The 60,948-nt window shown below is 34.2% G+C and overlaps 4 protein-coding genes across 4 annotated transcripts; 1 reads left to right on the forward strand and 3 right to left on the reverse strand.

Moving 5' to 3' along the window:
* The first annotated feature begins 9,862 nt into the window (after nt 1-9,862).
* On the forward strand, nt 9,863-15,840 carry LOC136200591 (auxin transporter-like protein 3). Its single transcript, XM_065990968.1, has 8 exons — nt 9,863-10,133; nt 10,258-10,443; nt 10,621-10,733; nt 11,627-11,810; nt 12,043-12,140; nt 13,287-13,494; nt 14,328-14,585; nt 15,328-15,840. Exons 1-8 carry the CDS (start codon nt 9,972-9,974, stop codon nt 15,514-15,516), a joined length of 1,398 nt encoding a protein of 465 aa, XP_065847040.1. The 5' UTR covers nt 9,863-9,971; the 3' UTR covers nt 15,517-15,840.
* Nucleotides 15,841-35,564: 19,724 nt separating this feature from the next.
* LOC136200842 (uncharacterized) lies at nt 35,565-37,505 on the reverse strand. Its single transcript, XM_065991318.1, has 3 exons — nt 36,662-37,505; nt 36,407-36,589; nt 35,565-36,324 (listed from the first exon to the last, which is right to left on the reverse strand). Exons 1-3 carry the CDS (start codon nt 37,439-37,441, stop codon nt 35,974-35,976), a joined length of 1,314 nt encoding a protein of 437 aa, XP_065847390.1. The 5' UTR covers nt 37,442-37,505; the 3' UTR covers nt 35,565-35,973.
* Nucleotides 37,506-39,533: 2,028 nt separating this feature from the next.
* Nucleotides 39,534-40,830, reverse strand: LOC136200843 (glycine-rich protein 2-like). The gene has a single exon (XM_065991319.1). The coding sequence runs from the start codon at nt 40,477-40,479 to the stop codon at nt 39,826-39,828; it is 654 nt and encodes a 217-aa protein (XP_065847391.1). The 5' UTR covers nt 40,480-40,830; the 3' UTR covers nt 39,534-39,825.
* Nucleotides 40,831-45,162: 4,332 nt separating this feature from the next.
* LOC136201396 (fluoride export protein 1-like) lies at nt 45,163-52,637 on the reverse strand. The gene is made up of 6 exons (XM_065992061.1): nt 52,356-52,637; nt 49,866-49,934; nt 49,670-49,768; nt 49,365-49,557; nt 47,860-48,257; nt 45,163-45,428 (listed from the first exon to the last, which is right to left on the reverse strand). Exons 1-6 carry the CDS (start codon nt 52,629-52,631, stop codon nt 45,216-45,218), a joined length of 1,248 nt encoding a protein of 415 aa, XP_065848133.1. The 5' UTR covers nt 52,632-52,637; the 3' UTR covers nt 45,163-45,215.
* Between the last annotated feature and the right edge of the window lie 8,311 nt (nt 52,638-60,948).

The following is a 60,948-nucleotide window of genomic DNA, read 5'->3' on the forward strand; positions in this document are numbered from 1 at the left end:
TTTTAGTGGGTTACTAAACCCAGCCACTAATTTATACTTCTAGCCCCTGGAATAGACCGAACTACCCTTTGCACTAAATTTGAAAAAACTCAAAACCTCTCAAGAACCCTATACGATTTTTGCTCAAATCCGGACAAATTAGTGAACCGAATCAGGGATGGTGACAGAAACCGTAAAGGAAAAGCTAAAATGGTAAGATTTACCGCTTTATTTCGTTGATTTTTAGATCCAATTGAATCTGTTGGTTATTTGAAAAAAATCGTCGGAATCGCAGTCGGGCGTATGAACATCACGCCCGATCTGCGGTTCGGGCGTATGAGTATCACGCCCGACCAGTGGTGCGGGCGTGATAGCCACATGCCCGTACTAGTGGTAGGGTGTGACACTCATACGCCCGAACCACTGATATGGCGTGATACTCATTCGCCCGTCCAGTGGTTCGGGTGTGATTCCCTTACGCCCCACGTTGTTTTTGTATAAAAAAAACATATTATTTAACATTTTAGTTATTTAGTGTAATTTTATAATTTTAGTTTAATTTTAGTATAAATTAAGTATAGTTTTAGCATGATTTTTATAATTTTATTAATTTAGGGTAATTTTATAAATTTAGTATAAATTTAGTATAAATTGAGTATAACTTTAGTATAATTTAGTATAAATTGAGTATAATTTTAGTATAATTTATTATAATTTTATTAATTTAGTGTAATTTATTATTATCATTTGTATTAATTTAGTAGTATTTTAGCATAATTTTATAAGTTTAGTATAATTTACATTATTTACAATTTTATTAATTTAGTGTAATTTTTTTTGTAGACGGAGCAGCCTACTAGGGGTGGGAAATCCATCCCGTCATCTGCTCGTCGTCTAGATATGGATGACGAGGATGATACACCACGGCATACGAGATTGCGTGGTATAGATATATCTGGTCGTAGGCGGAGAGGGGCTGCGACGGAGCAGGTGAGGAGGGGGCCGATTGCGGATCAACCCGATATTCATGGATCAGAGGGGGCGACTGATTTTGAGGACAGAGAGCTTGATAGCGATTCTTTTCAGGACTACCTGGATGTGGCAGCCCGGTCAGTGCGACAGTCTGCAGTTGCACATGATCGCGAGGTTGAGGAGAGCGATGAGCAGCCGACCCCGGGGAGACAGCCGACCCAGCGCGTAGGAGGTCGTTTTACGAGTACATGTATTTTTTATAATTTTAGTATAATTTTAGTATATTTTAGTATATTTATAATTTTAGTATAACTTTAGTATAACTTTAGTATATTTTAGTATAATTTATTATTTTAGTATAATTTTAGTATAATTTAGGCATATTTTAGTATAATTTATAATTTTAGTATATTTTAGTATATTTATAATTTTAGTATAATTTTAGTATATTTATAATTTTAGTATAATTTTAGTATAACTTTAGTATAATTTTAGTATATTTATAATTTTAGTATAACTTTAGTATATTTTAGTATAATTTATAATTTTAGTATAATTTTAGTATAATTTTAGTATAATTTAGGTATATTTTAGTAGTATTTTAGTATAATTTATAATTTTAGTATAATTTAGTAGTATTTTAGTATAATTGTATTATAATTTGGTATATTTTAGTATTTTTTAGGATACTTTAATATAATTTTATAATTTTCAGGGACAAGCAAACGTCACAAAGCTAGTGAGGACGAAAGCTGGGTAGTTACTGCACCGATTGATGGTGGTCTCGTTGATGGTTCCGTGATTCCTAGTTTTCTAGGACATGTTGCCTCACGGATGTTGGGAGGAGATATTCGGTCGTTTCTGACATGCTACAACAGATCAACAGCATGCCGAGATTTGTGTCAGTGGTTTTCTGATGCGTCACCCGAGGTAAGCATAATATAGTGTGTCAACATTTATTGTAATTTGTATTTTTAACTATAAACATAAAAAAACATTCAGTAATTGTATAAATTGTATTTGTGTCATTTTACAGCTGAGGGAGATGATCGAGAGGACTGGTTTGTCTCACCTTCCACATGCCATGTTCAAGAACCTCGACACTCCACTATTGACTGCGTTCGTGGAGCGGTGGCAGCCTGATACGAACTCCTTCCACATGCCATTCGGGGAGATGACTATCCAGTTGTATGATGTGTGGCAGATTCTTCGAATCCTGATCGACGGTCCGATGGTGTCCGAGTCTCCCCCTACTGACGGGCTTCATGCCATGTGCATGATGATGTTTGGGGTGAGTCAGGCTGAGCTTCTGTTGCCGACCCGACGTTTATGGGGTGGTGGAGGTGTATTTGTTGGGGCTGTACAAGGGCTTCTGACCGAGGGTAGGGATGACGCTACTCGGGCCACAGCGTGGATGTGGCTTATGATTGAATCCACTCTGTTTGTTGACAAGAGTGGAGATAGGATTAGGTCGGCCCATCTTGCTGAGGTTTACAGCGGTGTCAGCGGGGCAGCTGGACTATCATGGGGGTCTACTACACTAGCCATGTTGTACCGGCAGCTGGGGATAGTGAGCAGGGGAGACTGTTCAGGTATATGCGGATGTTTGACTCTACTGCAGGCATGGATATACGAGTATTTTCCGGTGTTCCGGCCGTATAGAGGAGCTCACTTGATCTCAGCTGACCATGCCCGTGCACTGAGATGGGAGGTCGGGGTACCAGGCAAGACGATCGCCCGACTAGATACCTTTCGCGGGCAGCTGGACCGTATAACGGTGGTAGAGGTATTTTATAAAATTTTAAAATTAATTTAAGTATTATTTATAGTATATTATTATTTTTTTATTGAGTATTACTTTTTTCCAGGTGACGTGGTTGCCTTATGGTCATATCCCCGATGATGATCGGCTTCGAGTGTCCTATGCCGGTTGGATAGGTGTAGAGACATCGTCGAGCCGTATATGCCCGATCGAGCGCTGCGACAGGTCGGATATATTCAGCCTATCCCATCTGAGCGTATTAGACCTGATAAAGCAGTACGACCATGGAGATCTATAGCGTATAAGCTCACGCATTCCTTAGTCACAGTTGAGGATACGTGGCGGAGATTTCCATCGGCTCGGGGCATTGATCGGAGAAGATGCCGACCCGTTGGATACGATCCCACTGCCTGTGAGCCTGCTTATATGGACTGGTATAGGCGACATTCGCATCCCCATCTCCTTCATGCAGCACAGGCTGCACCGGTACAGCATGCTCGCGCCAACAGCGAATTTGTAAGTTTATTATTATTTAATATTATTATTTAGTATTAGTTTATATATGTTTAATTGTTAATATTTATTTATTAATTTTTATTTTTTTCCAGTGGGTTAGCTGGTTGTGGCGTGTCACCCAACTATCGGCTACCCACCGATCTGACGAGGATGTTCCACGCATTAAGAGGGAGGTGGATGAGTTTATGGATGCGTGGCGTCGGGCGAGCTGAATTTTTATTGTAGAAATTCATACATTTTAACACTTTTTGTTGTATATATTATATTTACTCTTTTACGTTTATAAATGTTTATGTTTATTAATGTTTATTTTAATTTTTATGTTTTTAAATTTTATTTGTTACGTACAATTCTGTAGTTACGGGCTTAACGGCCTATTTACGGGTTTAACGGTCTATTTACGGGTTTAACGAACTATTTACGTGGTTAAAAAGCTAATTTTTTTTGCCAATCCGACACGCGGGCGTGTGGATATCACGCTTCACCGCGTGGTCGGACGTGATATACACACGCCTCACCGCGTGGTCGGACGTGATAGCCAACTGCCCGACCTTGCGGTAAGGCGTGGGGCTATCACGTCCGACCACGCGGTGAGGCGTGTATATATCACGTCCGACCACGCGGTGAGGCGTGATATCCACACGCCCGCGTGTCGGATTGGCAAAAAAATTAGAAATTCCCCTCCCAAAACCCATGAAAGGGCATTTTCGTCATTTCACGGGGCTAGGGTGGGAATTTGGGACTGGGTTTAACAACATCCATTAATTTGTACTTATTTATTAGGGCCCCACTTGGTAACTCGCCCCCAGGGCCTCTAAAATATCAGGATCGGCCCTGAATCAAACAATTCATCAATTCTATTTAATATGCTTAAATAATGTGTTTTTCATAATCTTATAAGTACATAATTAATTGTGTATTAATCATATAAAATCAACACAAATAATCTAAAATTAACCGGATGATCAAATAAAAAAAGTGACAAATTCTAAGCACATCACATGGTGAATGGTGATAGTCCAAAAATATCAAGTGAGGTTTCATTATTTCATATTCCAAAGTTTCAAATTTACAGGCTAATATGACTAAATGTGGCCCATTTCACCCCCTAATGTGGTGAGAAAAGACCATTCTTTAATTTAATTTTATTCAATTTATGGGTGGTACTTCCAATTTAATGGATAAAAATGGATTGTATTTTTCATCATTAAATCATGTCACCCTATTCTAACTTTCATACATTCATTCAATATCATGATTGGATGCCTAATCCATGGCCCAAAAGAGAAAAAAGACATTTGCATAAAAATGAAAGCCCTAATACATATTTTCCAATTATTATTATTAGGAAAATGACATTTTGTGGCCTTTATTTTTTTATTAATTATAATTACACATAGAAAAAATAATAATTCTATCATTTATAGAAAAAATAATACATCTCGACTAAAAAATTACAATCTAAAAGGATGTCAGAAAAATTTGAAACTGTATTTTCAATATTATAGATCGTGATAGAGCAATAATAGACAACGTTAGGAAATATTTTTGACATAACGACGGGAAATACTCTCCATCCAGAATCGGCTTCATAGTTTTTTTTTTTCTCTAGAAATGACTTCATTATCTTTTAATGAGTCAAATCTATGAGATGATAGATAAATCTCTTCTGTTTTTCTATAAAGAAAAATATGATAACACTCATATAGGGAGATTGACGATAATCACTCATTCAGGGAGATATACCATAACCACCCATATATGGAGAAAGAATAAGAAAAACTATAAATAAAGAAGAAACTACGAGATCTTCCATAGTAGATCAATAAAAAAATTTATTCAATATAGAAAAAGAAAAAGAAAGCAAAGAAGAGGCTCTCAAAATCTGGATGAAGAAAACGAAAGTTTCTTAATGGCTAAGTTTATGCCAAGAGAGAGAACTATCACATTAATGGGGTGATTAATTTATGCCACGAGAGAGAACTATCACATTAATGGAGTAATTAGTATTGGTGGTCATAAAAGTTTGGACAATGTTCCCAAAAGTCACAAAAGTTTAATTTGTCTCAATAAAATCACTTAAGTTTGTTTTTATCCCAATAAAATCACTTTGGACGTTTTTCGGTCATTTTTTCGTCTTTATTGATTACGTGACATCTAATCACACACGTCTCAATACCATGTGACATAATAAAAGAATTTAACCACAAATTAACTCAAGTAAATAAGGATTGCCAATTAAAATTTAACCACCAAATTAACCTACGTGGAATATCGATTATCAATTAAAATATGCAGTTACATTTTTTTTAATATGTCAGGTGGCGCTGATGTGAAATTGAGATACCACGTGAGCAATATCAGTGAAATAATGATTGAAAAACGTCCAAAGTGACTTTATTGGAACAAAAATAAACTTAAATGATTTTATTGAGACAAATTAAACTTTTGTGACTTTTTGAAAATATTGTCCAAACTTTTATGACTATCTGTGCTAATTACCCCATATTAATGAATTTTATTCCTTTTATCTTATTTTTAAAGATTCCAGAACAGTTATTTATATCTATACAATTACAGTGAAATTTGAACAATTTTAAGTCAGAACTATAAAGAAAATAAAAGTTCTAATTAATTTAGCAAAGGGGTTCAATGTATGTTTTTATAATGAATTGAGGGCTTAATATATTAAATTGAAAGTTTGAGGTTCAATTAAGAAAAATCAGAAAAGGAGGGACTTAAAATGCTTTTTTTCTAAGATCATTGAAAACAGAATAAAAGGTGTCAAATATTTTTAGGAAGACAGTTGTCACACGTGTGGTACTAATCATGTTTAGCACTAACACCCACCCCTAAGTAATCATTCACTCCAATTTAACCCTAAACACACCTTCCCATCCTACTCTTTTTTTATATCTAACTATATAATAATTATAATGAAAATGCTAATTATGACTAATTAAAATATTAATAATGGCTTAATAGGTAATACATCATTCACTCCTGAACTTGTTCAAAAAGTTTGATTGATGTTCTGAACTTTTAAAGGGTGTTTGGTTTGCGCATAGGTAACAAAATGGAATCAAGAAATGAAACAAGGAGAAATGAATGGAATGACCTTAATTCTCATATCCGTTTGTTTCAGTTACACAAAAAGAATGATATGTCTCTGATTTCCTCTATAACTGTTTGGTTCAAATAAGGCAATAAATCAGAGTAGTTTTTTTTTAAACAACAATTTCTATATATACATGTGTTTGTATTAATAAAAATATAAGAATTAAAACCAATTAATTTAACTATTAATATCAAAAGATGATGAAATAGAGGAAACTGAAATAAGTTTAATAAAAAAAATGTATAAATATTCTATTTTTAAAAGAAAATAATTAAAAATAAACATTAAAACTGAATAATATGATAAAAGAAAAAAATTGGTCAAAATTATTTTTCAGAGTAAAAAAGTAAAAATAAATCAGTATAGGATCAAAAGTGAAATTAGTCTTAAGATAAAAATATATAAAATAAATAACTACAAAGATGAAAACAAAAATCAAAAAGTAAAATTTAGTAAATTTTTTTTTTTGAGAAAAAAGTTAAAAATATATAAGTACAAGGATCAAAAGTGAAATTAATCCAAAGATAAAAAATTAAATATAAATAAATATATGGACCAAAATAAATATTAAAAAGTAAAATAGAGAGTAAAGTAGAATTTTATAAAGATGGTAGAAGTTCAAGTTAGTAAGAGAGTGGAAATAGAATAGAAAACCTTAGCGGAGTTGAGGAATGAAATTAGAGGAGTTAGAGGTAAACGCAGAACTAAAAAATAAAATAAAGGGAATAATTGAATTAATAAAATAAATATCAATAAACGGAATAAATTCTCTCATTTCCCTTATCTTTTCTTGATACCCCAAAACAAACGTTCCTTAAAGTGTTTCGATAGCCCATCAACTTGCTTAAAATCTTCCCACAACCCATTAACTTGCTTAAAATATAATCTATTAATTATTCGATGGTTAAAAAAAACAGTTATATGTGAAAGGTGCATTGGACGCATTTTAAAATGTTATTACGTATTCATAGAATATGTTAAAACATATTAAAAATAGAAGTTCTTACCTACTTAACTGTAAAACTTGTCATTTCTAATATTAGAATTTCATATATCGACTTTGGTCGTTTTACTTTTTTTTTTTTTAGTGCTTGCAATATTTCTGTATGTAACTTACTTTTTTTTTATAACTAAATGATTAATTAACTACATTTTACCTAAGTTGATGTGACTATTCGAATATATTATACAAGTTGAAGGGTATCATGACATTTTAAAAGTTGAGAGTTCATAAAGGGCATTTTGGTAATTCTAAAAGAGGCATTTGGTGGGCTACCCCACTCGTGCAATGCATGAGAGCTTTGGGTCCACTAAGCTCCTAAAGCCCATAAAGGGGAAGAAAGAAAAAAAACAATGAAATTAATTTGTCACATAAACAAAGAATTTCAGTGCATTTCAGCCTAAAAAAAGGAAAGAATTTCAATGCAATTTTCACTTTTACATTTTGTTATACATGAACTGTGTGCATTTGTAATATATACCAAGATTGTCAAATATATTAGGCGCTAGTCGGATCTTCGAGAATTAATCGGAGATTAGTCAGAGATTAATCGAATTTGTATTTTTATATCTTTTTATTTTTAGAATCACAATTAAATTCAATTAAAATATGTACAGTACTATTTAAAAATATGTATATTTGTACTATATATCTTTAAAATATGTAAAAATTAATGTTTATACATTTAATATGATCATGTGAGACTGGGTTATGTGCTAAAGTTATTGTAGACTGATTATCACAATGCATTATGATAGGGTGAAAGTAAAAGAAAATTGAAGCTAAAATTACACATAAATGAAATGAAAATGAGATTGATACCTAGGGTTTCATCCCCACTAACATACAGAGAGTGTATTTTGTTAACCAAATGCAGATTTAATAATATGGAGATATAAAGACACAACATACTAATTCCAGAGGAAGAAACCCTAAACAAATACTTAAATAAACCATAAACAAATACTTACGAAGATGGAGTCGACTTGATAATGCATGAGGAAGAAGACGAATTCGGATACCATGGAGATGGAGAAACCGGATATAAGATTAGGTTTTTCAGAGCCGATGAAGAAGGTGAGTGTGAAACAATTAGGTTTTTATATCCCGTATAAAATTTGAGCGCATTTTTAACTTTGAAAAAAAAAATTGCTCCCCCGCGAAACTTAAAGTTTTGCCATTTTTTAGTTTTCACACAACAATGATTTATAAATAGTGTCATCTGATAATGATGTATCTTTTCGGTTAAAATCAAGTTTTTATGGGATGATAAACGTGTGTCATCATAAAACCGTAGGTAAATTGAGGTTTTTTTGCACTTAAGCTTTCAGATTACATATATTTAAAAAATTGTCACTAAAAACAATAAAATGACAGGAAAAAAAAATATCCGCCATATATCTTGTGTCATCTGAAAAGGAAAATAGCATAATGAATGATAAAGAGGAACATCATATATTAGCTAATAAAAAGCAAAAAAAAAAAAAAAGTATTCTTAACAACAATTATTCTGTTTGTTTTGCAAGGCGACAAGAGAACGGGGTGACTTACTCTTTATCAAAGTCTTCTCTTTCTTATTCTTGTCCCATGTTTTTTTGATGTTCCGTCTTTTTTGCAATCTGTACTTAACATTGATTGTCCGGTAGAGGCTTATTAAATGCATTCTTTTCGGAAAAAGAAGGAAACAAATAATTGTTTATCCCAAATACTATTATGTAATTAGCGTAATACCCTTCATTTTGATATTTACTTTAACAACATTCTATCCAAATATGTTTTTAGTGTTCAAAACCTTTAGTAAAATTAGTTGTTTGACATATAGAGGGGCGGATACAGGGGGATGAGTCTTTCTACCCACCGAAACTACCATAACTAGGGGTAGTTTCGGTCCCCCTGTCTCTGCAAAATTTGAGACAGTGGTGATTCCGGCCCTCTGTCCCCAAGAAATTTTAATAGGGTGTTAAATTAGTATTTCAAAATTGGTTCAAGTCTTGTTAAACCCTCTTTAAATCTAAAATTCTAATTTTATTTGTCTGTTAGGCCCTCCTTAAATTCAAATTTCTATTTTTTTTTTGCGTGTTAGACTCTTCTTGAATCCAAATTTCTAAATCTTTTTGGCCTATTAGGCCTTTCTAAATCCGATTTTTTTCTATTCGACACAATTCTTTTACATGTTAGAATATTAAACACAATATAATTTAATTTTGAGAAGTTTTACATTGGTGCTTAAAATTTGGTTTTTGACCATTCAGATCATAACACGTATATATACGAAAAAAATTTGAACAAGTTCAATTTAACACAATGATGTTTTTTTTTTACATACGTGCAAAATCGCCCTCCCCCAACCGACCAATTCTGTATTTGTCACTCGTTTCAAGCGTATTGAACATTATACTTTAACTATCAATTTAACACATAGTATTATATATATAGAAAGGTCCCCACTAAGGTGATTCAATTATTGCTTTTCAAAAACTTTTTTATAAAGATGGAGAGTATGAAGTGGAAGCAAATGAAGAACATAAGAAGAAGAAGAAAAAAAGCCCCAAAAAGACTTCCTTTTCTATCTATTTATACTACTAGTTCAATTTCTTCTCCCACCACCATTAACCCAAAAAGCCATGGCTTCTGAGAAAGTTGAGACTGTCATAGCAGGAAATTACATTGAAATGGAAAGAGAAGACACCAATAATTCCACTTCAAGTACCAAGTCTAAATTATCCAACTTTTTCTGGAATGGTGGTTCTGTTTATGATGCTTGGTTCAGCTGTTCTTCTAATCAGGTACTTATAAATTTATGAAATTTTAGTTACCCTTTTTGTGTTTTTGATTAATAAATTATGGGTTTGTTTTGAAATATGTTTAAGTCATGAAAGTTGTGATCTTTTTTGATTTTTTTGGGTGTAGGTTGCTCAAGTTCTTCTGACATTGCCTTACTCATTTTCACAACTTGGAATGTTGTCTGGGATTATTTTCCAACTGTTTTATGGTTTGTTGGGGAGTTGGACTGCTTACCTTATCAGTGTTCTATATGTTGAATATAGGACTAGAAAGGAAAGAGAAAAAGTTGATTTCAGAAATCATGTAATTCAGGTAATTCGTCTTACTACTGGCCTGTTCGGTTCAGCTGTTGCTGTTTAGCGGTACCTTCTGACTGTTTGTCAATCTTAATCCAAGACTCTATATCTACTGTTTATATTAATGACATCGTTATTTCAAATTTAATTTTATATACTAATTGAGAATTTTTAATTAAAACTTAATTTGCAGTGGTTTGAAGTTCTTGATGGGCTACTAGGGAAACATTGGAGAAATGCAGGGCTCTTTTTTAATTGCACATTTCTTCTATTTGGATCTGTAATTCAGTTGATTGCTTGTGCAAGGTATAGTCTATAACTCTTTCTATTAAGGCATAATACCCATTTGGATCCCTAAACTATAAAGCTTCAAAATCAATTAGGATCTTAAACTATCAAAATCATCAATTGAGTCCTCGTCTTAAGCAAAAATCATCAATTGAGTCCTCATTGAAAATCATTTGGTTGAACAGTTTTAGAATCCGTTCTCTAAATCCATTTTGAGCCGACGCAGATACCATTACAGTCCATGTCAAGTAGTCACATTTTCTGATTTTAAGATACGATAAAGACTCAATTGATGATTTTTTCTTAGTTTAGGAACTTAATTGATAATTTTAATAGTTTAAGGTTCTAACTGGTTTTGAATTTTTAGTTTAGGGGTCAAAATTAGGAGCTCATGAACTTGATGATCACAACTTGCTTAAAATGACATGATTACCTTTTTAAATCCACGTGCCAAAGCAATAGATCAATGTAAGCAAGTTCAGGAAGCTAATAGATCACTTCACAAACAGATTATGATAGCTAATCAGTCAATTTAAGTATGTCGATGAAACTAATAAAACACTCTGTAAGTTCAGGAGCTAATCGACTTTTTTAGACAAATTCAAAGAGCTATTGATGTATTAAACTGTATAAAGTTTTAGAAAGTTTACAATTATATTTGGAGGCGGGGATCGTAGAGTCACTGACTCTCTAGCCCGCCAATAAGACCCTTAAGTGGTCCTACGCCACTTGGAGTTCGGTCCCTTGGAAAAAGTTCTTGCAACACACTCAACAGTGTCTATCTATGACACTTATGGCCTATGGACCTGTTTTACGTTCAACTGTTATTGTTTACTGTTTTGCTGATTTTACTTCCGAAACAGCTATCCGGCTCTAGTTTATGATCAATGATGATTATGTGTTAAATGCAGCAACATTTACTACATAAATGACAATCTAGACAAGAGAACATGGACCTACATATTTGGAGCTTGTTGTGCAACTACAGTCTTCATTCCTTCCTTTCATAATTACAGAATTTGGTCTTTTTTAGGCCTTATTATGACGACTTATACTGCTTGGTATCTCACCATTGCTTCCCTTATTCATGGACAGGTATATATTTATTTTTTATTTATTTTTAAAATACATTTTAAAATTAATTAAAAATTCATGTCTATTTAGATTAGGATAATTAGTAATTAATTATTATTTATTAGTTATTATTATTACTGTTTGTCTATTTGACTTAAAAAGTCCAATTTTGGATTTATCTTAATGAATTCTATTGTTTAATATATAATTAGTTTAATTAATTAATTAATTATTCTTAATTATTTATTTGAAGGTTGAAGGAGTAAAGCACTCTGGTCCAACAAAATTAGTTCTCTACTTTACTGGGGCTACAAACATTCTTTACACCTTTGGTGGGCATGCCGTCACAGTGTGAGTATTAAATTACGACACAATTTATAAAGATAATTTATTTAATATAATCAGTTTTATACAATTATTATTTTTATTAATATTATATAATTACGTGAAATATACGGATCACATAACATGATTCCGCTTTGATATTTTAGAATTAATTTTATTTTTATAGTAATTAATATGAAGTTGATTATATTAAAAATATTTATATTTCTTTCTTCAAAAAAATTAAATATTTTTTTAAAAACAAAAAAAAAATGTAAATGATATTCCTTTAGGAAAATATAAAAATAGACCATCCTCACCTTAAATTAATTATAATTTATATGTATGAAAAAAAGCATAATTACAGGAAATAGTTTCCTACGAAGGGAACAATTTTTTCCTTAGAAACTGGTAATCAACTTTCTAATAATAATTGTGTTTTCCACTTACTTTATACTACTCATTAAGAAAAATGGGAAAAATAAAATAATATTGATGTCATATATAGAGAGTGTAAATTACATCAACAGTCCCTCAAGTTTATTCTTATTTTCAATATGGTCCCAAACTTTAAAATTGGATTTATGGTTTCTAGATTTTGCACTTTACTAATATTATGATACTTTTATCAAAGCAAAAATAACCGTTTTTTAATTTGAGCACCTAATAAACACAGATCTAATTGAACTTGATTGGATTTTCACTCCAAAATTTGGATGATTTAATCAATCTTTCTTAGCGAAACAGAGAATATCTCAATCTGGCGAGAGAACAAGGAAATTCCATATGACCCAATATATCACTGACAACCACAAAATGCAAAGTCCAAGGACACTGTTTTGGAGTTTTTTACAATTACAGTTTTTTTTTTTTTTTTTCCAAATCACTATTTTTGAAGATTTTTTTTCTCTAAATGAAATGTTAGGATGAAATGTTACTTGCAATTTGAGTAACTATCGTTTTCATAAACTCTACAATGAAATGTTACCTGCAATTTGAATAATCATCTTGATCAACTGTAAAATGAGTCACAGTTAGTGAAGTGCAATTAAAGTTCAGTAGTCATAATGTCCGGTTTTGAAGTTCAGAATAAGTAGTTGTTTTTCAATTCCAGCGAGCGCGAAATATGTATGATTAATTAGAGAATTAATTAAGTAATTATTATTTATGCAGGGAAATAATGCATGCAATGTGGAAGCCACAGAAATTCAAATTAATATATTTGATGGCAACAATATATGTGTTAACACTAACATTACCATCAGCATCAGCAGTATATTGGGCATTTGGGGATATGTTACTTACTCATTCTAATGCTTTTGCTTTGCTTCCAAGAAATTCTTACAGAGATGCTGCTGTTGTTCTTATGCTCATTCATCAGGTTCCATTTACCTTTTTTTTTTTTTTACATTTTTATCAATTTTACTGCCTAAGGGTAAATTTTTTGCACCCAAGTTCATTAGGGAAGATCAATTTTACTCTTACCGAAAGAAAGAAACGGTAAAATTGAGGCTTAACACATTAAAAACCTCCTCAACTTGTTTAAAAAGCTTGATTGGTTTCAAAATTTACATGGTGTATCGTTAGCCCTCCAACTTGTTTAAAATAATTTATTGACCACCTAAATTTGTTTAAAGTGACATATTGACTTCCTGAACTTGCTTACAGTGATCCATTTGCTCATTGAACTTGTTTAAAGTGATATACATTGCAATTTGTCTAAATCCATAAAAAACTTCAAAACTTAAAAAATAAAGGCCTAATTCGTGATTCTAAGTTTTAAAAACAAATTAACTTTCTATTTTGTACTTTTTATGGCGTTTTTATAGATTTAGGACTTAATCATGATATTTTAAACAAGTTTCGGAGACTAATGAGACACCATGTAAGTTCAAGGGTCAATTAAGCTTTTTGTAAAATCCTTATAGTGAATTTTTGTGCACAAATTCACTTGAACGGGTGACGTGTAATATAAGATTGTTAACTAAATCTTAAGCGCCACACTTGACATGTCTAGCTTTTACAGCTGATCATGTGGCAAACAGGTGACAGCCACGTGTGTGCCACATGATACATACTAATAAGCCATAATTCTTTTTTAAACTAACATTTTTGACCAACATGATACTTAGTTGGCATAGAGTTAATTGTATTCCGTGACCGTCAATATTCTAGTGATTTTTTTTATATATATTTTTGTTTTTGTTCTTGCAGTTTATAACGTTTGGATTTGCATGCACACCATTATACTTTGTGTGGGAGAAATTCATTAGAGTTCATGACACAAAAAGTGTGTTGAAGAAAGCATTGGCTAGACTTCCTGTGGTTATACCAATTTGGTTCTTGGCTATTATTTTCCCTTTCTTTGGCCCTATCAACTCCACTGTTGGATCTCTTCTTGTCAGTTTTACTGTCTACATTATTCCTGCTTTGGCACATATGATCACTTTCTCTTCTGCAGCTTCTCGAGAGGTTACTCATCTTACTTTTACTTAATAGATAAACGACTAATTTGGTCACAATTTACAAGATCAAATGCCGGAATAAATTGATACTCATTTTGAGTCGAGCTAATCCTGTAAATTAAGGGCCAGTTTTTGCGTTGCTTTTCCAGACTTAAAAGCAAATCTTCCCAGCTAAAAGCACTGTATGGTAAAACAAATTTACTTTCTTTAAAAGTTGTGAAAGCTGAAATAGTTAAAAACAACGTTTGATAAATAAAAAATTGCTTTCAGTAAAAGCTGAGAAAGTCATTTTTAGGAGAAGCTACAACTTGTAACTTTTGGGGAAAGCAGCTTTCACAATTTATAAAGAAATTTGAACTTTTACCCACAACAATGTCAAACTGGCCCTAAGTGTCAGTCTGGTTTTTTTTTTTTTTGTAGCTTATTTTTACTATTTGATTAATATAGACTGTTTTAATAGGAATAAAAAACAACCGATGCAAGCTATTTTTAAAGGAAAACCAACTAATATGTACCAGTAAACAACTAAGAGCAACAAGTGAACCAAACAGACATTAAGAATTTGTTTGGTTTAGTTGTTGTTGTTAGTTGTTTCTCATACATGTTGGCTAATTTTTCTTCCGAAATAGACATAGACAGTTGTTTTTCAATTCTAATCGAACACAAACATTAATCAGACCATTTATTCGTTATTTTTCAATAAAAACTTAAGATACTACTAATGCATATTACTTTTTTTTTTCTCACAGAATGCAGTAGAGAGACCACCATCATTTTTAGGAGGTTGGATTGGGTTATTCTGCATCAATATTTTTGTAGTAGTGTGGGTTTTTGTGGTTGGATTTGGATTTGGAGGATGGGCAAGTATGCTCAACTTTATACATCAAATTAAAACATTTGGCTTATTCACCAAATGCTATCAATGTCCTAAAAAATAAATTTCTACTCTAATCCAGAACCAACTAATCCTAGACCAATTAAGAGGTGACACGTTAATACTACTACTAACTGACGTGTCACCTCTATAAGAAGTCTCTCTCACAAGGTTTGATGATGATCAATAGATATATTTTCTTTTCTTTTCAAAAAGACAATTAAGTTTATTACTTCACAAGTCAAGAGATAATTAATTGAGGATTAAGTGTGTAAAGAGATTGGTATTTGTAACTTTTTTTTTTTTCAAATTTCTTATATTGTTTCTTGTAAGATGTATTATTGAGGTATTTTTCAAGAATGCAACAACTCTCTTGCTTTTGTTTTAATATTATTTACATCATCTAATATCATTAATATATTTATTTATTTTTGGTGAAAGGTTATTCCATATATCTCAAAAAGATCTTCTCGTCTCAACTACATTGGTATCAGAAGAAATTTTCTCAAAAACCCAAAATTCGATATTATTAAAAAAAATTAAAGAAAGTCAAAAAGAGACCGAATAACGCAAACAAGTCTCATCAACATGACTTAAAGCACTATATGTTATTAAAAAATAGATGTCCCTCTGTGAAACCGATGCTGAAAATGTTTGAACTTCAATTGTAATAGGATTTGGTTCTCTAACTCTAGCAAAACCAAAAGATGTTCATGGCTATAAGGAATATAATCATGAAAACTAAAAATCGTGTTAGGTTGGTATTTATGTAAAGTATATAATTATTTACATAAATGGTAGAATAGTTGAAGGACATCACGCGTACTAGTAAGCGAATAAAGTAAATATACTTTTATAAAGGAATGTTCAAAGGTATGATTAAAAGTTGTTGCCTACCTATTCTATGCAGACATTGAGTTATCACCGTGTCGAATCTTTTTGCTTATAGTTTTGTTCATGTGGGGAGTTGTTGGATAAAATATGAATAAAACGGTTAGGGATTGGATTAAATATCCAATCCTAAATGTTGGGATTAAACCGAAAACGTTGCAAGATTCCAATCGTTGCCTTTGAACTCATATTTTTTTGGGGGTAAGAAATGAAGAAGTGTCATTTTCAAAAAAAAAAAAACTATTTTCTTTCTTTTAAGTTCGATTAAGAACAACGCGCGTCAATTTTTGTTCCCGTTTTGTCACTTTGTTCGATCTGTATTCTTATTCCGGTGATAACCTCTATGCACGGATAGAGTTCTTAGCATGCTATTGTTATATCCTAAGAGATGATAGCCAATTACGGATAAATCTATCTTAATAAGGAGACTAATAATATCACGCCTTAATTTCTCTAGCATCTATCTAATTTCTATCAATTTAAAGGTTGAAAGTACATACTTTCGTTTGTATTACTGTAATTTCAGCTTATTAATATTTTTTGTGTTATTATTATTTAATTCATGTTTCATTATCTTTTCGAATTAATATTTCTAATCCTGTTAGAAATACTAGTCAGCTGGCAGGCCAAGATTTTTGTGACAATCTTGAGACATAAATTACTGCAAACAATAGGCCGAAATTCGTCAATTGAAATAGTATCAAGAACTTTCGAAATAAGAATCATCGGGTTGGAATTCTAACCGTACTTTGATTTTTTCTGAGCAAATTGCTGATGGATGAATGAAAATTTTGAACCGTTGATGCTAGTCATTTGATGCAATTATCTCCATTTAAAGGCATTCTATCTCCATACGTATTTTGAAATAACAAAAAAAAAACGAAATTAACTTGCTTTCTGAAACAATAAATAGCCAACTAGTGTAGAAAACATGAATAAAGTATTTATATTTTTTTAAATATATAAGAAATTAACTCAATTTATTAACGTTATACTCTTAACCGTACCATCTTAATATTTTATAATATTAAGAGTAAAATTATTATTAATTGATAATGATAGAGTATTTTTATACTTTATACTTTAATATTTATAAATATAAATTAATAATGTAATCTTTTTCATAATTGACTTTTTAGGTAAAGATAATCATCAATCAACTATTACTAAAAAAGAATGTCTTTATATAATTAGATGCAATTTGACATGATTTTAGGACAAAATGTAATTAGCTAGGCTACATATATATAACAATAGGTTTCAATAATTTTAAAGACATGATGATAAGATGTCACATAAACTTTTGGAAACTTATAAAAGGAAGAAAGTGCCATATGAAAGGGTCATGGATAAGACTTTAGGCTTACTTTTAACACACATAATCATATTAGAGTTATTTTAAAAAAAATAAAAAATACGTGTAAAAATATCTCTAACGTTAAATTTTACTTTTAATCTTTAGAATGATGCAATTTTATTTTTAATATTGCAGTCAAGAGAAAATTTAAGTCTAATATGTACAAGTTTGGTCAATTTCATACATCATTATAAAACATATATATTTTATTTATTATTATGCACAAGTTGCATATCAGGTGGTTCTTAATTATTATTTTTTTCATATTGTTAGTGATTTAATAATAGAATTGAAGATTAACATATTCGACGAAATATTTAGATTTTTTGTCCAACTAATAGAAAATATAGTATAATAATTTGTTAAAATTTTTTTTTTCACTTCTATTCATATGTTTGTGATCTGTTACTAACAAGTGATAAAATGATACACATGTGACATGTAGATGACAAGGTTAATGATTAAGAAAACAGTTTGATGACTTATTTTTCGTATTCACTCAACTTGCCAATGTTAAGGATAAATTTGACATTTGTTGCCAATATTAGGGATAAAATTACTCTTAACCCTCAACTTTGAGGGTATATTTGCACCTTATTCCTTTAATTAAATACTCAATTGATTGTAAGGCACTAGTAGGGGTGGAGACAGAGGGGGGCCTGGAGGTGCCCGACCCACCGAAACCACTCCTACCATGGATGGTTTTGGGCCCCAACCGTTGAAACTATCCCTACTATGGATGGTTTCATCTCACTATTTTTGACAAATTAAAATTCAGGGTGGTTAACTCATTGAGTTTCTATTTAGTTACAAAATCCAACTTGACTAATATATGATAGACGATAAATTTTTCTAAGTTTATTCAAAACCACTCAATTTTACTTTTGTAGTCCAAATCTAGCTTAATTTTGAGTAGTTTTACAATGGTAAGTAAAAATTAGTTCTGGACTACTCAGATAATAATAATATATATGTATGAAAAAGATTTGAGCAAGTTCGATTGAACAAAATTTTCTTTCACGTGTAAATTTGTTGTCTCCAAGCAGACCAATCTTGTATTTACCATTGGACACTAACTGTTTGTTTTTTTTTTTTTTTCACAAATGAACAACTAAAGACTACTGCCCATAAAGACTTTTATAGCCTGAGATCAACTGATTCTGAATCAATCAGTGGTCATATGCTAAACGGTTCAAGATGGCCAGTTTGATTTCGGACCATTGTAGAATTTTCAATTTTCCTATTTAAGTTGCCAATGAGAAAAGGGTCACAATTTGTTTGGCAAATTGGTTAATCAATGGCTTGTATATTTGAGTTGCTTTCTACTTTGTTGGGATCCTTTCAACCTTGTCTTAGTTGGAAGTATGCAAAAATTGGTATGAACCAATTGTACAAATTGTGAAAGAAAGAACAACTAGAAAACAACCAAACAATGAAATTTTCAACAATTTAGTTGTTGTTTTGAAGTGGATTTACTATGGTGGTACCCATTAATAATAATTGGTGCCTCCTACAAATAAAAATAAAAGTTAAAACAAATTAGGTTTTAAGGATATTTTTCTGTCCCTAAATTTATATTATCTTCAATTATAGCATTATTGATAAGAGTGCTTTTGATTGATTAATAATGTTTGTAGATTACCATTTTTTTGATTGGAATGTAAATCTTTTTGATAAAAAAATTCAATCATTTAGTATATATTGAACATAATATTGTATAATATAAAGGATAGAAAATTTAATTAAGATGCTACTCCTTCCGTTCCATAATATTTGTCTTTTCTATATAATTTTTTTTGTTCCATAATATATGACGTTTTGATTCAATCCATGCACATTAATTGATACCAAATATACCTATATTTAAGTTGCTTTTTTATTTTGAGAATAGATAAAAATTAATTAGTGTGTGCAATTAATACAAGTGTATTAAAGTCTTTTAGTTAAAATTGATTATATTTCTTAATTCGTGTGCTTTAATCTTAAAAGATAAATATTATGGAACATAGTAAGTATTTAATTATATATTATTGTTGGTAGTTGCTTGATGTTAATTAATATTTTTTTTTATGTTGAAGCTTAAGTTTCCCTTTCTTTGTGTGAAATCGAAAAAAGAAAGAAACTCGGAAAGAGAAGAGAAGGAATTAGAATGGAAGCACAAATTTGTTTCTTCCATTCTATTTTTTTTTTAATTGGACAGATGCAAAGCGATGTTATTTGGATCAATCCAAAACGACGTTGTTTTGGGTTGGCTCAATTGAAAAAATAGGTTGACAAATGTGGTTGTTGAGCCTCCACTGTCTTCAACTTTGCCATGGTTGGAAGGTATCCGAGAAATGGGGGATCCAAGACTGACAACCCTTCTTGGGATTTTCATGAGCGTCAGCCAACCTTCACGACCCTTTGGCTCTCGTCTAATACTAAGTAGATATATTATCTACTTTGGTCAAGTCTTATTCTTAGAGGCTTCAGTCATAGCGGAAATGGGAGGATGGAGGGAGGGAGGGAATGGAGGAGATAGGATAGAAAACCCTTCATTGGGGTTTTTCGGCGGTCTAGAGAACGGATCGACTCTCCTCTTAACTCTATCCTTGGCCCTCGTCCAATACTTACCCTCATCAATATCCTTTAAGGATGCTCTTCGTTATTATTCTTTTAGAACCGAATCGTGTAGGTGCACTAACTTTTGTTTGATTCAAAAAAAAAAACAAAAAAGTAAGGAATTCTTTTTAGATTGATATTTAATTTTAATCCCAAAAAGATCATCTTGGGTAGAATAAAAATGTGAATTTTGAGGGCTATGAGATAAAAGGTGTAGACCCCAAAAATAAAGAGGTAGTGACCATGTTTATGTTTACTCAGAAAAAGTAAACACTAAAACAAGAAAAAAATGGTCAGAATATGGAGAGGAAAGCAATACAATCTCCAACTCAAAACGCACATTTTGCATATCTTTCTTGACCTCTGTTGAAACTTACAGACCCACTCATGTGCAAGCCCCGCCCTACAAATTATGGGGTAGTAGGAAAAAAAGAAAGACTTTACGTATCAATCGAGTTGTTTTTGTTCGTGTTTTCATGTTGAAAATTGCCATTCCTAATAAAAATTATGGAGCTGATAACGAGCACTTAGTCGACGATATGTGAGGAGACGAGTGGTTGACAAAGTCGGGCCAAAAGGGAAATATACCAAAAGAAAAAAAAAACTCTATTAAGAATATAATTCCTAATTTAATAGTAGTTTATAAAGAAATAAAAACTTAATAGAGATTTTAAAAATGTTTTGGATGTCTTAATTTTTGGAAATCTTAGGAATATGTTTTTTTTTTTAAAGAAATCTTAGGAATATGTTAAATCTATTTTTTTTATACTTAAAACTCATTAGAAGAGAGAGAAGGAGAAGAGAGAAATAAAAGGGCGTCCTAAGCAGATTCAATCTCAATCAAGCTTTTAAAATCAAATAGTCGTCACAGTCTTCGTTCCTGCTTTCAACGAGACTTTCTTATCGAGATAGAAAAATAGTGAATAAATAAGAATATATAAATAAATATTTGGATAAAATATAAATTCTTTTGAAGATTTTTCAAAATCAATTAACACCACATGTATATATTGTTTCCTTTACAGTAATAGTTTTTCATATGATGGTATGTAAAACGATTTTTATTGATCGGGTGTATTACTCCCTAGAGTATCGTAAAATTTCTCTAAAAATACTTATTGATATAAAAAAAAAAAAGCATGTTTAGGGAAATCCCAAATTAATTTTTTCTTTTATAATTAACTTTAACTTAAATGGTTAAATTGATTTTTTTAATATAGACTCATCATATTTTTAATAATTTCATGCATGAACTAAAATAATATTAATATATAGAAAAGTTTAATTAGAAAACTTTGGGTTAAGGTGCAAAAATACCCCTAACGTTTTGGGTCAAGAGCAATTTTACTCCTTACGTCTAAAATGGTGCAATTTTGCCCCTAACGTTTGTAGCCAAGAGCAATTTTACCCCTAACGTTGGTAATTTGAGTCAATTTCAGACATTATTATAAAACACAGGTATTTTTGTTCATTATTTTGCACCAATTGATATGCAAAAAGACAGTATATTTTTTTATTATTTTTTTTTATATTTTTTCACATCCCAACATATGTTTATGATTTGTTACTGATAAAATGACGCACGTGTGAAGTCTAGATGATAAGATTCATGACCGAGAAGACAGATTGATGAATTATTTCTGAAATTGACACAATTTATCAACGGTAAAGGTAAAACTGCTCTTGACTACAAACGTTAGGGGTAAAATTGCACCATTTTAGACGTTAGGGGTAAAATTGCTCCTGATCCAAAACGTTTGGGGTATTTTGGTACCATAACCCGAAAACTTTAATTGAGAAAGTATCCGTTAAATGTCCAGAGAGTCTAGTAATTAGAAAATTAAAATAAAATTTAATATAATACTAAATAGTAAATGAAAAATAAGATAAGTTGGAGTTTAGACCATTTGACCATGAATAAAGTGGAGTTTACAGACACATGATCTGTTTTGATATGTGGGGGACCTTCTAAGACTTTGTTTAGAACTTTCCAAGACAAGTTTTGTCTAGTCATTCTCATGGAATGTTTCATTTGCATTTTCTACTTTCTTAATTGGATCAATGAACTTGGCTATCTCCTAACTATTCTTGTGGACCCTATTAATTAAGGTTGTTGCTTTCTATACAATTTATATATATAAAAAAAATAGTATAGATTGATTATATTGACAAAACTATGAGAAGACTTCGGCATGGAGTGGTTTATGGGACATATCAACGTACGCTAATAGAAGATTAGGAGTTGGTATAAGGAACACTATAAGGGACATAGACTATTCTGGCGTTGGATCTCCACCACCCCCTGGGTCAGTAGTTGGAACTGGCTTAAGCGATCCACCTCGTCCACTTAGGACAGGAGAGTCGGGCATATGTCCTTCGTGAAGGGAGGCAGATGTCTTCATAGAGGGCAACTCTATGGACACTGTGGACGGACCGAACTCACAGTGTGTGCCCATTATAGGACGAGGTTTAACCACAAGAAGACCCTCCGGGACGGAATACCGACGGATGTATTGACGGGACCCTTCGATAGGAGTTGGCTGGCCGAGACTTGGAGAATGTCGAGACGCCACACAAGGTTTTAGCATGACTCAGACCTGGTCCCGTAACAACACAAATACCAAACTGAATTAACAATTAACCTTTTATAATCCTTCTTCTTCACTGTGTATGTTGCAAATTTTATTTTATTTTAACCTTTTTTTTACTTTTGTTCTCTAGTGATAACTCTTTGCCCTCGGTGGAGTTCGATTCGCGTGTTGTTGTATTTTAGGAGATTGCTTCGTAACGGGCAAATTTCATTTTATGGAAATTGTTTCGTGTAGGCATGTACAATATCTTTTTCATTTTCTTTTCTTGCTAAAAATTTCAAAAGTAATCTGCAATTTCTATTTCCTTCTATAATTTATGTTTTCCGTAATATTACTTTTAATTTCCGTTCGTTTAGTTTTTGGATTGATACTACATCTAAGCAAAAAAAATTGATATTTCTTTTAAGAGGCGGACATGATACCTTAAGTTTAGAATACTTTGACTAAAAGGTTAATTAAAGACTGCTATGACCAACCGATCTATAATTTGTTTACTTGGGATGTAAAAATTGGATGAGATTCTTGATAGTGTTGGGTCTAGTTCGAAGAATGACCAACCGATCACTCATCAGGCTCCTCCGCCTAGCATTCTTAGTGTGAATTTCAAGACATGGAAACAAAAGATGTTTTGTTTGACCATGCTAAACTTCACGAAATTCTTAAAGGTCGATCCTCCTATCATTAGAGATGATGGGGTAGATGCCACTACCGTCTTAAATGCTATTGAAGCATAGGGACACTCTGACTTCCTTTATCAGATGTATAAGCAGCTTCAGTGATGAAATTTATAGTGTTTACCGTGTCAAGAAAATAGCAAACTTGTGGAAATTGCTTAAGACTTTTGTAATAAAGACTTTTACTAATTGCTAAATTGTTTTAAATTGGAAATGTTAAATTGCTAAATTGTTCAAGATTTTTGCTAAATTTGATTTAGATTTTTATAATTACTTAAGACTTTTGTAATTGCTAAATTGCTAAGCTTTCAGGCAGCTCTTCTTCCATGTTGTAGATAAGTGTTTTAAGCTGAGAAAAAAGCAAAATCTGAAGATCGAGGAGTTTGATCCATGTTCATCGCATCAAATGTTCGGTCTGATCTGAGTGCTGAGTTGAATTCTTTTGTTGGTGTTTGACTTGCACTGAGTGGACATTTGAATACACTTTGATGCCAAAGTTAATAGCTAAATAGAACGAACAAATGGTTATCCATCATAATGAATAGAGATAACGTAACGTATTTATAACCTTATGGTAGTGTAAAAAGTATCATTTTACCCTAGTTTAGACGGTGAGGCAGTTTCTATTACACAAACTTTCTCGAGTTTTCAGAATTAATTATTACATTTGATAAGATCAATTGCTCAAAAACTTATTCTAAAAAAGGTGAACGTGGTGAATATGTGGTAAAACTTTCAACCTCCAGATTTTCTGCTATTTTTATAACTTCATGCTTCACTATTTCTGATTTTTTTTTTAATAAAACATAACTTATTATTAACTTAAATCAGAAGATAGAACATCAAGTATAAACGATGGTGGACAAGTTAGTGAAGGTACAAATAGTTATAGTTTCTTTATATAATTGTTTAGTTAGTGAAGGTACAAATAGTTATAGGTCTCTAGTGCTTTGTTTGGTCTAAACATGAATTAAACCGGACCGGACCGAAATAATTTGGTTCGGTCCACACCAAACCGAATTATAGTTTGATTTGGTCCTAAAAAATAGAGGTAATTTGGTTCGGTCCAATTCAGTTTGATTTGGTTTTTGGACCGAACCGGACCATGCTCACCCCTAATCAGAATATACTCAAAGTCTATTCCAACGCAGGTCAGCCTCTGACGACCAGGTTTGTGATTGAGCTTTTGGACCAGACCCAATAATATATAAAAATAACAAATAAATATGATATTCATCATTTGATTTATATACTTTTTTTTTTTTTACCAATCATTTGAATTATATACTTAAGTGTACTTTTTTTTTAATAATAATAATAAATTTACAATTAACTGTTTTTTTGTAAGAAATAATTAAATTATAAATGTACTAGATAATTATAAGAAAAATAGATAATTATTAATATTTAGCATTTAAAATTATTTTTGCAGTAAAATGATAAATAATAAAAAAACCACAAACTTGTAATTAGAAAGGGAAAAAGAGAGAAATATTTGTTTCTTTTGAAATCAGAAGCAAAATATTATGCATATTTATTTTTACGAATGCTCTATATAAGAGGAATTATATATATATATATATATATATATATATATATATATATAAACTTTTGTTAAAACCAATGTTATAAAAACTGAATCGGGACAGGAACTTTGGGTAAAAATAATGTAACGAAGCAAAAGTAGGCTGGTAAAAAACTGAGCCCATCCGGCCGTCCAGGCCCAGGTCCATTCGGGTTTGGACACATGAAATTGGTGTTAGACAAGGTTCGGTCCAAGCCCGTGTAAGTCCGTTAGAAACTGGACGGATTTGGATTATATGAATTTTCCATCAGACCGGACGATATATATATATATATATATATATATATATATAAATTTATAAATATAAATTAATTATATTTTTTTATGAGATGATGTTTCGATAGACAATTAGTTTATTAGAATTTTTCCAAACTTATTAAGTATTGTGTTGTGTATACTATTTTTTTATTAAGAAAAGTTGGTGTGATATTTTAATTGTATTTTTTTTTTAATATACAGATGAGTTTGGACGGACGAGCTTGAGATTCATATCTTAGACCTGAGCCCGACTCAATTTATTGCGGGCTGGACTGAGCTTGGGCTTGTCAGATTTTATTAAAAGCCCGACAGGCCTGGCCCGGCCCATACCCAAATCTAAATGGGACCAAATGAATAATTTTACATGAATATCATAATTAAGTAAAAAATTACAACTAAGTCATATCACCAAACTTAATTCTTAATATGTCATTATTCTCTATATATTATGATTTTACACCATAATTTAAGAAATCTAGACTCTAATTCATAAATCATAAACCCTAGAAAATATATTATAGACTTTTAATTTATAAATTCTAATCCTTAAAATATATTAAAAGTACTGATTTTACTATTTAGATATAATCCAAAATCATGAATTGATATAATTGTAAATAGTTTTTAAAAGATGAATTTCTGTGTAATTTTCCCATAATTTTATTACAAAGACTAAATGAATATTTTTAGATTTAATAATGATAATTGTATTAAACACTTCATATCAATATCAATGTATTGTTATAGTCGGAAATCCACATTATTATTTAGAAAAACATAAAATTTACCTTTGGCAAAGTGGGCTCAAAACTTGCTGGAAAAGTGAGAAATAAAGGAATGACAGGTGAGTGGAAATTAAACCAACTGAACAACACTCCAAACACAAGCAGCTCAAACCAAATCTCATATGGTTACATTACAGAGAGATAATGGACTGCAAAAATAAAATAAAAACAGAGAGCTAAATACAAAAGGAAGAAGATAAGATAAGATAATTGACTGGAAAAATAAAAACATAGGCTAAGCGCGAAATTTAACCCTAACATTTCAAGTGAAGTGTTGATTTAGTTATAACGTATAAAATGATGTAAATTTATTTCTAATGTTTTCAAGCAAGATCAATTTTAGTTCTACGCTATCGAAAATTTAAAAAGTCTGGTTTGACTGTTATTTAACTGTCATATCGAATCTTCCTAACAAGTTTGTCGATAAATTGAAGCAATTTCGAACATTTTTTTTCTGGTTTCTTGAAACTATATTAATAACACGGTAAATAGTTTAGACAATTTGACATAAAAAAATTGTGATTAACTTAGATTTTCGTATTTTTACCAAATTTTTGTAATTTTGTTAGTAATAGATTAAATATTTTAGACATAATTAATATTTGAAAGATTTGAAATTATAGTTAAATACTAGTCAAATCAGTTTTTTCTAATTTTCTATTACATATACTAAAATTGATCCCGTTTGGAAACATTAAAATTAAATTGAAAGTTCACAATATTTTACAACTTAGCTGAAATTTAACAAATTTTAGTTATTGAAATAAATATTATTTGACCTAGGCAAATATTGCAAATTAAGGTTGAGTTGATATTTAACTTTGATTTTGAGGTACACTTATCATGCATACTACCTTCAACGGTTATTTTGACCTTTACTTTAGAATAAATGTCAAATTTAACTTTAGTGTTTTCGATTAAATGCAATATAGATTTAGCCCAATGTATAAAATGATTCAAATTTAATATTAACGTTTCCAAACAATATTTGTTAGACTGTTATTTAAGTGTTATATTAGACTCCTATAAACATAGCTGAATTGGTACACATTTAAAAAGTGGGTGTTTTTAGGTTGGAACCCATCCTCTTACAATAATAATAAAAAAAAAAAATGTCATACAAACTTGTCCGACTTGGATTCATGGAATGGGCCTACCATGGTTTTCAACCTTTGTTCAAAGGCTTTGGACGAGCTGGCATCTCAATGGGCTTGGGAATGCTTATTTGGGTTAAATAAACGAAAGGTCTTATCAATAAGTTATTAAGATGAATTTCAAGCATCATTAATAAAAATGAAAATATTTTATTGTGTTCCACACAATTATATATTAGTTGGTTCAAAAAACAAGAATTGTGTGTTTTATTCAATTTCATTTTTGAAATGAAAATTTTTAAATTTGACATAATATTTGATTTAAAAAAATGGCATATGTTTGCATGACACGTAAAAAATTAAACTGAATAAGATTCACATAATGTCATATGTGTACATGTTTTTTTGATTTGTTACTGATAAGTGATAACATAATATATATGTAAAATAATGAGATTCAAATCATTACCTCTTATTCTCTTATTTATATAATTTCATTATGAACCCTTCAAATCAAATGTGGTGTATTAACCCCTTATACATCTTATCTCTTACGTACCTACCCTTTCCATTCATTACTTTTAAAGGCGTAAAACACTCTAAGGCACTAAAGGTCATGGAGCTTAGACGTCAAGTGTAGACACACGCCCAAACATAGGAGGTATTAAAGGCATAAGGCATTCTAAGGCGTTAAAGGTCCTGAAGCTTAGACATCAAGTGTAGACACACGCCCAAGCATAGGAGGTATTAAAGGCATAAGGCATTCTAAGGCGTTAAAAATCCTGAAGCTTAGACGTAAAATGTAGACGCGTACCCAAGCGACATAAGATGTGCTAAAAATAGTGCTCTCCCTGGTTTTTAAAATATATCGTTTAAGGTCCTAGTAAAATATTAATTATACTATTAAAATACTTAATTTACCTTTACTATTTCTTTCTTAGAACTATATATTTTCTATTTATTATATTTATTATGGTTTAATTAGAATTGTTTCCATTAATTACTAAACTTCTTCTCTCTGATCATGAATAAGGAGAAAGCGTATTAGTAATAATATAAAACAGTGTATAAAAACGATTAAATTGAAAATCCTAAAATGATAGGAAGGAGTAATATATAAACCCATAAGTGAAAACAAGTAACATTTTTAAAATTTAACAAATAGTCAAATACTAAATCATGTCTAATTATTCATAATCCTAATCATAAATTTAGTATGAAATAAATTCGAAATTACCTAAGAATTCTTTCACAGCATAATTCATAATAATAAATTCTAAATCCAAAAGTTAAATTCAACCAAATCTATATGAACTCCATGAGTACAACTTGGTACACATAGTTATAAAAGGTGTAAAATGTGTTAACGTGTAAAAAAGTTTTGGAGCTTTGGTACATGATAACATCGAGATATTATCCCGAGGACCAAAAGGGATATTCACCTCAAAGTACGCCACGTAGTGATCCTCAAAGGGAAGCCGGCAGGCGGATCTCCACGGATCAGCTCTGAGAGACCCGCTGGCGGACCTATAGGGCGAATCTCTCCATTCGCCACTATAACGGCTAGCCGCCAATTCGGCCATAAAAGATCATTAAGGGGTTATTAATTAGCTAACCGCCAAGTTAGGGATAACTCATAACCGCCATTAATGAAGCATTAATAGAGACTTTCTAGTTACCTGGAGGTTATAACTTCCCAGCTATATATAGCCCGATCCCCTAGGCTATCAAGGTATACATTCTCACAACCCTTGTCAATTCAGTTGGTTTCCTTGATTCATCTTACTGACTTTGGCATCGGAGCTTCCCCCGTCGAACCCAACGACGCCCCCACAGGGACGGAAGCAGATCAGAATTTCTCCACTTGTTACCAATTGGTGCGGTGAGCGTGGAATCCTTAATCAAACAAAGGGTTTTTCGTTCACGCTGAAAACACAATGACCAACGGAGGTCAAAATCCCTCCTCGGGGATTGAAACGCCATTAGTTACACCATCTAGTGCTGGCCGCACCGATACAATCGCTCCTATAACGCATGTCGATAGTAACATGCCTACAGATGCTTTCATCAATATGTGTGCTCAAGATATTGAGGCGTGATACGGACCTGAGATAGGGAATCGCCTTCGAACATTCATGACCCTTCCTCCGCATTGGAGCACGACGTCTACATCAACCGTCTCATCTTGTCCTTTGTTAAACTTTGGCCTTAGACCAGGTGCCCAAAGTTCTTCATTCCTCCAAGCTCACAACACGGACTCCATGATAACTGCCACGACGTCAGGTGGCGAATGACCAATCAATCGAGAGTTATGTCCTGGCGAAGGAAGTCAAAGAAATGATACGACCCTTCCTGGCGGATCAGGGGGTCTAGAGCTGAATCTTGGTGGGTCCAATGTACCCAGGCGTCCACGGACGAATTTATCCATTGGCGGATCCAAAGGGCCGATTCACAAGAAGCATAGAAAAGAGAAAGGTAGGCGGAAAAGGTCACATTCGCCCCGACGAGCGAGATCCTCTCGTCGTGGCAGATCGCCCCCATCTACTAGCCGTGGACGAAGTAAAAGGCCAGAAAAGACACCCCATTCAAGTGGACCACCACCACCACCACCTCTAGAAACTATTGGACACATCCCGTCAGGAGGCCAGGGGGGAGGAAGCGGTCCGACTCCCCCAGGTGGAGGAAACGGAGGAGGAGGTGGTGGTGGAGGAGGAGGAGGAGGTGGACGCGGTAATGAAGGAAGGCGTTCGCCATCAGATTCATCGTCCGATTCAAGTTCTTCTTCTTCCTCTCCAAGCAGATCGCCACGAAGAGGTCGTCCTAGGGCGAATCCAGAAAATTTTGATGATAAAGTTAGAGCCCAGGTGCTCCGTATGAATGAAGAAAATGCTAGGCATAATCCATTCGCCAATAGGGATTCGCCTTTCGCAGCCTGGATTGAGGCGGAGGAGACAGATAGGGCCTTTAAAATTCCCCATCTTGCGATATACACGGGAAATGATAATCCAGAAGCTCATGTCAGAAAATATCGAATACTGCTTAGACTCAACCGTGCCACCGAGCCCGTGCTCTGTAAAATGTTTGTTACCACATTGGGGGGCCCCAGCCTATTTGTGGTTTCAATCTTTACCTCCAGGTTCGATAAACAGCTTTGATCAATTGAGCAGGGAATTTTGCGCTAAGTTCGCCGGCTGTATTCCTCCAGTAGTGAAATCTGGGAAGCTTTTTGAGTTAAAACAAAAGGCGAATGAGTCCCTTCGGGAATACGTGGACACTTTCAACCAGTTATGCATACAAATTGTTGATGTGGACATCTCCGTAGCTGTGGAATGTTTCGTAAGAAATACCACCTGTAAAAGTTTGCAGGAAGATCTCATTCGAAAGAAACCCACCAGTATGGCGGAGTTGATGGAGCGTTGTAAAGATTTTATTGAGGTGGATGACATTCACCGAGGTTCACCGTCATCACCAAGGAAAGACAAGGGCGAATCTCGTCCCCGAGATAGAGACAGAGACAAGCGTCAGGATTCTTCCTCTAGAAACAGGCGAAAAGACTCTAAGAACAAATCAACGTTTGTCACCTCTTTCACACCTCTCAATGCTTCTAAAAGTGAAGTCCTTATGTGGATCGAGAACAGTCAACACAAACGGAGCATTTCATACCCCGAACCGAAGGGAGGGGAGTACACCAATAATGGTAAAAATCCTAAAAACTATTGTAAGTATCACAGGAAAAATGGCCATGACACTGATGCGTGCTGGGAGTTAGCTCGAGAAATCGAGCGTCTCATAGAAAGGGGCAAATTGGATCGGTTCATCCAAACTGAAGGCAAGAGGGGAGATGGTGATAGATCCAAGGAGGACCCAAAGAAGAAAGGAAAGGGTACCATCAACGTCATAGCAGGCGGACCTGGGTACCAGCCAACGTTAAAAAAGGCAAGGACTACCGCCCTTGACAGGACATCGTTAAATCGCCCCTTTTCTGATGCAGGTCCTAAGATACCTCCCCACGCAGATGCACTGGTCATCACTATGATGGTGGAAGGATGGGAGATGAAAAGAGTAATGATTGATACTGGGAGTTCATGCAATGTCATCACCAGAGGAGCTTTCGCCAAACTCATGATTGATCCTGTTCAAGTAGAGCCAACTGTGGTCGATATCTTGGGAGTGACAGGACATACTATCCAAACAAAAGGCCAAGTCACTCTGGACTGTGAGCTGACAGACGATGATCAAGTTTGGAAGGGAGATTTAGAGTTTTCGGTCTTGGATGGTCAGTTAGCTTACAATATCATCCTCGGACGACCTTTTATCTCCAAAGTTGCAGCTCTTATCTCCATTCGCCACTTAACACTTTACATTCCCACGGCCAAGGGAGGGGTAATGATTAAAGGTAGCCAAAAGGTGGCCCAGGAGACGTATTCGGCATCACTAATGATTCGCCCTCAATCTAAGGAGGATGAAGAGGAACGTGTCACGATGGCCTTGGGCGAGACCAAAATGTACCTTATGACGGATGAAAAGCAAGTGCGAATGGCCAAAGGGCTCAAAAATGAAATTAAAAATGCAATCACCAAAGTGCTTCACGAGGCAGAAGATGTCTTCGCTTGGAAGGATGAAATTCTCCCCGGAATCAGCCCAGACGTGATCACTCACAAGCTCAACATTGATAAAGATGCAGTTCCCGTGGCTCAGAAACGGAGAAATCATGGCCCGGAAAGACAAAAGGTGATAGAAGAAGAGATCACCAAGCTCCAGCGGGCGGATGCCATTGAGGAGGTGCTCTACACTCAGTGGTTGGCGAACGTCGTTTTGGTAAAGAAAGCTGGGGGATCTTACCGCATGTGCATTGACTTTACAGATCTCAATAAAGCTTGCCCCAAAGACAACTATCCTTTGCCGTGCATTGATATGCTTGTAGATGGAACCGCCGGTCACGCAATGTACTCCTTTACTGATGTGAAGTCAAGTTATCATCAGATCCCCATGGAGCCCTCAGATAGAATCAAGACCTCGTTCGTAACACACCAAGCCACTTATTGTTTCAAAGTTATGCCCTTTGGGCTTAAGAACGCGGGTGCAACTTATCAAAGGATGATGAACAAGATATTCGCAGATAGTAAAGGAGATAATTATTCTGTTTATGTGGATGACATGATCATCAAAAGTACGACCATTGAAAAGCATGCAGATGATATAAAGGAGGTATTGGACGTACTCCGACGCCACAACATTAAGTTGAATCCAGAGAAATGCACTTTTGGGGCGACATATGGAAAATTCTTAGGGTTCATGATCAGCGAAAAAGGAGTTAGCCCAAATCCTGACAAGGTTAAGGCAGTCCTAGAAATGCAAGCACCACAGAATATCAGAGAAGTACAGCGCCTTAACGGGCGTATCATAGCCTTGGGCAGGTTTATCTCTTGTTCAGCCCGCAGATGTCAGCCCTTTTACGAGGTCATTAAGAAGCAAAAGGCATTCGAGTGGAATGAGGATTGTAAAAGAGCCTTCGAGGGAATCAAACGGTTCCTCACGGAGCCACCTATGATGAGTCGACCTTTGAAGGGAGAAGACCTCTACATGTATGTATCGGTTATGGACAAAGCCGTATGCACGGTCATGATACGAGAAGAGGATGGCCAGCAGTTTTCGATTTATTACGTGAGCAAGGTTCTAAAAGACGCCGAAACCAGGTATTCTAAGCTTGATAAAATGGCACTAGCTGTTGTAACCACGGCAATCCGCCTTAGGCCATATTTTCAGGCGCATACTGTAGTGGTTCGAACAAATATACCAATGAGAAAAGTGTTGCAGAAGCCAGACACTTCGGGAAGGCTGATGGAATGGGCAATCCGCCTGGGCGAATTCGATGTGAGATATAAAAGCAGGTCAGCTTTAAAGAGTCAGGTCCTGGCGGACTTCGTGAATGAATTCACTGACGAAGGGATAGATCATCCCAAGCCTCCGATAGAAGAATGGTCAATGTATACCGATGGTGCCTCCTCGGCGGATGGAGCTGGCGTAGGCGTTGTGATCAAGGGTCCCCAATACATAAAATTACGATACGCAGCGAAATTAAATTTCCATGCCACTAATAATGCTGCTGAATATGAAGCTCTGATATTGGGATTACGCCTACTCAAAGAAATCACTCCGGAGCGGATTGTGATCTATAGTGACTCTAAACTAATGGTCAAGCAAGTAATCAAGAATTACGAGGTAAAAGACGAGGTTCTGGCCAAATACGTAGCGGAAGTCAAAAAGTTGATGGATCACCTTGAGGCTAAGGAAACTAAATGGGAACTGATTCACGTACTAAGGGAGTCCAACACAGAGGCGGATCATTTAGCCAAAATGGCCTCTTGTGAGGAGAACTGGACGGATCCGGATTGTCCCTTTGAAGTTAAAATAGCTCCAGCCTTCGCCTCAGAGGAAGTTTCTCTACTCACAACAGTAGAAGATGATTGGAGATCAGTCATCCGCCAATATCTGCAAAATGGAACCTTAGCTGAGGACAAAGAAGAGGCACGGCGGATAGTTAGGAGAGCGGCTTATTTCTCCATGATCAATGACTGCCTTTACAGAAAATCCTTTAGTCATCCTTGGTTGAAGTGCATTCTACCGGAAGAGGGACAATAAATCCTCAAGGAGATACATGGGGGATCATGTGGGGCACATGAGGCCTCCGCCGCCATCCTGAAAAAGTTCAGGTTAGCAGGTTTCTACTGGCCCACGGCTGAGTTGGATGCCCAAAAATTGGTAGAGTCTTGTCATAATTGTCAGATTCATACGAATGAATCACATACTGCCAAACACCTCCAGAAGCCAATTATAGAAGGACGTACATTCGCCCTCTGGGGGATAGACATTGTTGGCCCATTTCCTCCAACTCGCCGACAGAGAAGGTACGTGGTAGTGGCAGTGGACCATTTCACCAAATGGGTAGAAGCCGAAGCTGTTTCCTCCATTACTGCGGAACGAATGGTGGAATTTGTCAGAGACAACATCGTAGAAAGATACGGTGTTCCACATACCATCATTACCGATAATGGAACACAGTTCAACTGTGGCGAATTCAAGACTTTCTGCGAAGGGTTAGGCATCCTGAACAGATTCGCTTCCGTTTATTATCCCCAGTCCAACGGAATGACTGAAGTTACCAATCGGACGATCGTAAAGGGGATAAAAAAGAGATTGGGAGAGCATGATAAGAAGTGGGAGGATCAGCTGACAAGTGTTCTATGGGCTTATCGCACCACCCCGAGGACGGCTACAGGGGAAACACCATTCGCCCTTTCTCATGGCGTTGAAAGCCGTTATCCCAGTCGAAATACAGGTCCCCAGTGATCGAGTGGCCTTTTATTGTGAAGAGGACAACGGCAAACGGCTAAGGGAGCACCTAGATCAGATAGAAGATCGCAGGGATCAATCCTATGTACGCATGGCAGCATACAAACAGCGGATTGCAGCTTACCATGATAAAAACGCCAAGCTTGTGGATCTGAATGTGGGAGATCTTGTGCTCCGTAAGGCTGATAAAATCCAATCTCGAGAAGGCAAGGGTAAGTTAGGACTCAACTGGACATGCCCATATCAGATAGTGGACAAGATTGGATCTGCCACATTTAAAATACAAGACATGGAGGGCAATACATTGCCACGCACATGGAACCTCCAAAATCTCCGCAAATATTTTGTCAGAAAATGAAGTGTATAAACGGTCTTGAGTACTCTTTTTCCTTTAATAAAGCTTTTTCCCGTGTGGTTTTTCTTATTAAAGGTTTTAACGAGGCTCACCTATAAGACCTACTTGCTGTAATAAGGCATTTCTCCCATTAATAAACATCATTTGTTCTATTATCTGTGTTCTTTTTTACTACAGCAATATCAATATTCCAGTCTTAAAAAGGGGGGGCATCCAACGCTCTCCACATTTACAATGTATCGCTATCTTAGAGATACGCCCTTGATGCCTTAAAGACATAAGAAGATCAATCTTATGGGCGGATCCCAATCTCCAATAGAGTTAAAACGATCATTGGACGCAAGGTCTTTACACTCTCTTATCCTTTCCAGAGAAGGATTCACAAGTCCTACGGGCGGATCATTTCACCTCAAAGATAGGTAGCAAATTGATCCCCTGGGCAGCTTTACTTCCTCTAGAAGGAATAGAACAGCTTCTAACCTTCACAAAGGTTCATACAATGGAGTATGGCTGGCCACCTACTTCAAATCCTAGATGCCTATATATATTTCCTTACGCAAACGTAAAGGTAAAATAACATAGCTTCCATAAAGGATCAAAAAAAACTGTACTTAAAAATGTTTTTACAATGTCACAAATAAAAGCAAGCTAAGTAATAATAGGAGCATCCTCCTTTGCGCTTTCTTTGCCCACGGCGCTTGCTTGGGGATCCTCCTTCTCCATATCCGCAGACACGCCATCAGGAGATACCTCCTTATCCATTGAAGATGTGGAACCAAGGGGAAGAGTCTGATCAGAATTGGTTCTGCATCCGCTTCGGGGGGCACTTCTTCAAGCTCATCCGATGTGACCGTGGTGGATGGTTTGGTTTCTCCCACAGGCTCCTTCATCCATCTCCGAACGTAATCACGGAGGTACTCCTTAGCGTCTGGCATTTTATTAAACTTCGCCACATCTTCTGGTTCGGGGACGGCGAATTACGGATCCGTGAAGTTAGTCTCAGGATGCGCCAAGGAGAAGTACGCCATAAGCATCTCGCCGTAATAAAAAGCTTGCACACCCGCCGTGTATTCAGCTTCTCCAAGGGCGTCTTCATGGCTTTTGGCATCAGATGCAATCTTTGCCTTTAAACTCTTAATTTCCCCATCCCTGAGAACTAAGGCGGCTGTGGCAGAAGCAAGGTTTGCATTCGCAGAAGCAAGACCTGCATTAACAGAAGCGATAGTAGAATTGGCTTCCACTATCTCTTTCTCTAATCTCTCGATAGTTGCCTTATCCGCCACATTCTGAAGGAGCTCAGTTTCCATGGTACGTAGGCGAGCATACAACTGTCAAAAACAAACGATTCAATCAAAAGGCAAAAAGGATTAAGGAACTAGTATTGACTGCATCCTTTCTAAAGAAACTCACCGAAAGGAGCTCCGTCTTCCCCTTTTGGGCATGAATTGAACCAGGAATCTGGTTATAGTTCCTCTGCACTTCGCCCACCTGACCCAAGGCCTCATCCAAATCATTTAGGATGGATTCGTTCTCGAAAGAACCTTGGGCTCTTAATTTAGCGGACCAGTATCCGCCAATATCGGGCTTCGCCGTCTACACAAACATGAAAGAGTCAGAACTCCGGTCCAGAGCTTGATGAACAAATGGAAATCAAAGGTAACCTACCTGTGCAATCTCCCCAGCAGGTCTGGCGGACCTCATGACATCCGCCATAAGCTTAGGAACTCCAGTGGTGTTAGGTTTCCTCTTCTTCAACGGCGGCTCAACCCCTGTTTCCGCAGGACGTTTGCCAGTAACAGTCTGAGGATTCGCCGCTTGATCTTTCTTGCGTGCTTCAGCCTCCAAAAACTTCCTACGCGTCTCTGCAAGAGCGTGATTGGCCTTAGATAAACCCCTGCCAAAGAAAACATTAAAATAATCAAGGTTCATGAAGAAATGAAAGGTACCTTGGTCAAATTGCGTAATCTTTGAGTAAATGAATTGATCCCCTTCCCGGCGAATCAATGGGATATCACTCATCATGAAGGCTAAGGCATCCGCATATGTCCATGCATCCGCCTTGATTTGCTTCATGAGCTCCGCTACCTTCTCATCACTATCCGTTAGGATATGCATGTCACCCGCCATATGTAGCGGCCTGGGGTTCCAAACTGAAGGAAAACCCAGTGGTTCGCCGTCTTTTATCTTCACGTAGAAGAATCTCTCATCCCAGCAATGAACATTGGACATTTTGTCGCTAAAAGGCGAATATACCCCGAATTTGGCGAACGTAAGATAGGATTCGGACTTCCTTTTTGAGGGTTTGTGAAAAGCTCTAAAGGTACGGCCCGTATATACAACCCCTAAATTCGAGGCAAGATAACAGTCTAAAGCGATGTCCAACCAACAGTTAGGATGTAGCTGGCTGACTGTGATGTCAAAATAAGAGAGGATGTCCGCCATCATCTTTGGAAGAGGAAGTCGGAACCCTCTCTCCACGTGACTGCAGTACACTGTAAGGAAGCCGCTAGGTGGACAGGAAGGACGTTGATGAGATGCGGCAAGCTGAGTCTCATAGTTTTTAATCCAGGGAAAGCGATTCACCAGACCCACTAGATCCGCGACGCTCATACGAGACGGAGTGGACTCCGCTCGGGGATTCTTTTTCCTAGGAGGAATCGAAGAAGAGGCCATTGATCCCGGAAACCACCTATGGGCACCGAACGGAACGGCGTCGGAGACAGAAGTAAGAAGGGTTGGGTTCTTAGTGGAACGAGTTTGATAATGATTACGCGCCGAGTTATTAAACTCAGCTAAATCGGAATTAATCGTGTCTTCGGAAGAATGGGAGTTCTCCGATGACGAGGTGGTCCAACTAAAATCAACTTCTATTTCAGAATGGGAGGTTGAATTAAAAAGTTCTGAAGTTGATCTAGAAGATGAAGACGAACTTCTAAACATCCAGGAAAAAGTTAAGCAAAAGAAGAACTTACATGAGAAATCGGAAGCTTGATGCGAAACTCTGAAGAAATCCCAGAAAAAGCTTCGAGCAAAAGAGAAAAATCGAAGAAGTGAGGAAGAAAGAGAAAGCAGGGGAGGAAGAAGAAAGTTTTCTCCTTCCTGGGACAGTGTGTCCACTACACGTGTTGATCATCCACTGGCATTGAACAGCGTGCTCATTAATGCAAATGTTTATGACGACGCGCGGAAGTTCAAAAGCCCTAAAGGACTTTAAGAGCATTTTGGGGGGGCTTCTGATAACATCGAGATATTATCCCGAAGACCAAAAGGGATATTCACCTCAAAGTACGCCACGTAGTGATCCCCAAAGGGAAGCCGGCAGGCGGATCTCCACGGATCAGCTCTGAGAGACCCGCTGGCGGACCTATAGGGCGAATCTCTCCATTCGCCACTATAACGGCTGGCCGCCAATTCGGCCATAAAAGATCATTAAGGGGTTATTAATTAGCTAACCGCCAAGTTAGTGATAACTCATAACCGCCATTAATGAAGCATTAATAGAGACTTTCTAGTTACTTGGAGGTTATAACTTCCCAGCTATATATAACCCGATCCCCTAGGCTATCAAGGTATACATTCTCACAACCTTTGTCAATTCAGTTGGTTTCCTTGATTCATCTTACCGACTTTGGCATCGGAGCTTCCCCCGTCGAACCCAACGACGCCCCCACAGGGACGGAAGCAGATCAGAATTTCTCCACTTGTTACCAGTACAAGGCGCGGATATATCGTAAGCGACACAAACCACATTAAAAAGTAAAAATATATAAAATTGTATAGGATAACATTTAAATATCAATTTGTACTGTTGCTTGCTTCTTTCTCTCTTCTCTTTTATCTATTGTATGCTCATTCTCTCTCTTTTCTTTCTCGTTATTTGTTTATTTCTCTCTTTTTTTTTCCTGTAATGATGTGTGCGTTTCTTCAAAATCTGTCTTTTTTTTTCATTGCTTGTTTTATACGTCAGGTAGTGGATATTATACATTTATCTTACTCTTTTAAAACCTTAAAGGAAAAACCATAAGATGCACCCACTTATAACCGCGGCTAGCTGCACAAAAGCGCACCTTGGTGGTCATTCTGAGTGATAGCACCAACCTTTGTAATGCTAAAGCACTCAATCTAGTACCTTGTCCATCTGGAACATTAGACATGTCTTTAATAACTATACATTTAAAAACTTCACAATTTAATGAAGTCATGCATAAAAATTTGCAAGAGTACAAAATAATATATCCACACAAAATAGAAAAAAGCAAAGACATTATCCAAAAAAAAATCTAATAGAGCTATCGTTTTCAAATGTCGAATTATCTTCTTCGGTAATACCTAAAATTCTAATATCCATTCAACTCCCAAACAAAAAATATTCACCCATCAAAAATTTCTAAAAGAAATGACCGACAATCGACTTACACGAAATGATTAACACGGTTATCATTTGTAACTAATGATATAGAGCATATAAACAATGTAACGCGATTTTGATATCGATAACCCGAATCAGTGGTGATATAATCAGAAAGAAAGAAAGAAGTGGCAAAAATCACTAATTTCATATAGAACATGTAAAATGATGAATTTCATGTGAAGCAAATAACAAAGAAGAATGAGAAAATAGTGAGAGAGATTAAGAAATAAAAACTATAGATTAAGCAAACAATTAACAACATTACCAAAAAAACCACCCAATCAGGAAGAAACACGTGGTGAATTAGCGCCTCTGCTCTGCTTCATCTTCTCCGGCTAATTTCATACGCTTTCAGACGCTTTCACCAAATCTCGAAAACGAAACAATCCACAAAGAATCAATTAACCACTCGCAGTTTCTAGTTTTGTTCACCGCTAGGGCAATCTCTCGCAAAATGCCCTTCTTCCCCGCAATTATAACATGCTCCGCCACCGCCGCCGCCTCCTCCACGACCGCCGCCGCTGTATCCGCCTCCGCCTCCACCACCACCGTATCTCCTATTGCCTCCTCCTTCGTTTCCGCCGCTTTGGTAGCAACTTCTCGCTAAATGCCCAAATCTCCCACAATTATAACACGCCCCATCGCTGCCACCACCGCCTCCGCCTCCACCATCGCCACCATATACACGGCCACCTCCCCGGCCGCCTCTTCCATAACCACCGTCTCCGCGGCCACTAATAAAACCTCCTCCTCCGCCTCCGCCGGCTCCTCTACCTCCTCTGCCTCTTCCACCGTAGAATCCTCTCCCGCTTCCGCCTCCGCGTCCTCCTCGCGGGGCGCGGCGAGATCTGATAACGCCGACAACGTCGATTGCCTTGGTGCGGCCATCCTCGCCGAAATCGATTGCGAATTCAACCGGCTGGCCTTCGGAGAGTGTACGGAAGCCATCGGATTGGATTGATGTTTGGTGAACGAATAGATCCTCGCCGCCGTCGTCGGGAGCAATGAAACCGAAACCTTTCTGAGCACTGAACCATTTGACGGTGCCAGTGGATCTCTTACTCTCCTCCATGAAAGCTTCTAGAAGAATCTAGAACTTTCTTCTTCTTCGTCGGCGCTTTTGGTCAGTGAATGAAGCTGATGTTGCCGGCGTTGAGGAATTGCCTGCGCGTGTCAGAGTATTTGGGGATTTTGGTGCTTTTTGAGATGGTTAAGGCGGGGACTAGATTCGTGGAGATCGGACGGTGATCACTGATTTGAGATTCGGATCGTGCGGTTAAGAAGCGTTTCAGGTTTATCCGTAGCAGAAGGTTTGACTGATCTCTGCCAAATTGCCAAATATCCTTTTAGTCCTTATCTGAAATCCATGAACTAGAAAATTATAAAACTTTTTCTTTTTCCTCCTTCTATTTATTTATTTTTATTATTTTAGTTGGATAATGTATTCAATTGTATTGATCCATACAAATAATTTCCTATAACTACTATTAAATATAAATGAAAATAGGATAATGTTGACTTTTATTATTTTTAATAATTTTATTAGAGAAAAATTGGCAAACCATATATCCAAAGAAAAATCATGATCATATCTTGGATGCAAGTGTATTAATTGGATCAAATATACTAATGGTCTCTAAAAAAAATTGAAAGAAAAAAAATGTCTCTAAATTGTATATCATTAAAAAAAATTATTTCTTATCATAAATTTTGAACTTTATATTTCAAATTAAAGTTTAAATTAATAAAAAAAATTTAACAAAATGATAAATTTAACTATATATAAAGTAGTTCTCCATTTCAAAATAATTGTCAAATTTTTTTTTATCAAATCACATATATTAAGCAAATGATTGATTTGCATTAAATTTATGAAAAATATACTAAAATATCAATTCTTTCTCTTATTAATAATTCTCATTTTTTTTGGGAAAATGATTAGAAGCATCTGGTTCTCCATGTCATTCATTTTTTTAATTGAAAACGGAGGACTAGGCACGAATTTCAGACATCCCAACTATGTTGGCACCCTTAAAGGACCGCACCGAGAACCCCCATGTCATTCATTAAATTAAACCAATCTTTATATATTAAAAACTTATTTCTCAACATTGCTACTACACCGTTAGGTAGGGGAAACCTTATTTCTCAATCAAAATATTGGGCAAACATACCCAATTTAGGTGAAGGAGGCAGATTGGCTCGTTCATTTTCTCGAGGAAGGGAAATAGTCATTCTCCATAGTCAAGCATGTTGTTCTTCAATTGCTCTGAGATGCTCAACAATCATAGTAGAAGGTTGAGCAGGGACTTTTAGATTCACTTTACGAATCTTTACAATTTTTTGAGAAGGCAAAGAGGAAGAAGTCTGAGTCACGACTGAAAGCTGGATATTTTTCAAATTGGCTTTTTGAGGTTTAGGATCCATTTAAAGAAAGAAATAAAAAGAGAAAAGCAATGTAGAAGGAAAACTTACATGTTAGATATTGTAGACGTAAAGGCAGGAAGATAGAGGAACTTGGAAGCAACTTGCTCCTTCAATTTATAATCAAGGGGAAGATGGTGAAGAGTTTTCTGTCATTAATATTTTAACCTTTGGGGTAATCAAAGCGGTTTAGAATATAATGATGAGATGTTAAAAAGACGGCTCACATGATATGCTGAAGTGACATCACTTAGTCAGATGTGTTTGATCAGCATTGGTATCATTTCATCGGAAAAATAAACCCTAAAAGAGCTTATTCGAAAGTTAGAGGAACATCTGATATAGCGTAAAATACACGGGCTCGTACAAAGGTCCAACCGAATCTAACATATGGGTATGATCTAAATGCCTATATGAAAAGAGATTATGAAGACTCACTTGTATGAAATCTTCTTTAGGAAGCTGCCTAAAAGGACACGTGGACCAATGGCTATTATGGATTCCAAAGGCACGCTTCTAATTCCTAAATCAAGCTATGTATTGCAGAATGATATAAAAGGAAGAATTTGAGGCCAATTAGAAGCTGACACATATAAAGAGCATGAGTTTTTCAAGTACATAATTATATATAAATAGCCTGAGGATCAAAACCCTAGGTATGTCACAATCACTTATGGCGTATAATCATTTTGCTTTCAAGTTATTATGTACTCTCCAGTAGATCTAGACATGGGCCGGGCTTGTCGGGCTTTTAATAAAACCTGACGAGCCCAAGTCCATCCTAGCCTGCAATAAATTGAGCCGGACTCGGGCTTAAAATATGAATCTCAAACCCACCCGTCAAAGCCAATCTGTATATTAAAAAATACAATTAAAATGTTACACCAAGTTTTCTTAAAAAAATATAATTAATTTATATTTATAAATTATAATATATATATCGGGCCGGACCGGACCGGACCGATAGAAAATTCATATAACTCAAATCCGCCCAGTTTCTGACGGGCTTACACGGCTTGTGCCGGACCGGATCGGACATCAATTTCATGTTACCAACAATAACTTACCAACTGATAATCAATTAAAATACACAGCTTATAAAGTTTTTTTACATATATATATTTTCCAATGCCATCTTGAATCCGTCATTGCCCGAGGCAACGCATTCCATATATCCCCTTCTATCTGTCATTGATTCAATGCGGAGTTTAGATCTCAATCTACCAAGATAAAAAATGTTACCTGCATTTAATATTATAGTAGTATACAGTTAGTAATAAAATTTGAGTGGTTCAAGGATTTATTTAATTGATCAATAAATGTAAGATAACTGAACCAACCCACATCGTATGAATTCCAACCAATTCAATTCATATCTGATTGAATTATTTTGTCAGACACTCATGGGCTTTTCATCATCACATAGAATTTTGCAACATGTTCAGAGGAGGGATATGGGAGTTATTGGGCGGTGGTGTCGGAGTAGAAAATTTGAGAAAAAAAAAAAAAAAAACTATCTTAAAGGATAGTAATGAAATAAGAATGAATTGAATATTATATCGGAAATGGAAAGATGGTGATTAATAAGATTTATTAGTAAAATGGAATTCTAATATATGTAGGTGAGTTTTCAAGTCGTGAGATCCAAGGTAGGGGTGTGTATCGGTCCGGTTTAAATCGCGTACCGAATCGAACTGATTGAATTCGGTTTTTCGGTTCGGTTTTTTTGACATTTCGGTTCGGCGCTAGTTTGAGTTTTTAGGTGCATTTTGATATTCGTTTCAGTTTAATAAAGAATGTAAAAAACCCGAACCGCACCGAATTACACGTTCTACATTATTTTATATATATACACATATATTAGATGTTACAAGTTTAGTTTTTTTTTTTTAAAATATTGTTGAGATATGTTTTGGAAGTATTTCAAATTTGTTTGTTGTTAAGATAAATTTATTAAGGAAATATAGTAATTTTTATTTATTTTTTTTATATTTTAACTAATTTGGTTTGTTATGTTATGTTTCGGTTTTACATACTAGTCGGTTCAGTATCGGTATCAATTATTTTAATAATTTCGCTACTCGATTATTTCGGTTCGGTTTTGAACCGATGCACACCCCTAATCCAAGGTGTTGGATTTGCGTCAAAATGGCCAATATATATATATATATATATATATATATATATATATATATATATATATATATGGTATTGGAAAAAACTGTTAAAATTGGTATCAGATTTGACTCTTCACATACAACATGTGGTTCAAGAACGTACCAAGATAAGTTGTTAGACCTATAATGATCCGTTCCGTAGTGGATGGTAGCAAGGTAAAAAGTTTGAGCAAGTAGCGACACTCAATGATAACAATGGTAACAGAAATGAAATGAATCATACATTGGAATTGGAAGTTGACAAACTGATTAAAACTTATTAAATAAGATGAATTATTAATATATGTAGACATGTTTTAAATCCGTGAGGTCCAAAATGTTAGATTTGGACAAAACCGATAATATCAACGTGATATTATTAAATCAAGTTGCATCAACTATTTTCGTCGCTAAACAAACTTTTGTCGATAATTTAATTATATTGTATTTAGTATCGGTAACGAATTTAACATCGTTGACGAAACTTTCCGTCTTTAATGCTTAATCTCAAAAAATCTGTAATTTTTAATTAAATCTAGGTTAATTACAAGTAGATGCCCTATAGTTACACAGATTTGCAGATGATATCTGTGGTATTGTTCTTTACAAACGTAATTTCGCATTTTTTTACTTTGCCAAATTTGGCTGATAAAGACCTCAAAATGAAAGTTTTCAAAAATTAAAGTTGTTTAATATCATATTTACTATGAACCATATTTTTAATTTTTCAAAATCATCATTTTTGTAGTTTTCTCTTTTTAAACATTAATTTTCTCTCTTATAAAAAAAACAATACATAAATGACCCCAAACCTAAAAAGTAAGAATTAAAGTTGTCTAAGATATCGTTTAACTCTTGAAAATTTTCATTTCGAGGTCATTATCGGTCATATTCTGACAAAGTGAACCCAAATACAAAATTTTACAAACCATAAGGTGACGTTTGCAAAAAAAAAAAAAACACAGTTATCCATCTACAAGTCGGTGAAACCGCAGAGCATTTATATGTAATTAACCCTTAAATCCAACGAAGCATGTTATTTTATTGGGCACAAGCACAAATTGTTCGTGTTAACATTATTATAGAGGTAAAAAATGTCTTGAAACCTTTGATCATTCAGATTTTGGTGGATTGAGACCTTAATTTTTTTTAATTTAACATATTAAACTCTCGATCAATTATAATCCCGCATATAAAGCTCTCCAATGCTGTTATAAATTAATAATAATTAAGTCCTAGTCCAAATAGGTACACAATAAATGAGAATTCCAAATACAAAGGAAAGAAGAAGTGTAGTAAAAGCATAAGCATAAGCTCTCCAATTTTTGGAGCTTTCTTCCATGGCATTGTACTCAGCAATGAAAGCAGATATTGTGCTTAAACATCCTGAAAATCCAAGCTTTATTCCTATCAATATTGTATGGTATTTCTTTTCTTCCACCTACAACAATAACAAGTGTAAACACTTCAACTTGTCTGAAATCTAATCTTGCGCTGTCACGAGGATTTTAGAATGTCAATGAGTCACTTAAACAAGTTTAGAGTGATAAGTATGACGTTTTCAAAATATAAGTGGGCAATTGACTTTTCTAGGTAGATTCAGTGGGTTTAGAATTTACTTTTAAATAGCATAAACTTGTCTGTTCAAGTCTTTTGTCAGAGGTAAAAAGTTAGGGGTAAAATTGTATCATTTCGTATGTTAGGAGTAAATGTGTACTTTTCAGAAAACGATAAATACAAATTTGGATATTATCCCGAAAATATATATTCATGTGTGATCTAGTATTGAATACCGAGTTATAATAGGCCTACAACAACAACAACAACAACAACAAAGCCTTAGTCCCGAAATGATTCGGGGTCGGCTAACATGAACCATCATATAAAACCGTGAAATCAAGTCGTGTCAGCAACGCAAATTCGCTCCCTCCACTCCGTCCTATCCACTACCATATTTTCCTCAATTCCCAGTAAACTCATATCACTCTCGATCACCCTCCTCCAAGTTTGCTTAGGTCTTCCCCTACCCCTCACCACTACATCCCTTTGCTACTCTTCGGTTCTCCTAACCGGCGCATCAAGCGCTCTACGTCTCACATGGCCAAACCACCTTAGTCGGTTTTCTCTCATTTTATTCTCAATAGATGTGACCCCTACTTTTGTCCTAATTATTTCATTACTCACCCGATCCTTTCTCGTATGACCACACATCCATCTCAACATACGCATCTCCGCCACCGACATCTTATGGATGTGGCAGTGTTTCACTGCCCAACACTCCGTACCATATAACAATGCTGGTCTAATTGCCGTCTGGTAGAATTTCCCCTTCAAACTATTAGGCATGCCGGGGTCACAAAGGAAACCCGTAGCACTCTTCCACTTCGACCAACCAGCTTTAATCCTATGAGCAACATCTCCATCTACTTAAAAATATATACCTAAAAATATGAGAGTTACATATAACTCGCTGATTAAGCAATATGTAATATCTAATAATATAGATTTATGAAGTTGACCTCTTAAAATAAAAAAAATTAAATTAAGGGTCAAAATCATCCTGAAAGTTGACAAATACAACTAGTTTATTCTAAATTGAAGTTTAAGTGTCAATTTAGTTCCGAAATTGATAATATTTGACAAATTAACTGAAATACAATCCGTTTTAATATTTAAAAATTTGTTAATTTAAACTATTTGTCAAATATTAGCAGCTCCCTGAATTTGTCCATAAAAGTAGATTGATTATCTAAACTTTGCAAGTTTTTTACCAACTCTTTTGTATCACCAACTTCTTGAACTTGTCCATGAAAGTATATTAGCTCCCTGAACTTTATAAATGTTATACCAACTTCCTAAACTTGATTATTCGTAACAACTAAATACAAAAACCATAATACTAACTCTCAATCCTCATTTATTCGATCTCTCAAACCTGTAATACCAACTTTTATAATAAGTTGAAAGGTAGGAGAGGAAAAAAAATTACCAATGTATTTTTAGAATTTAGGTTTAATAGATTTTTGTATTTAGTTGTTAAGTTTAGAGACTTGGTAAGAAACGTTTACAGTTCAGAGAGTTAATACACTTTTATGGACAACTTCAAGAAATTAGTGATACAAAATAATAAAGTTAAAAAAACCGGTGAGACACTTGCAAATTTAAAGAACCAATATATTTTTATGGGCAAATTTAAGAAATTGGTGATGTAGTAGGTCTAAACTTTAATTTGGATTAAACATGGCCATGGGCCGACAAGCCTGCCCGTCCCCCCAGGTCTAAGCCTAATTAGTCGGGCTTGGACACATGAAATTGGTGTCGGGCCCGACCCAAGCCCAAACCCATATAAGTTCGCCAGAAACTGGTTGGGCTTGGACTATATGAGGCCCGATCCGACCCAGTCCGGCCCGGTATACTATATATATATATATAAATTAATTAATTAATTTATATATATCATCTTATAAAAAAATATAAATTAATTATTTTTTTATAAGATGATATATATACTTATCTTACCACCAATAGATAATTAGTTTATTAGAATTTTTTCAAATTTATTAAGTATTGTGTTGTGTGTACTATTTTTTTATTAAGAAAAGTTGGTGTGAAATTTTAATTGTATTTTTTTTTAAAATATACAGATAGGCTTAGATCGGGCGGGTTTGGGATTCATATTTTAGGTTTGAGTCCAGTCCGAGCCCGAGTCCCACTCAATTTATTGCGGACTGGGGTGGACTTGAACTCGTCAGATTTTACTAAAAGCCCGACAGATCCGGTCTGAGTCCGGCCCAGACCCAGGTCTAGATTAAACTGATCATGTCCGGCACAATTTTAACTCTTAATTCTCTAAAAATTATAGAACTTTTTACCTCTTTCTGCAAAAAAGAGAGTCCTCCCATAATAGTAGCCGAAGAAACATTGACAATAAGAGTACCAAAAGGAACCCATTTGAGCTGCCTTGTTTTTCCTAAACCGCGCCCATTAAGCCTAGCCAAGAACCACCTAATCCACACGCCGGGTGCGGCGACTAAGCAAGCCATCCATAACGAGCCGCCTTCGCTATCGAAGTCGTTTTTGAGCAATTTCCCACTCACACTCCACAAAACGCACAACATTACTAACAAAACGGCCATTACCACTAGATGTCGATGCTTGAATTTGCAGCCGAAGCTGCCGGTTTTATATTTTGTTCTTTCTTTCACGACTTCTTTCAAACACTTGGCGGTCCCTATCCCCAATCTTATTGAATAGGCTATTAGGAAAAATCCTGCAATTTAGACAAATTTTATACAGGATTAATGGGAGGAAAATTCAATTTTAGTCTCCCATGGAATTAAGAGGAAAAAAGTTACGAAGTTTCACGCTTTTATAAGTAGAGAATTTGGGTTTTTCGTTGTAAAAAGATAATGTGTTTTACACCGTTAAAAAAAATTAGAAGAATTTGATTAACACAATTTTATCTAGTCTAATATGTTACGTCAACAAATAAACATGACATATTAGCATGATCAATAAATCAAGGGTACAGTAAAAAAAATATACGTGTTTTTACATTTTATCAAACAGGTATTTATAGAATTTTATTTTTCCAAATCGAGATTGAGATTTTTTTGCTTTGCTAAAAAACAAGGATCTCAAAATCAAAATTTCGTTGACAATCTCAAAATTGAAAATTTCAAAGACATCATGATATTCTGATCAACTTTTTAATTTTGAGATCATTTGGCGAGGAGAGAGAAAAACCTCCGAAAATGATGATTTTTCAAAATAAAATTTAGTTCCATAATAAATCTGGTACTAAATAAATTACTTTAATTTTTGGAATTTTTCATTTTGAGATCGTTAATAAGCATTTTTATAGTATCAAAATAAAATATGATCGTTTTTAGCAAAACGAAAATCTAAGTATCCGTTTGGACAAAAAAACTTACAAAATACATGTTTGACAAAACATAAAAACACAAACATTTTTTTTAAAACTTTACCCATAAAACATATTTTACCCATAAAACTTTACCCATAAAACTTTACCCATAAAACATTTTTTTTTTTGAAAAAAAGTATATTTTTTATAATTTATTTTGGTTATTTTACTTCAAACAATGTTTGGTTAAAATTAAAAACATCCCGAGGTAACTATGTTTACTTGTTGATTTTACCGACGTAAATAATAAAATATTAATTTTTGATGATATGCTGTGCTGATTTAATGATTTGTCATATTAACTTGACGATAATAATAAACGGTGTTATTAATTTTTTTAAAGCACGTGTTGTTTTTTATAAAAGAAAATAATACCACATTTCTCTACTTATAAAATCGATAAAAGTACATTTTTTTTTAATTTTACGTAAAAAGAATAACGAAGATTACCTAAAAGAAAACCGACAAAGGCGAAAACATACTGGCCATTAACAAAAAGCTCAAGCATTTTCTGATTCCAAGTGCTAAATGATGATAAACTGCCCAAAAAACCAGTCGTTAATCCAATAGCAAGATGATCTGATAAACCTGCTATTTCATCTCTGAATACAATTCCCAACCATCCCATCAAGAACGAACTAACCTAATCAAATTCAAAAATATTTACATTAATTATACTCAATTCAATATAATTAATTTGATTCCATTTCCAAACATTCGAGCCGGAGAGGACCCTTATCGAAAGAGATATATACCATGTTACACGGAAGACCGATATATATTGGGGAGTTTTCACTCGTCACGCCAGCGACAGTCGGCCCGAAAAATTTCATCACTAAATATCGCGCTAAAACCTGCAAATTAGTTAATTAATAATCTACATGTTTAAATAATATTAGTATAAATCAATTTATAAATATAAATTACATAATTTACACCTATAAATATTACCCCAAGAACAGCAAAAAAAGATAGATATATAAGACATGATATATACTCCAATCTTGGTGTCTCTTTGTCCTGCACAAACATCAAATAAACCACAAAAAAATTATATAATTAGATTATTCGTCCATATTATTTTAGTGTTATGTTAGTCAAATGTTAGAGTAAGTGAAAATTTAATAAAATAATAAAATGTCCTTGTATGAACAATTTTAAATTAATAAATCAGTTTGTTCCTTTTTTTTTTTAGGTACACCGAGGGGTCAAGACCCCGGGAAAAATAAATCAATTTGTTTCCAAATGGATACTTATGGTATTTTTCTTTACAAACATAATATTGTAAAATTTTTAGGTCGTTATAGGTCAAATTTAGCAAAATAAAAAAATACAAAATTTTACAAATCACAAAAGTCATGTTTGTAAAGAAAAATACCATAAATATCCATTTGGAAATCATATAACTATAGCCTCTATTTCTAATTAACCCTTGTTTTAAATTACAAATTTAAATTAAAAAAGACTATTTGCAAGCCTTAAAAAAATGACTATTTGTAATTCACTTTTAGGATGTCAAATGAGATTTTCGTGTTATGATCGTGTGTTACATGATCGATATATTATACATTTCAATTATTAACTGTTTGTTATTTAGCTTATTAATTATTAATAATAAAACTGTGATGAACTTTGTTAGTATCTAAAATTAACCAACAAATTATAAAAAAAAAAAAATATAATACATAAATTAATAAAAATAATCTAAATAATAATTTATTAAATGGAGTAAATTTTGTTCATTCGACAATAATATTGTAGAGATATGAATATATTTAAAAAATAAACATATTTTCTAGAGATAAGAATGATAATTTTATCAAAATTAAATAAATACATACAATTTTTTATAAAACCCTCAAAAAATGAGTTTTTCGTGAGAAGTTTCAAAACTGTATTGCATTTATAAAAAAAAATGTTAAAAGTTGTTGCTTTATAAATATAACCAAACGCTATATTTAATGTAATTTAGAGTAAAACACTAAATGTTACTCGGAAAAACTAAAACAAACCTATCAAAAATGAATTAAAGGTTAAAATGACTGTTGAACTTGGCTAACATAATCAATTTTACCTAAATATCAACTCAGCTTTAAAGTTGACAATACTTAGGGCTCGTTTATTTCATTTGTTCCTGTTTGCTACTACTATTAGCTGTTTGTTGTTTGATGTTACTGATAGATAGCAGATATTAGTTGATTTTTCTGTAAAAATCAGTTGTTCCAAATTTTTACTAAACACTTTTTGTCTCTTATTTAGACTTAAAAGGCAAAACGCAGTTTCGAAATTGAAAACAAACGGACACTTAAAATTTGATTTACGATAAAGTAATTGTATACGTAGCTTCAGCAGATGTTTTGATGCTTATTTCTCTTTGCGATAAAAACCAAATTTAGCTCTAATATGTTAAGAAAAATGCAGATTTAGTCTTAACATATGAAATGATACAAATTTAACTCTAATATTTTCAAATAAGATCAATTTTAACCATACGTTATCGAAAATTAAAAAACTGGTTTGACTGATATTTAACTGTCATTTCATACTTTCCAAATATCAATTATGTCTAAGATATTTAGTGTATTACTAACAAAATTACAAAATTTCAATTAAAATTCTAAAAATCGAATCTGCTACATATAAATTCATCACAATTTTTTTTTATCAAACGGTCTAAAATATTTACTATGTTATTATGTAGTTACAAAAACCAATGAAAAATGTATGAAGCTGTTTCAATTTATCGGGTCCGATGTGAAATTCAAAATAACAATCAAATCAGTCCTTTCCAATTTTCAGTAATACTAGACTAAAATTAATATTGTTTGAAATTATTATGATTAAATTTATAAGTTAGGATTAAATTTTCCTCTTATCCCTCTCTCTTTGAAATGGGTAAATTACAACCATGACCACTAAACTTTATACATTTTAATATTATGGCCACTGGACTTTAATTTTTAACGGAAAGACCACTGAACTTTACACTTTTTAACACTGATGACCACTGAACTTTAACCAAATCCTCAAAATGACCGTTAACGATATCAAAATGAAAATATTCAATAATTAAAGTTATTCAGAACGATATTTACTATGAAATCACATTTTTTATTTTCCAAAATCAAATTTTTTGGAGTTTTATCTCTCTAAAATTTCACTCTCTCTCCTAACAAAACAATACCTAAATGACCTCAAAACAAAAATTTTCAAGAATTAAAGTTCCTTATAATATCATTAACTCTTCGGATTTTTTATTTTGAAACCGTCAATGGTCGTTTTGAGACGTTGAGTAGTCACTGGTATTAAAAAAATGTAAAATTCAATGATTATACTGTTAAGAATTGAAGTTTAGTGGTCACAATATTAAAACGGGTAAAGTTTGGACATGGGTGTAATTTGCCGCCTTGAAACTAAATAATACAAGGGAGAAAGTGTGACCTTTGTAGGTGTTGGAGTTTGTGGCAGTGGGAGTGGCATGATAGAAGAATTAAAAGAGGTCCATAATGGAAAAGATGTGAGTTTATTGAATTCTACAATGGATCCGTTCTCAGTTGCATCCAAAATATCCACCGTCGGATCAGTCCGTCTGTTGCTATTGAGAGCCCTATCGCCAAGATCACCAGCCGTAGATATATTTTCACTTTCAATCATATCTTCATCATCACCGTTCAAATCATATGAACTTCTCACTGAATCATTCTTATCACTACTCATACTGTTTTTTTTCTTTCTTTCTTTGTGTCTTAAAAAAGCATTATGTATTTATTGTTGATGCATGTATATGTATGTATGTATATATAGAAAGGAAACTACATTATAGGACAAAAAAATATATATAAATAGTATATAGTTTAATTAATTAATTTATTTAGTGTGGTGGGCTAACATAAGTCAATGGTTAGATATTTTTAATTTTATTAAAAAGTAATGCAAGTCAATTATGATGGTGACTATTTTAATTTTTCAATCAATGTTGTCACGAGTGACCTTTTGTTAAGGTGTTTTTAGGGTTAAATTGTAAAAATACCTCTGATATTTGGGTCGGAATAATTTTATTTTTAATATTGAAATTTAAAAGTAATTTTACTCCTAACGTTGACAAATTGAGTCAATTCCACACACTATTATAAAACACGGATATTGTTATTCTTATTCTGCGCCAATTGCATAATAATTCATTCTAACAAAAAAAAATCATGCTTTTTATAATTTAATAATAGAATTGGTGAATAATATTTATAAATTCGGTGAATTTTTTGAATTTTTTTTATCTAATTCGTACGAAAAGACGGTATTTTTTTTTTACATCCCAACATATGTTTGTGATTTGTTATTAATAAAATGACACACGTGTGAAATATAGATGACACGATTCATGATCGATAAGACTGTTTGATGAATTATTTCTCAAATTGATCCAATTTATCAACGTTAGAGACAAAATTGCCCTTGACTTCCAACGTTAGGGATAAAATTGTACCATTTTAGACGTTAGGGGTAAAATTGCTCATAACCCAAAATGTTAGGGGTATTACCTTAACCCTTTTTTTAATATAAAAAGATAATCTAGTTGCTTACTATTTTCTTAATAATATTTATAATTAAGATAAATTATATATAAAGTAATGAATTTGATGACTATATCACTTTTGAAGTTGCTTTATATTGGAGCATTTCAATAAAAATTGTCAAAAGTGAGCAAATAAAATATTATATTTATCAGAATATGTTAAGTTTTGAGACTTTTTATAATATGAATAGTTGGAATAATTTGTGATCGGAGTGTGACTCGATGTATGTATGATGTAGATATTTCGGGACGAGTTAATTTTAATCGCAAATTAACAAAAATGTTCTTCTCTAGCTAAACTAGAAGGAGTGAATCTCGAATTTTACGGTCTAAATCCGTAGAAAATAAAAAATCCCTCATTATTGAAGGTTAAAACCTTAACAAACACTTCTTGAAGAAGATGATAAAAATTATATTGATAAAAAGTTAAATTCAATTACAAAGAAAAAGATGTATTTATATCATCTCAAAACCTTAAAGAACAAATTACAATAAGGGCAAATTACATAACTAATTAAAGGCTTAAAAGGCATCCAACCCCCTAAACTTGTAACTTTTTTTCACCTGGTCCCCTCAACTTAGGGGACAACCTCTCAATCCCCTCAACTCTCCAAAAACATCACATACAGCCATTACACCCCTATGTTCGGTCAAAATATTGACCCGTGTAGAAAACGCGCTTGACTGTTGACCACACCAATGCCACGTGTCACTTTTTTATTAAATTTTTCCAAGTGATTTTACCTCGACGATCACTACCGCCAACCTCAGCACCTCGATAAGGCTGCGACGACAAACAGCGACAACACCTCGCATACAATAATCACTTGGAAAAATTTAATAAAAAAAAGACACGTGGCATTGGTGTGGTCAACAGTCAAGCGCGTTTTCTATACGGGTCAATATTTTGACCGAACATATGGGTGTAAGGGGCTGTATGTGATGTTTTTGGAAAGTTGAGGGGGTTGAGAGGTTGTCCCCTAAGTTAAGGGGGCCAGGTGAAAAAAAGTTACAAGTTTAGGGGGTTGGGTGTCTATTAAGCCCTAATTAAAATATAAAGATAAGGGTAAATTGGGTTAATGGTAAAGGGGTGGCATGATTGTAAATATGGAGTGACATGAGTTATAAATAAGGAGTGGAAGAATTGTAATTAAGGAGGAAGCTGTAGTAAGGAGCAAGACATTTTTTAGTGAATCCAAGCGGAACGTGATTTAATTTCACGCGGAGCGTGGATTAGCTGCTGATCCAACAAGTGACATTCCTCCGGATCAGACCATCATCCACGCGGAGCATGAATTAATCCACACGGAGTTTGGGTCTGATTTTGGCCCCTTTACACACTTGATTGTTCGTGCTTGGTTCCTCCTCCGACTTCCCTCACCCGGACTCGATCTTCAAAGGAGATGCTCCGCATCAATGTAGATCTGTCCATGGGTTGGGTTGGATTGGACCGGATTCAGACCGAGCCTAATGGGCTAATAGGTGGGTTTGGGTCGGACCGGCTTGGTCTTAAAAATCAAATCTCAAGCTCAGCCCATATAAACGCACCTAAATAAATAAATAATTTTTAATTATAAAAAATAAAATTTATACTTAAAAATAAATATTTAATTATAAATATATAGATTTATTAATTAGTTTTAATAAGGCGGACCAGCCCGTGTTATTTTTATCAATCCCAAATCCGTCCAAAAAAATAGACGGGCTTTAACGGGCTTGGACTGATCTGGGCCTAAGATCAATTTTTATTATCCAATCTCGACCCAAAAGATACAGGACTAGGTGGGACGGACGGATACCCGAATCCATGGACATGTCTAGTTGTATAGAGTGAATTTGTTTTAATCTAACTCCTTGGACGTTCCATGGTTTTTATCGTAGTGATTGGCTGTGTTGTTTGCATCAGATTTCTTCTATGCGTTTTTGGTTTCTCACATCTTTCGAGAGGGAAATAGAGATGCAGACGTGTTGGCTAAGGTCGCGCAACAGAATCTTTATTTCCTTTCGTGGTCTTCTTATCTGGATTTTTGTAATTTCTTTATTTCTATTAATTTATTCTTAAGGGAATGTTTCTTTTTTTTTTTTTTTTTTTTTGCCTGTTTTGTATTCTTTTCCTTTTCTTCAATAAAGTTTTGGTGTTAATGGTTCCATTTGTATCTCGACGGTATTAATTTAGTTGGAATTTTTGTACGTTCTTCCTCTAACCCCAGTATTTTAATTGAAAAAAAAGTGTAGCATTTGTTTTTTTATTGAAGTCTAACATTGATTAGATAGTGCAATTTCAAAAAAATTAACAAAAAATGAGTTTTTTTATTAATTAATAAAAACTATGTAGTTTCAAGTTTTATTGCATAGCTATAGAATGTTGAAGATGGGACTATAGCTAGAATATAAAATCACACATTACCAATTAATTAAAAAAGACTGATCTTTAATTACACCGTTTTATAAACATTAAATTTAAAATTACATTGTTTTATTCGTAAAAGTTAAATTCGTTCTCTCTCGTTATAATCTTATGACTAAATTTATATCTAATCTATGTTTATAAACATTTGTTTTCTGAGAAACAAGAGATTAATAATAATAATAATAATAATAACCTCCACCCAACATATAATAAATTTTTTAAGGAACATATAATAATTATTAAATGATGATTATAAATAGTAAGTAGGACAGCTGATTCCTTACTGTCTTCCAATTCCTGCTACTTGAATGCTAAAATAATTAATTGCAATATAAGTTTGTAGAAATATGAACTGTGTGATGATATATATACATGTAAATAAATAATATTTAACATAAGCCAAACATTTTATTTCCATGTATAGAAGCCCTATCTTTTTTTTTTTTATTATTATAGTGTATATATAGCTCAACATCAAACAGTTGAATTTTAATTAGAGACAAATTGGTTGAGTCAAATTGATATATGACTAAAGTTTATATTATATTTGTTCTTATTATATATTTACACAACTCCTGATGCAAGCTATCCTACAACTTGAGAATATTATATATATATATATATATATATATATATATATAATTGGCTTAATATATCATTGGTCTCCTGAGCTTGGACGAAGAAAAAAAAAAAACACTTGACTTTGAACTTTTTAAATATTCTGATAGTCCTTTAACTTGCATAAAATATTCAGTTAGCTTTCTTTTTTTGGTAGGAAAGGGAAAGAAAAAACAACAAAAACTAACACCTAACCCGAGATTAGTCTAGGGAAGGTAACCCCCACCCGATCATCAGACAGAAACGAACAAAGGAAGTTCGGAGGAGAAGAGAATGTTGAAATTCCCGGCATCTTTTCATGGCCCTCCGCAGCAAGGCAATCTACCACCCTATTCTGCTCCCTGTACACATGACAAAAGGAGATGGTATCGAATGAAGAACACAATCTTCTGATCTCTTTAACAAGGTTTTGGCTACTCAAGCACATAGCCTTGTTGTTAGCAATCATATTAACTGCTTCAAGGTTGTCAGAATCCACGAGCAGCCTTTTCAGCCCCAGGTCAATGGCCAATCTAAGTCCAGAGAAGATACCTCAGAGCTCAGCAGAAAAGGAAGAGCCCATCCACAGATTCTGAGTAAAGCTAGACACCTAATTACCCCCAGCATCTCTCAGAACCCCTCCAGCCGCAATTCTGCCGTCCACAAGACACAAGCCATCGGTATTTAATTTCACAATCTCTTCCCCCGGTTTACTCCAACCCAAAAGATGCTCAACAGATCTCTGGCTAGTACTGGCTAAATAATCCCCTTTGAAGCTATTGATAATAGTGTTAATTTTCTTGGAGAAATAATCAGGTAGATTAGGAATCACTATAGCTTTTTCTCCAAACACCTCAGTATTCCTCCACTGCCAAAGCTGGTGACAGACAACGGCAAAGAGGATAGCACCATGCTCCATCTGAGGCAATAACACACCATTAACACCATTTAACAACCAATCGTTTTCAGAGTGGGCAAAGAAGTTAGGTAGCAACTGGCTCGGAATCACTTTCTTCCACACATTCTTACTCTTCGCACAATCCCTAAGAACATGACAAATGGTTTCTGCCTGAACTTTGCACCTACAACAAGTATCTGCCTTAACTAAATGGCGTCTCTTCCTTTCCACATTAGCAAGCAACCTATTCTTTGCGCTAAGCCATAGAAGCTCCTAATGCGATAAGGAACTTTTAAGGCCCAAATATTCTTCCAAGAGATTGAAGGAGGGGTATCCAAGTTAAGACTGAAAGCTTCAAATGCAGATTTGCAGGAATTAGTACCATTGTTTGTAAAGGACCAACAGTGGCTATCCCCATCATCCTCTTTACTACTAACTTTAACTCCACGAATTTTCAGGAGCGTTTCCAGATTAAGGTAAGATTCGAATCTCGACCAAACCCAATCTCCCTCCGAATCCACCACATCAGCGATACTCCAGTTACGGATCTCCAGAGGCAAAGGAGAAGTACACACTTCTGATAAAGGTATCTTATCAAGCCAGGTATCATTCCAGAAACTAATTGATCTACCATTGCCCACCGACCAACCAATCCCAGAGCAGAACTCCGAAAACACAGCGTTAACCCCTTTCCATAAGAAAGAACAATTAGGTACTCTCTCTTTCGGGGCCCCAAAAATCTTATCCTTTCTGTACTTCCCGCACAATAACCGAACCCAAAGAGCGTCCGGATTCTGCCACATCCTCCAAAGAAGCTTCATTAAAAGCACTTTATTATTATCCTTGGCTTGTCTGATCCCTAACCCACCCCTATTCTTAGATTGGCACACCTCTTTCCAGGGAACCAGATGAATTTTTTTCCCCTCTTCCGAATCCCCCCCATAGGAACCGACGATTGATCTTATCAAGGCCATTAAGAACCGGCTCAGGCAGCCTACAAGCTTGCATTAAATGATTCGGGGCAGCACCATTCACAGACTGGATCAAAGTAAGGCAGCCCGCAAGGGAAAGGGCCTTAGCTTTCCAATTAGCACAATTCTTATTAGTCCTATCGAAGATTTCTTTAAAAGAAGCTTTTGACACTCTGTCACTATGGAGAGGAACCCCCAGATAGTTTGTAACCCCCATCCCGGGTCACATTGAAAACACATAGAAAACTAAGCAATTATCATAATTAAGCACAAATACCAACATAACTACAAAAATGCTCCTCATTTATTGTCGTCTATCAAAATCTTATAACCAAAGAATTAAATAACCAATCAAACAATTTAATCTGTCAATAATGTTTACTTAAATTTAAGCAAATAATCCAATCCAATAATATAATAAATCCTAATAAATGTCTATGAACTTGCTAATGAGAATGAGTCGTTTGTGTTGGCCAGCCTGAATGTAGAGTAAACCTGAAAGTCTAGCAAATGGAACAACCTCTGAACCTAGCCTGAAAATTTCAACGTGGCAAGGGGTGAGCTGCCTACTCAATAAACATAATTACCTATATTTATATACATGAATATATACACACACATATATACAATTAATTTCATGCATTTTACATTTAATTAATCCAATAATCAAACAATCAATCAATCAGGAATAAAAATATAAATATATCATCTCGTATATGACTCAATTTACTTCAAACTACAAAATTATAATTTATTATCTTTATTTTTAAGGGCCCAACTAGACCTAAGTGAAATATACTCAATGGTCTCATCGTTAACAATATTCCAACGTACGTGTACGCTATCGCCTCTAGTTTCGGGATAGGTACCCTTTTCATAATGATTTCTTTTTCCTTTTTTTTTCAATAATACGGTACTGCTATCGCCCCCAGTTTCAGGACACAGTACAAACTCAATTAGAGTAAAATAACACCCTACTCAGATGCCTGTGATCACAGTATCATCAAACCTCCAGACCATTGAATATACTCACTCAAGCTAGCTATTTATGTTTTCTAACTCAAGCATAATCCAATACAATTTCATACTTGATAATTCATGATCTTTTGAACTCATGTGCATTCCCATTCTATCATGGTATAATTTCACAGCTAATACCTTAATAGGTAAATACATGAGTAACATGATTTTAAAAGGAACAAACCTTATATCAATAAATTCAACCATACAAAGAATATTTGAAACTCCAAGTCTCAAATCACCATGTATATAAATCAAGTATCAATTAAATGATAACCAAATACTCAATATTCATTCAACGCACGTTTAATTATTCAATGACAAAATATCAATAGACACTCATATATATATATATATATATATATATATATACATATATATATATATATATATATATATATATATATATATATATATATATATATAGACATATATATAAACATAAGTAATTAAGTTTACCTCTCGTCCCAAAAAGCTAATCAAATTATTCGGGTTCTAATTGACCCGTTACCGACTTCCAGAGTTTCGCCGGAGCGCGGTGGTCTGCCATCGGAGGTTCGCTAGAGCTGCCGGAATCGCAAACCGAGACTATCACGAGGTAGCCAATGATTAGGGGAGTCCAAAAGTACACTCCTTCCACTATTAAAACCGTCTAAAAGGACAATATCTAACACTTTGCCGGTGGAAAATACCCGCTCCGATTATCATACTTTTTGTTCGGAAAAATATCAATAGTGGTCTTAAAATCTTCCTCATAAAACAAAGAATTTAATGGTATAATTTTCATTTGAAAAAGTGGCCGGAATAAGGAGTTATGAATTAAAAACAAATGGAAGAAAAATAAAAATCCAATATGTGCAGTGCAGGCAAACGCAGCTGCCGCAAAAAGAAAAGTAGTGCTCTCCCCTCTCCCCCAAAAACATAATCCTAAAAACCTAAAACTAAAACTAATATAACAATAATAATAATAATAATAATATAAAACGTAATACTCAACTAATTTATTACTAACATGTTATTTATAATGTGTTTATATAGTATAATAAAATTACGAAATACTCCTTATAAATTACGGATGTTACATAGTTACCAAGAGACTTGGTTAGAGTAATACCAGAAATCTCACTCAACTTTTTACCAACCCTTGGGTCCATATTCTTAGAGCATAACATTCTAGATTTTTAGATATTAAGCTGTTGGCCTGAAGCAGAACAAAAGTTGGTCAGGATATCCATTATCACACCAATTTGCTCCTCATTTCCTTCCACAAAGATCATAACATCATCAGCAAAGAATAAATGGGTGATCGGGGGACAGAATCTATTAATGGTAACTAGATGAATCTTTCCAGTGTTCACAACATCTTGGATGAGATGAGATAACATCTCCATAGCTATAACAAATAAAAATGGGCTCATAGGGTCCCCTTGATGGATACCCCGGGATGGAGTAAACTACTCGGACAAATCCCCATTAATTAAAACATTGAAAACAGAAGAAGAAATACAAACCTCAATCAAACTCCTCCAGGTATCCGGAATCCCAGCTTTTTCCAAACTATCCAG

The sequence above is a fragment of the Euphorbia lathyris genome, chromosome 7, assembly GCF_963576675.1.
Source record: "Euphorbia lathyris chromosome 7, ddEupLath1.1, whole genome shotgun sequence".
Taxonomy (NCBI): Eukaryota; Viridiplantae; Streptophyta; class Magnoliopsida; order Malpighiales; family Euphorbiaceae; genus Euphorbia; species Euphorbia lathyris.

Coding starts and splice junctions, on each gene's coding strand:
- LOC136200591 (XM_065990968.1), top strand. CDS start 9,972: ATGGCTTCTGAGAAAGTTGAGACTGTCATAGCAGGAAATTACATTGAA. Junction 11,811..12,042: donor CTTCCCTTATTCATGGACAG/GTATATATTTAT, acceptor ATTTATTTGAAG/GTTGAAGGAGTAAAGCACTC. Junction 13,495..14,327: donor TTCTTATGCTCATTCATCAG/GTTCCATTTACC, acceptor TTGTTCTTGCAG/TTTATAACGTTTGGATTTGC.
- LOC136200842 (XM_065991318.1), bottom strand. CDS start 37,441: ATGATGGCGGACATCCTCTCTTATTTTGACATCACAGTCAGCCAGCTA. Junction 36,590..36,661: donor CTGCTGGGGAGATTGCACAG/GTAGGTTACCTT, acceptor ATGTTTGTGTAG/ACGGCGAAGCCCGATATTGG. Junction 36,325..36,406: donor GGAAGACGGAGCTCCTTTCG/GTGAGTTTCTTT, acceptor TGTTTTTGACAG/TTGTATGCTCGCCTACGTAC.
- LOC136200843 (XM_065991319.1), bottom strand. CDS start 40,479: ATGGAGGAGAGTAAGAGATCCACTGGCACCGTCAAATGGTTCAGTGCT.
- LOC136201396 (XM_065992061.1), bottom strand. CDS start 52,631: ATGAGTAGTGATAAGAATGATTCAGTGAGAAGTTCATATGATTTGAAC. Junction 49,935..52,355: donor AAACTCCAACACCTACAAAG/GTCACACTTTCT, acceptor ATGTTTGTGCAG/GACAAAGAGACACCAAGATT. Junction 45,429..47,859: donor TCTCTTTTTTGCAGAAAGAG/GTAAAAAGTTCT, acceptor TTATTGTTGTAG/GTGGAAGAAAAGAAATACCA.